Here is a 72,089-nt window from a genome sequence, read left to right as displayed (position 1 = left end):
GCTGTAGATAACGGATCTGTTCTATCTCCTTAAGCCCTAGAACTCCTTCCTTCTCAGTATTACAGGGGAGTTCTGGCATCTCAGTCCACTGTAAACACTGTTCAGTCCAGGTTTCAATTAACCAACCCAGTAGACTGTTGACACTACTAATATGTTGGCTTGAGCCAACACATTAAATCCTGAATCCTAGGTAAGTGGACTCACTTAAATGAAATTATCTCAGTATAGTATTTTAAACCCTGTTTTAACGTGTTGGGAATTTGTTGCCATACATGCTCTCTGAACTCCTACACTTACAAATTGACAAGATCCCACCAATTTTGGTTTATAAATGGTGTTTTCAAAGAACACATCTTGTCTATCTTCTGGCCTCTTCTGGGTTCTAGTTATATTTGTGGGCATGGAGGTGATGAGATGGTAAGGGAGGCTCCTGAGGAGAATTTGTATGACTTTATAAGACAAATTCTTCAGTTGAAATCAGTGTATGATATTCTTTCAGATGGGGGAGGAGAGACTGCTTCCACTAACAAGGATGCTTCTTTAGCATAAGGGCATTGAAAATTGATGCTGCAACTCTGCATTTCTTTTTATTAATACCTGAACTTGATTTTCATTCATAAGTGATTTACTATTACAGGCAACACTATATTCCTTTAAAGCTGATATAGGTTTTTTGATTTTCTACTCGTGCCTTTAATTTTGTATTCATGGCTTTCAACAAAACTTTACTTTGTGTACTTTCTCAAGGGCAATCGGAGCAGCCATCTTACCCAACAATCTTGTAACCACCGTTGTCACAATAGTGGTCATATGTTTCAGCCCCTTAATCTTCCAGTGCCTTACCTTCTCCTTGTTTTCCATTCCTACCATTACTGGTGATAAATTGAGCGATTATGATGCCAGTGCATGCCAGGAATTACCAGTGTCTCATTTCCCCAGTAAATGTAATCATTGATGACATATGCAACCAAATCTCAGAATTCCATTTTGACATTTGTTTCCTCAGGCCACTTCCGGCAAAAAAATACTATATTAATCAGGATCCTATCAGAAAGGAAACAGCACACTCAAAAAGGGAAAGAGAATTATATAAAAGTATGGGAAGGTTAAGGAAATGAACAAGGGACTGCAAAGCAACCAGGATCTAGCAACAGCTGGAAGCCATTAGGAATCTTTAGTTTGAAGAGCTGGAGGAAAAAGCTATTAGGAGAACCTATGTCCTAGAAGAGTATCAGCCAGATAAGAACTTAGGTCTTAGTTAGAGGAATATAGTTATTGCCATACCAAATCTTGTTAATAGAGAGCTGAGAGAGTGCATTCTCTGACTTATTTTCTCTGGTATATTGCTGGAGTATCCCATTCAAGGACCCTACCAGAATCCAGAGGACAAGAGGCACATATGATCTAGAATATCTTAGATGGATGTCAAGACAGAGAGCACCTCACTGGGTTGAAGGAAAGTAGATGTTGAAGGACAACCAGGATGCCATTGAATGTAAGACACACTCTTGATTCAGAGATATTCAAATGGGAAAAATGCCTTAAATATACTTTTTAAAGTTAATAGAATATGATAATACAGAAAGACATAAGAATACAAAAACTATTTAGAAGGATAAAAGATATAGAGCAAGGCCTTGAGTTAGTTATTTATTTCAATGATACATTAAATTTGGTATTATGCTTTCTGATGGTAGAAGAAAAAAAACTGTTAAAAATAAAAATTCAATTCTTTGATAAAATAATCTGGATTTTTTAAAGGTCAATTTCATGAGGAATGCATTCTGTAAATCTTTGTTTTAAGGTATAATGATTCTTCTAGTCTTTTTTTTTTTTAAGATTTATTTATTTATTTGACAGAGACACAACGAGAGAGGGAACACAAGCAGGGGGAGCGGGAATGGGAGAAGCAGGCTTCCCGCAGAGCAGAGAGCCTGATGCGGGGTTCCATCCCAGGACACTGGGACCATGACCTGAGCCGAAGGCAGATGCTTAACGACTGAGCCACCCAAGCGCCCCCTTCTAGTCTTCAATATAAAGGGAATCCTTCAAAATAGGAGTTTGGTCATGAAAGCTTTTTCAGCGGAAAAAGAATGGCTCCAGGCAAGACCAAGGAGATAATTCTTGAATGTGACTTTTTTGTGTGTGTGTGTATTTTATACAGTATTAGAGGAGATTGTTGTTTGGCTTCATTTTTGTCGAGCTCAAGGCAAAATTGAAAACTACCTGTAGTTCCTTACTTTAGCCTCAGATTTTCTTAAATTTACCATTTTCCCTCCATACGGCACTTGACCCAAATTGAAAAAATGAAAAAGCAAAACAAAACAAAAAAACCCACAAAGATTATTTTTGTATGATATTTTTTATAAAGTCCTCAAGAAAACTAATAACAGAGTTATATAAGTGGATATTAAGTAATTTTCATATACTTACTGAACTCAGATTAGTAAAATGATTATAAGAATTTATTTTAATGAAATATTAATGAAATTTAAATATTAATGAAAATTAAGCAGCAGAGAGAGAGGGAATCCAAATAGAAGCTTGGTGAATTGCAAAATCTATATCTGCTAAGAGATTAGTTAAGACATTGACTTATAAAATTCATAAATTGTCAAAAGTGAGAGAAAATATAATTCAGAGATATGGTACTCATTCTGTACCATCAAGTACTGAACAGGAAAGATGCTTCCCTACTGGGAACAAATTATATTTTCTTTAGAGAGAAACAAATGTGGTCCCTCAGGAGTGTTGAAATCAAATAATAATTTCAATCTATAATGCCTTTTATCTAAAGAAGTGAACCATATTCATTCATTAGTTTTCAGAACATACTTATTGTTATTACTTTTTTTGTTACGAAGAAATTAAGACATAGAGAAGTTGACATGTAAAAACTGCGACTGAGGTCATTTAAACAGGGTGAATTACTAAGAGACACGTCAGTCTTGGTGCCTGATATGATAAAGGACCTTTCAAATAGAATTTGCCCATTCTAGAGTCCCTGTTCATTATGGCAGCTTTAGAAAGCCATATTTGTATTATGCAAATTCTCCTCTCTCCTACTTAGCGATATATGATTGAATCACTTGTAGGTATATGAACTTGGGATACTTAAACTTTGGTAACTTCATCAAGCAGGGATATAATACTTTTTGGGGAAATGAATAAAAATCAAGAAATTAGAAGTAAAAGCAGAACTGAGTACCACAGATACTCTGTGGTACTTCATTCATAATGTTTGCAGGAAGAACTGTAAAATAGATTTAGACTTTCCAGAGAATTAGGGATAAAATACATTTTTCAGTTCCTTTTTATGTTTTGAGAATTAAACATTACTCAGTACATTAAAACACATATAACAGAGAGACAAGTGTCTGAGATTTTACCCAATTGCAAGTCAACAAATTAGTGTGCCACAGTTTCATGGATGCTGGTTGAAGACATGAGATTCCTGGGTAAGAGACAAAGGACCACTTATTACTCACAGTAATAGCAGTAGCTGGAGTATCCACATTTTTATGCCATTTTTTCCAAGCCATAATTCCCACAGGGTGACGTGAAGGAAGCAAAATGATACTTGTGTGTGCAGTGAATTGCATGAAAGGAGAGGAACCTTGAGTTTAGGGAACTCAAATCTCTTATAATGGGTGCGTAATGCCTGTCTTTTTCTCAAGAAAGAAATCTTTCACGTCTGTAACCAAACCTATTCTTGTTCTAAGGGAGATGGTATCTGTGTCTTCCAAGGCTGTTCTCAATACAAACATCTTTAAAAAGATAATCTAAAGCAAAGGCAGTTAGTTGAGCAGAAACATGAGAGACCATGGAGAATTGTCTCCCAAGAGAGTGTATCAGATGTATAGAATTATTCCTTCATGCACAAGGTACAAAAGTGAATAGAACACATGAAAATTCTTTGTAATATACGTAAATATTTCATATACGTAGAAATGATAATTAAGGCTTTTTTATTTCATCAGACTATGTTTTTATGCTTCAATTTATTTCTAGGTGCATGAGTTTATTAATGCCACTAATGTAACATACAAGGGTTTTTTGTTTTTTGTTCTTTTGTTTTTTTTTTAAAGAGAGTGCACAGGGGGTCAGGGGGGTAGAAAGATAAGAAGAGGGAGAAAGAGAATCTTAAGCAGGCTCCACGCCCAGCACAGAACCTGAAGCAGGGCTCAATCTCATGACCCTGAGATCATGACCTGAGCCAAGATCAAGAGTTAGATGCTTAGCGGACTGAACCACACTGGTGCCCTGTAACATATAAGGTTTTTAATGCTAGATGATAAAACTGCATTGTTTAACTCTTTCTTGCTTCATTCCTTCATTTCTGTGCTAAATTCAATACCTAAGTTTTCATGACTCTTTCTAAATTGTACATAATAATTTTAATATATAAGATGGTTTGATTCTGTACCATACTTTGTTTATTCCTACTAATGTCTCTGTAATTTTTTCCCAATTTGTTTATTATGGTAAATTAAACATAACATAAAACTTACTATCTTAACCATTTTTAAATGTACAGTTTAGTATTATTAAGTACATTCATATTGTTTTGCAACCATCATCACCAGCCATCTCTAGATCTCTTTTCATCTTGCAAATTTGAAACTCTGTACCTGTTAAATAATACTTCTGAATGTTATAATCAAGGAAATGGAATATAAGAACATAACCTGCATTGGACACTCAAGGATTCTAATGAAATAATCTGGCTTGAATGTATGTTAATAGTATGATTATTGATATCTGTGAGCTATCCTAAAGTTAAATTCTAATATCCAGAAATGTAAGATTCACATTTGTCAAATGTCATGGAGCAGAGTTATCCTTTGATAGTTCACTGTGTTATAATCTCTAGTTCTATGTTTGTTTATTCAGGGTGTACTTGTTGTATCTACAGTTTCCAAAAGAAATACACACAATTATTTCAAGGGTCCTGGAATTTTCCTTGCTGCTCAGCTTATACCAATATATCTTTCATATTCAGCAACCTATGTATAGAAACCTATGAACCTGATTTTTCATTGATGGGGCAGTAGTCAACATTGTGGCATTTCTGACTAAACCAATCCTGAAACCATGAATTCCTTCGGGGGAAAAACTATTTAATTGATGCAAGATTTGTCCATATTATATTGCCATATTTTCTTCATTTCCAAAATTTGTCTCCTGAGCATATTCAAAAGGGCACTATCCATCCTAACAATTCCAAATGGGCTTGGCTAAAGCCTCATGTCTTAGACATACATTTCATTTGTTATTTATCTTGGTCATTAATCTGTTAATCTATAACAGGGTCTTAGTATCCCTTACCATATAAACATTTCTGTCAAAAGAATTTATTTTGTAGTAGGTTATTACAGAACTTCTCCAAATTCATTAAGCTCTTAGACTTTCTATATCTTCCTTGTGAGCTCAAATGAACTCCATGGTTATTATTCTCTACAAACACAGTGAGGGTGACCAAAACATTCTCATTTCTGTATTCTTTCTTAATCCTCTTCTGAGGTTAGAGCCACCCATACCATCTCATGGCTTATTTTATTTGCTTTCATTGCATTACTAACCATTTAAATTCTTTTCATCTCATTTAATCATATAAACTTATATTTAGTAGCATTATTTTTTTAAATTGACAATTGCTATCCTGACATTTGCCTCTTTATGTAAATCAGAAATATTTCTTAGGTCTCCAAACCTCTCTATGTTTAAAAGTAATTTAAAACTTTCTTCTGCTGAAGTTTCTATGAGGAAACTAGTTTGCCTAAGATCATTTTATCTACCTATCCTTTTCAAATAAATATGGTTTGCAGATATTTTTAACAAAACTTCTTTAGTCTATGACTCAAAATGACAGAACAGTCAGAAATTAAGGTGAGCCTAAATTTGTTACCTAAACAGTTGAATAAATTAGATTTCTTAAGCTTTTCTACGTTAGAGTTGAGTCTTTCAAATTGCAATTTGGATACTTGTTGGAGTATTTGCTGCTTTTATATTAAGTATTGGAGAAATATATGGTAGGATATCAAGTATTCTTTTTATCCTGTTGTAATACTACCATTATAAAACATTTTCTATTATGGAAAATTTCAAACAAGTACAAACATCTAGAAGAATAACATCATAAATCCTTTATGTATCCATCATGCATCTTCACAACAATTATCACTCATGGACAAACTTGTTTCAGTTTTGCCTCTACCCACTCAGCCCCACTGGATTATTTTGAAGAAAATTCTAGGCATAATATCTTTCATCTTTAAATATTTCACTAAAAGATGAAGACCCTTCTAAAATCACAATCATTATACCATTATACTATTTAGAAATACATGGTAATTCCTTAGATTAATTAAAAATCCAGTCAGTATTCAAAATGTCACAATTGGTTACCATTTTTCCCCCAATTCGTTTTGTATCATTTTGGTATTGCTTGGCATATTCCTTTGCTCCCTGAATTTCCTGTAAGCTGATAGTTAAATATAGAGGTCTGGTTAGATTCAGGTTTGATTTTTTATTTTATTTGGTTAGAATTATTTTGAGTGTTACTGTGTACTTTTATCAGGAGGTAACTAATGTCTGGATGTCCTTCATTTTATGGTATCAGCAAATATCGATATTCATTGCTTAGATTAATTTTTTATCATAAATTTACAAAATGGGGATATTCTAATTTTATTATTTCTTCTTCCTTTTTTTAAGCTGGAATATGGCTGTAAAGAATCAGCTATTTGAATTGGTTACTCCAAAGTTTTATTCACAAAGGAAAGGATAAATTCTTGATTATTTTCTTCAGTGTACCAGTTTTTAACAGAATTAATTACTTTCCTAGCATCCTTCTAAGGAGACCACTACATGTATTTTTAAAATATACTTCTGAAATCATTGAACTAATATCACTGCACTACAGTTATTATTCTTTCTGAGATGCAAATTACCCCACCTTTGCCCAGTAGAAGGCTTTTCAAGTTAACTCCTGAGTACTGTGACATGGCAATATGTTTTTTTTTTTTATTATGTTATGTTAATCACCATACATTACATCATTAGTTTTTATTACTTTCTACTTTAAGATGCCCCAGATACATCTTGTATATTTCCTTTGCCAACCATGTAATCACCTATTTCTTTATGGAGCTTTGGTTTGTTTTCATTGGGGAAAAACATTAGATACTACAATCTCGACACAAGGGGTGCTTATTAGAGCCAGGGTGATTTTCTTCTTCCCCTATGCCTTTTCAGTGGACAGAGTTAGGGGAAATGTACATTTTTGAAAATAGACTTTATTTTTTAGAGCAGTTTCAGGATAACAGCAACATTGAACAGAAAGTACAAAGAGTTCCCATCTGTCCCTACACATGCACAGCCTCCCCCAATATCAACATCATCTATTAGACTGGTACATTTGTCACCACCTCTGAAACTGTATTGACACATCATTATTATCCAAAGTCCATAGTTTATATTAGGGTCACTTTTGGTGTTGTATATTTTATGGTTTTACAAATGTATAATGACATGTAACCATCATTATAGAACCATACAGAATAGTCTCAGTGTCCTAAAAATCCTCTATATTCTGCCTATTCATCCCTTTTTCCCCTCTAACACTTGGCAACCAGTGATCTTTTTATGGTTTTTCTTAGTTTCACCTTTTTTGTAATGTCATATTGTTGTAATATATGGTACATAGCCTTTTCAGACTGACTTCTCTCCATGTCTTTTCATGGCTTGATAGTTCCTTTCTTTTTAGTGCTGAGTAATATTCCATTGTCCAGATATACCAGGGCTTATTTATCCATTCACCTACTGGAGGACATCTTGGTTGTTTTCAAGTTCTGACAATTATGAACAATGCTGCTATAAACATCAGTGTGTAGGTTTTTGTGTGGACATGTTTTCAACTCATTTGGGTAAATACCAAGGAGCATGATCGCTGGATTCTATGATAAGAACATGTTTAGTTTTGTAAGAAACTGCCAATGTGTCTTCTAAAGTGACTGTACTATTTTCCATTCCCACCAGCCAATGAAGGAGAACTCCTGTTGATCCACATCCTTGCTAGCATTTGATGTTGTCAGTGTTTTGGGTTTTCACCATTATTTGTTTTTATTTAATAAAAGATGCATCTTAACTTCATACTGATATTTCCTATTATAACTTGGGTTACAAGTTTTCATTTAAGTCCATTGATTTGTATCTCTTTTTCTTGATTCATAAACCTTCTTCTTCTTTTTTTTTTTAGAGAGAGCACTCACACTCGAGCATGCGAGCAGTGGGGGTGGGGGGAGAGGGGCAAAAGGAGAGGGAGAAAGAGATACTTAATCAGGCTCCATGCCCAGTAGGGAGCCCAACGTGGGGCTCAATATCAGGACCCTAAGATCATGACCTGAGCTGAAATCAGCTGTCGGAGGCTTAACTGGCTGAACCACCCAGGTGCCCCAAACCATTATTTCTAATGATGTATACATAGATGTTTATGCAGCCATATATATATATATATATATATATATATATATATATATATATATATAAACAGTTGAAGGATTCCATTTTGAGTAATAGTTTTCCAATTCTACACAAATTATTAAATTAATGCTTATTCTCCTGAACATTCCCACCAATCACAAACAAAAACAAAAACAAAAAATCACTAGTTAGAGACTTTGGAATCAAGGATCTTATTACTATAATGCCTCTCTGATAGAACATTAAACCTTAATTACTATCCTTGGTTATATTCCAAAAGCCAAATGACTTTGGGCCGTTGAGAAGAAAAAGGCAGTGCCAGGTGAGCTCTTAAGACCCATATAATTCATAACCACAATGTTATCTTTGCTTAATGTGTAAAATTTCTATTTTACCCAGTTCCCTGTTTGCTAAAATTACTCCTATTCTTCTGTTAAGTGTCAACTAGTTAAGTTTTATATTTTTCACTGCAAAACCTATAAAGAGAATAAGTAATTTTACATATAATAAAATACTAATAGTGGGATCTAATCCCTTTGCATATGGCAGTGAGTTAGGAGAGGCTGCCCTTTAAGTAGGCTCCACACCCAGTGTGGAGCCCAACGTGTGGATAGAACTCACGATCCTGAGATCAAGACGTGAGCTGAGATCAAGAGTTGGACACTCAACCAACTAAGCCACCCAGGTGCCCCTTGATCTTTTTTAGAGAATTTTCAAGGAACCATTAATAGATACAACCAGAATATTAAATTCTGAATATTGGGCAGAATGCTTCTGTGTCAGAGAGCATATTTTGGTGAGACAACTAGAATACTTCTTTGAATTTGAAATAAATTTCTTCTTGCAATTGATTCTCAAGCCAAAGCTTAATTTTTCAATGTAGTATACCCTGGAATTCACAAATCTAAGCAAGATGCTCCATGTAGCTATCCCAAGCCCATTATCTTTATGTTTAGTGATTTTTCTTTTTTGGGTGGTTTTGAATTAGCAGTTATACAACCAAAGAGAATGATTGCTACTTAATCTTGGGAGCCATCATTATAAAATTAGCAGTCTGTCTCACTGCTTCACAATTGAGCATTCTGTTTTGTTTCCTGAGGGAGAAAATAAAATCACAAATGTGTTTAGTACTGTCTTGTCTTCCACATTCTATTCATCTATTCACAATAGAAGATAACTGATATGGCATAACCTAGCTCAATTTATACTTTCTGGTAATTAAACATTTAGTCTTGAACAGAGTTTCATTAGTATGATTTCATTGTTTCACTCATTCTTCATAGACTGCAAATAAATCTTTAGAGGGGCTCAGACTATAGCTGGGAAGCAATAATATAAACACCAAGTGAATAATTCTGTTGTTTTATGGCTTTTATTTTAACATTACTTTCTAAAGTATATTAAATAAATAGGTTTATAATTTTTTCTTTACAGGAGAATGGTTCTCATAGCTTGACTGATTATATAGGAACATTAAAGTATTTTTTAAAAATTTATTTTGGTAGTCCAAGTAAGATTATTTTTTGGTCTATGACAGCAAAATAGGAATATAATTGTTTTCAAAATTTAAAAAATTGACCACATTACAGGTCCAATCCTAAGCAACACTATGATGTCCTCTTAAAAAGCTCTTTTATCTAAGATGTCATGATTTAAAATGATTTTTAAAAACTAATTACCCAGAACATGTTACTAGAATAAATGAGGATGGTACCCATGGGAAGAAGATGGAAATAGGAAAGATTTTATTGTAACATGAGATCAAATGTCTGTAAATTATTCCAAAATAGAATGCCAATTTTAGAATTTAGGACAGTAGCCACAGGTGGAAGGTCTTCCCAGCTGGCACACTTCAGATCCTGTGAGCTCAGCACCAATATGTAGTACCTGTTTCTGAGACCGATCAATCTCGGGAAAACTACACTCATTTAAGTAAATATGCAGGATTTTCAACTACTTCCCTTTGTTTCATCCATTTTAAAAGCATCTTTTGTAGACAATAAGTGCTGATAAAAGAGTATTATTCCTAACGTGGGTTATATAATTAACTTAGAACTTTAAAAAAAAAAAGAAAAAAAGACATTCTGTACTTAAGTCTGAGTAATCCATTTTTTTTGAGAATTGTGCAACATTTAAATATTTAAATTTTAGAAGGAGTTCTTTGTAGATTTTCCTTGTTAATACCATGGAGGACTTGAAGAAGAAAAATCTTTTTATAAGCCTGGAGATGGTGGACACAAGTCAATAACATAATGGAAAATCACTATGATTCAGTGTTGGAGTGGTATGTAAAAATATGTCTAGGGTCGCATGAGAATGGGATCAGATTAGGAACCTTTTAGAGCCAAGAAGTGGAATTTGGGGCAGGGGTGAGAATGAATTATTTTAGTTGAATACCTGAATTAGGTTGGGTAGGGCAGTGAAACACAGTGAGATCCATAGAATCAGAGCTAGATCCTGCTATGAAGATATCCCATAAAGCAGAAAGCAGTGAGTGCTGGAAAGGAAAGTCAATATATGATCTATAAGAAAAACCTGAGGTTCATGAATTACCACATCACAAACAGTTACACAGGACGGATGGTACTTAATTTCTCTGTTGGAAGTTTCTCGGTGCTCATAGTATATTAATTATCAGGAACTTCTATTTCAGGTGTTTTTGCACACTAGCTTCCCAGCCCACCCCCTCTGAAAATCATCTACAAATACATCTATAAATGCATTGCTGAGCCAGAAAAAAATTAAGAGAAATTTTCAGTAGGCAAAAATATAGTGAAGCATCAAATCACTGGTTTCTCTAGGGAAATGCAGTTATTCATGGCTAGTTCCATGACCTTTATTTTGATGTGTGGCTGGGGCTGTGAGGTCAAAAGACAAAGCTAGATCGTGTTGCATGTCAGAAATCTAATAGGAGACCCTTCTGATAAGGCCAGAACAGGAAAGTTGCATCTTCTGTGAAAGATTGAATAAAAATTAAGTACTCTCTGCAGAGGTTCTGGATGAAGGGAGAAAGATAAAATCTCTCTTGAGAAATCTAAGTAAATATTGACCTAGTTATATATATATTTATATATATATAACTATACTGACCTGAGCTATACTGACCTGAGTTATATATATATTTGGTAAAATTATGTGTTATGTAGACAGGAGAATCAAAGAGAAAGTTAAAGGGGGAAGGAAAATCAGAAAACATGATCCCATTTATGTTAATAAAACCCTCAAAATAACAACTATTCCAAACAAGATACATACATATCAGTTTGTAAACGCAAAGGAAAAAGTCTAGCAGGACACATTTGTTAACAGTGGTTACTACTAGAAGGGGAATAGGATGGGGAGGAAGGTTAAAAAGACTTAAATTTTATTCTATATATTCGTTATTTGAACTTTTTATGTGTTCATGAATAATTTCTGTCACAAAATGGAATAAAACTAGTGGTGGTAAAAAGAAATAATCCTTGAGATTAATGAATGAGAGAAAGAAAGATCTTTCAGGAGAGGGATTTGAACTTGAGATACAACCAATAATCGGGCAATTGAAGCCAAAATTCAGGTGTCCAGAGTGGTTTAGAAGACCAAAATTTTTTTTTTTCCTGTCTGTGTATGGGATCAATTATATATGAACAAAAGCATTTCACATCCCACATGCTTGGAAAGACACCACTCTAAACAGAAATGGAGGCTACCATTTGCATTGTTTCTGCAAATTTTGATAAAGGGAGTCTGAGCATGTCTAAGATATAAATGTGAATGTTAACAAAGGATGATTGACATGCTGTCTCTGAGAAATATTAAAAGAAAAAAATACATGTTCCATTACACAAAAACAGCATGGTAGCCATTGAAAAACATTTTGAACTTAGTACAAATATGGCAGAGGATCACCAGAGCAGCTTTTTACTAAACATACCACAATTAACTGAATATACATTTAGTGAGGACCCACCATATGCCAGGATAGATCTGAGAGTACAGAAACAATTAAAACTGGTACCTGCTCTTAAGGAACTTAGAGTCTAAGAAAAAGAACACTCACATAATCAAATAATTAAAATTACAAAAATTGGGTTAGTGCTCAACTTAAGAAAATTCTCAAGGTCATCTAAGCCATCACATAAAGTACAAGATCTAATTTTTAGTTCATATTTTTGCAACACTTTTCAATATTATCATTTCACACATAGCCAAGGTTATGCTTTCAGAAAGAGCAAAGTAGAATGGAAAATTGTTGCTGTAATTTTTTTCAAAGTTATTTCTATGAATGAATTTATTTATGTACTTTGAACTGACCACAGAAAACAGCAAAGGACAAAACTGAAACAGAGAATGTATCTCTGCTTCTTGATATGACTTCTCTTAAGCTGTTTTCATGGGCCAATTCAATTAAATGTTCCCCTACGTGTTATGTACCTCCAGAGCTATACTGACCTGAGTGAAGAATTGAATGGTTATTTTGGTACACATCATAAAAACATCATATTATGTTTTAATCATATTTTTCAAAAAAACAGCTTAGGAGACATAGTTGTACTGCACTGATCTGCTTACTTTTTAATAAGCCATTCCTTCCCAAAGCTTTTCAGTCTTACTCAGAAGAAGCATTTTTATGAGAATGATGGGAAAATATGCTTCAATGAGCTTACATTTCAAATACTTCTCTAAAATGAACACTGATCAAAGCCCTTCTTAAATTATGCCAAATTGGGTCATCTTCTAGGTCTTGAATATTGATATCTTGAGTTTCTCTGGTGATTGGTAAGAATAGAGGGAGGAAAGCAGTTATTTGGGATGCATACACATAAAGATAATATAGTGGAAGGGAAAAACTGTGGACTAAGAACAGAAGATTGGTAAGTGAGTCTTAGGAACAGAAGTCACACTCAAATGGATTATTTATATAGATGTGAGAACCAATATAGATGTTGTTACCCTGAGGACCAAAATAGCATGAGAAGCTATTTTCACCCTGGGCTTGAAGAGGCAAAGGGAAAAAGTGTTACTGGAGGCTTGTGAGAATGGGAGCTGTGGCTTCCATCAGCAGTGGAGGCCATAGAGGGATGAACAGCTGAGAAACTATGGCATTGAAGTGATGAGGGAACTGGGGAAGAAGTACCCCTCTCCTCCCTTCTGATCTCCTGGTCATGCCTTCTATTTGAAGCCAGAGGGTAAAGCAACTCAGGTAACAGGGTCTGTAGAGTTCATCCCCTTGAGTCACAGAAAACTGAAGCAAAAGGTGGAGAATGAATGTTGTGGGAGAAGTTCACACAGATCACCAGAGAAGAATTATTAGTGCCTGATACTTATGAGTGCTTCAAGTTTTAAGTGAGATTTTCTATGTTGAAGTTTTTTGTAAACTGTGATAGCTCTAGCCAAGTCAGATGAGATTCTAACACATTTAACCAGACTATAAACCTCTCCACTATATCAAAGAAGAGCTAGAGGGACTGTTCTTTCACTTCTCCAAAGACTAAGTGTTATAACCTTTCCCACTTCTTTTCTTCCTCAAGGATGCTCTTGAGATTTATTCTGAACACATTTTAACTGGGTAAAAATATTAAGTGTGGGAAGGAAACAGCTTACACTATGATTTGTCCTAGCAATCACACCCCCCAGCCTAGCCTAGAAATGACCCTAACTATAAATAGGTATTATCACAAAATATCTATCATCAGCTATATTATGTTTTCTTTCTCTGGTGCCTCCTGAAAATACATTTCACAGTGAAATTCCTCATGATATGTTATTTATCATCATTTTATTTCTGCTCTGGATTTTGCTCAGCTTAATAAATGTTTATATTTTATGGAAGCAAGTAGAACGATGGCATGGGAGAAAAAGTTCATACTACAGAAAAGCTTTTAATGTCAGAATTTTCTCATGTCAATCCCTGACACACTCATTGCTTTTCTGCCAGGTGTGCTGTGCCAGACCTGCTGGACGCTTGCCCAAGTCCTGATTAGTGTCTGACTCCCACCACAGCCATTTCCAGAACTGTCTCTTAGGCAACTTCAAGAACCAGTGCGTAATAATGCAGTGATTTTTGCATAGACAGTTAAGTACATAAAATTATCACATTCTGCGTTGGCAAATAATGAGAGCTAAACTTTTATTTAGATTTCCAAAATTTGATTTTGTATGAGTAAATTGTATTTGAAACATAAAGTTACTTTCTAGTGAACTCTTCCCATTTCTATGTACTTCTATTCTCTGCTACAGCTGTATCCATGAACTTCAGCCCTGGACCATAATCTGTGACCTGAATTAGATCCCTCATTTCTCCTCTAGATTCCTGGACTCTTGATTTGAATGTTGCACTCATATTATGACAGTTAATATGCTTGAGGCTGCAAGTACAAGCTCTGGAATTAATGGTGGCTTAAGCAATTATTATCTCAAATAATAAGAAGTCCAAGGGAAGATGGTTCCAGGGCTGATTCAGTACCTCAATGAAGTCATCAGGGACCCACATCTTTTTCATTTTTCCACTTTGCTATCTGTGTGAATGATAGCTTTCCTCATTCTCATAGATGGCAACGGCAGCTCTGAGGGGCTGAAATTGTTTCTCTTTTTATTAGGGAGAAAACCTTATTCTATAAGCTTCCAGTAGACTTTTCCTTATGGCTCATTGGCTAAAACTGGGTCATATGACCATTCTTAATCTAATCACTGGCAAAGGGGTTTGGGGGTTTTATGATTCGCTAAAATGAATTATTATTTTCTTGGGCTGGAATTGGAGCCTGAGCAGAAGACTGTAGATTTCTGGACAAAATCAGTGAAAGGATCATGGGGAAGATCACTGTTGAGTAGGCAAACAAAGGGATCTGCTAGACACAAGTACTTCTGTGATGTTTGTTGTGCTGAATCCACTGATAGAAGCCTCCTTCTATTTCTCTCCCATTGCAATTTCCTTCTCCATCTTCCTAATATTATAGACACTGGAAAATAAAATTCCACTTTCTTTTTGCTATGGGTGGCCGTGAGACACATTTCTGGCAAGGAGATATGAGCCTAAGTGTCTGAGGAGGATTTCCTATTCTGAATAAGAAAGCAAAACACTTTGAGGCTTTGCCCTTTGCCCTTCCTTTTTGTCCTTGTTCCTTAATTCTGCTCAGATACAGATGCCTGACTTGAGGTGCACAGCCAACTTGCAAACATGAGCTTGAAATCCTATGCTATGGATGGCAGAACAGGAGAAGAGTAGGATGAGTCTCTGAAGACGTCACTAAGCCTCCTCACCAAACTTAGGTTGCTGGTGAGTGATTAAAAAACAAACAAATAAGCAATGAAAAAATCCTGTAATTATTTGAGCCATTATTTACATGTTGTAGGTAGTAGAACACAGTTTCTAATCGATATATTAGCTATCCAGTCTATTTACTTATTTTCATCGAGCTGATTTGTTTCCATGGTACCCTACGAAACACATGCTTACATTTTTAAAGCTTGACCCCATTATTTCATCTTGTTGAAACCAAAACCAATAGTTTCTAAAATGCAGTTCTGGAGGGAAATGGCTGGTCATTTCTCTGCTCAAAACAATTCTAGAATAAATGGCATCCAAGGTTTCTATCTTGTGGCTTTTGCCTAGGTGTCCAGATTTATTTCCTACTTTCTTCCAATTTATACAGTAGCCATGCCTCGTTAGCTTCTTTAATCATATTCTCTATTTTCCTACCTGCTACTTTTCTCTTCATGCTGTTTTTCTTTGCCTAGGATATCTTTCAATGTTTTTATCAAACTGTTGAAATTTTTTCCCATCTTTATGACCTAATCAAAGTGAATTCTTCTCCAAGATGTATCCTACTGCTTAGAAGAATGTCCCACACACAGGTAGTGCCAAGTAAGTGTTAGCTATTATTATCTCTTCCTCTCTTAAGTTATGGGAAACAAAGTTTAATTAAATATAAATTGTGCTGTTTAAAAATACTTAATTTCATGCAGTTACTTCTCCTGGAAAATTTTGAACTCTTTGAGGGCAGACTTCACTTGCATTGTAGGTGGTCAGTTAATAAATTGTACTCTACTTGGTTAGACTTGAATTGGGTGCCATAACTTTTATCAGTTTTTGTTATAGAAGGACAGATAAAACTAATCCATGATGTGGAAATCTCAGCAGGTAGAGAATGTAGGAATGATTCTTGTACCATTCTTCACATGAAGATATGTAACTATCTACATATAGTTTAATTTGGGCCATCTGTAGGATTAAATTTTCTATGACTCTTTCCAATCCCTTCTTTTTTTTTTTTTTTAAAGATTGTATTTATTTATTTGAGAGAGAAAGAATGAGAGACAGAGAGCATGAGAGGGAGGAGGGTCAGAGGGAGAAGCAGACTCCCTGCCGAGCAGGGAGCCCGATGCGGGACACGATCCCGGGACTCCAGGATCATGACCTGAGCCGAAGGCAGTTGCTTAACCAACTGAGCCACCCAGGCGCCCCTCCAATCCCTTCTTATCCTACTTTCAAAGGTTAATGCAGTGATCTGAATAGGCCTATGGCTATTAAAGAAATTGAATCAATGATTTATAAACTTCCAAAACAGGAGGCAGCAGGGCCAGGTGGGTTCACTGGTAAATTCTACCAAATATTTCAGAAAGAAATCATACCAATTCTCTACAATTTCTTTCAGGATATAGAAGCAGGGAGAGTATGTCCTAAATCATTCTATGAGGCTAGTATTACCCTAAAAACTAGGCAAAGACATTATAAAAAAAAATTAAAGACCAATATCAATAGATACAGAAAAAGCATTTGATAAAATTCAACATTCCATTTATAATAAAAACTCTCAGTAAACAAGAAAGATAGGAAAACTTCCTCAACTTGATAAAGAATGTCTACAAAAAACGTATAGCTAATATGATACTTAAAGGTAAGAAACTTGAAGCTTTCTCACTAAGATCAGGAACAAAGCAAAGCTATCCCCTCTCACTACTGCTTTTCAACATTGTGTTGGAAGTTCTAACTAATGCAGTACAAGAAAGGGAAATAAAAGGTATGCAGATTGGAAAGGAAGAAATAAAACTGTCTTTGTTTGCAGATGACATGATCATCTATGTCAAAATTCTGAAAGAATAGACAAAAAAATCCTGGAACTAGTAAGTGATTATAACAGGATTGCAAGATATTAGGCTAATATCCAAATCAATCATTTTCCTATATACTAGTAATGAAAAAATGGGATTTGAAATGTAAAAAAATACCATTTCCATTAGCACCCTCCAAATGAAATACTTAAGTATAAACCTAACAAAATATGTATAAGATCTATGTGAGGAAAACTATAAAACTCTGATTAAAGATTTCAAAGAAGACTTAAATAAATGAAGAGAGATTCCTTATTCATGGATAGGAAGACTCAATATTGTCAAGGTGTCAGGTTTTTTTCAAGTTGATCTATAGACTCAATGCAAACCCTATCAAAATCCCAGCAAATTGTTTTGTGAATATTGATAAACTGATTCTAACATTTAAGTGGGGAGGCAAAAGACCCAGAATAGCCAATAAAATATTGAAGAAGAAGATCAAAGTTGGAGGAGTAACACCACTTGACTATAAGACTTACCACAAAGCTACAGTAATCAAGATGCTGTGGTGTTGTGAAATAATTGACAGATAAATGGAACAGAATAGAGAACCCAGAAATAGACCCACACAAATATAGTCTATTGATCTTTGACAAAAGAGTGAAGGCAATACAATAGAGTAAAATTATCTTTTCAACTAATGGTGATGGAACATAAGAGAAAGAGGGAATTTAGATGCAGACTTTATAGTCTTCACAAAAATAATTTAAAATGAATCACAGACATACATGTAAAGTGTGAAACTATGAACCTCCTAGAAGATAACATAGGAGACCTTGAGTATGGCAATGACATTTTAGCTACAAAGAAATGATTTATAAAGTAAATAATTGTTAAGCTGAACTTCATTTAAATTTTTAAAAGTCTGCTCAGCAAAAGACGCTGTCAAGAGAATGTAAGATAAGCCACAGGCTTGGAGAAAATATTTACAAAGACACATTTGACAAAGAGCTATTATCCAAAGTATACAAAGAACTCTTAAAACCTAGCAATAAGAAAACAAACAATCCAATTAAAAAATGGGCCAAAAATCTTAATAGACTCCTCATCAAGGAATATATACAGATGGCAAATAAGCATTTGAAAAGATGCTCTATGTTTTATGTCATCTGGGAAACGAAAATTAAAACAAGATACCACCATACATCTATTAGACTAGCCAGCATCCATAACTGACAACACTGAATGCTGGCAAAGGATGTGGAACAACATAAATTCTCATTCATTGCTGTTGGGAATGCAAAATGGTATAACCACTTTGGAAGACAGTTTGGCAGTTACTTCCTTACAAAACAAAACATACTCTTACCATACTATTTGTCAATTATGCTCCTTGGTGTTTACCCAAAGGAGTTGATAACTTATGTCCACACAAAAATCCATACATGGTTGTGTACAGCAGTTTTATTCATAATTGCCAAAACTTGAAAGCAACCAAGATGTTCTTCTGGAGGTGAATGGATGAACTGTGGCACATCCAGATAATGGAATATTATGTAGCACCAAAAAAGAAACGAGCTATTAAGCTATGAAAAGATGTAGAAGAAACTTAAATGTATATTAGTAAGTAAAAGACGTCAACCTGAAAAGACTGCATACTTATGATTCCAACTCTATGACATCCTAGAAAAGGCAAAACTATGGTGGCAGTAACAAGATCAGTGGTTGCCTGGGGCTTAGGGGGAGGGAAAGATGAAGAGGTGGAGCACAGAGGATTTTTAGGGCACTGAAAACTACCCTGTATGATACTCTAATGATGGACACATGTCATCATATATTTGTCCAAATGCACAGAATGTACAACACCAAGAGTGAACCCTAACGTAAACTATGAATTCTAAGTGATAACGAACGATGTGGCAATGTAGGCTAGCCAATTGTAACAAATGTATCACTTTGATGGGGGACATTGATAATGTGGAAAGCTATCCATGAGCCTCAGCAGGGCGTATATTGGAAATCTCTGTATCTTCCTCTCAATTTTGCCATGAACCTAAAACTGCTCTAAAAACTAAAGTCTATTATAAAAAGTTAATGCAGTGCATAATTTTCTTCTGTTCCTCATTATGATGTGCATATATTCCAAGGTTCCTGAAATAATATATGACAAATTAGTTAAATTAATGAAAATGATAACAACTATGATAAACTCCTGGTATTTGTCAACTGCTCATTGGAAAAATAATATTAATATGTTACCTGACTGAACATCATATGTAGATTGACAATGCTTTTTTTAATATTAATAAGGTAGTACTAAATGATCATCAGTATATGAAGTAGAGACTTTGAGAGATGATGCCTTTGTTTTATTTTTTATTTTTTAATTAAAAAATTTTAAAAAATTTTTATTGGCAAGTTGAAAATTTTTATTTTATTTATCTTAACAAATATTTTATCATTTTATTTATCTTAACACACAATTTACATTAGTTTCAGGTGTACAACATAGTGATTTGACAACTCTACATGTTAGCTGTGTTCATCATAAGTGTAGCTACCATCTGTCACCATGCAATGTTATATTGCCTATGCTGTACCTTTCATCCCTAAAACTTATTCACTCCGTAACTGGAAGCCTGTACCTCCCACTCCCTTTTACCCATTTCGCCCATCCCCCCCTCAACCCCGAGGTTTTTTCTCTGTATTTATGGATTTGTTTCTGCTTTTTCGGTTGTTCATTTGTTTTGTTTTTTAGGTTCCACATAGAAATGAAATCATATGGTATTTGTCTTTCTCTGTCTGACTTATTTCACCTAGCATAATACCTTCTAGGTCCATCCATGTTGTCACAAACAGCAGGGTCTCATTATTTTTTTATAGCTGAGTAATATTCCATATATATATATGGAGATATATATATATATATATATATATATATATATATATATATCACATCTTCTTTATCCATTCATCTATCAATGGACACTTCGGTTGATGTCTTTGTTTTTAATTTCATTTCCATGCCTGTGCCTATTTCCATTTGGTACCTAACATGCATATTTATATAAAGCCATTTGGGGTAAGACATTTATTTATTAAAGAACTATTTTCCTTGTCTCATATGGCAATGAAATTCACTTCTTCATCTACCGATGCATTCCTTTTATAAATCAATATTGAGGATTATAGTTCAGTAAGTAAATATTTTTACATGTCTTGTTAACATTAGCATATCAGATATATGCTTTTTAATTCATATAATGTCCCATAAGTGACAGGATATAATCTTTGCATTGCTTCTGTCCAGAAATGGTGATGTTAACATATGAACCAGAGCTATACACACCTTCCACCTAGTTGTCCTGGGGTCCAACAGCATGTACATGTGAAGTGGTGGCTCAGAGAAATTATAACGCTGGAATACTTTATCTGAATAAAACTTACGTTCCACTGTGAGACTGGGTCAGGACTTAATTGAATTTCTCTGCCCCTGTCTTTCTCAGTTCTTCACAGATTGTGCCAAAATGCTATCCTCTGGAAGACTTGGGCCTCTGTCAGCGTGTAGTTATGCTGCCCACTGCTCACCCTTTTCATCATTATTGCTTGAGTCTCTGCTGTCAACCTCTCTTAAGAGCTATGTGGCAATTGAAAACCTAGGCACTGATATAACACTGAAATCAGAAAATTCCTAACTTTTCCCTTCAACATCTTGGTTCCCTTATGAGCAGTATTAGCATCTTCAAGTCCTCTTGTTGGTTTTCATTTATCATTTTGCCAAGGACTTAAAATCTTTAAAACCCTGCCTCCCATGCCACCCTTTTACCCATGCATGGGACTTGCCCTGACCCGAAACCATTTGACATGAGCCTCAGGACCTTCCTGGAATATGGTCACTGTTCTGGTGACAGCTGGCATGGTTCTCATAATCATCTCTCGCAGAACCATGTCTGCCTCCCATCTGCCCCGAAAATGTTTACCACTTTTCTGGATTTCTAGTTGCTGTGCCCAGACAGACTGCTTCTCAATACTAACAAAGACTGATGTTTTCTCTAACAGGTCAGAGCTGGTCATTCTAGATGGACTATTCTTCCGCCCTAGCCTTTACCTCTGGTAAACAAAGAAGCAGATTTTTGACCACTTTTTCTCTCCTCTGCGTTTATTCTGTGATTCTTCTCACTTGACTCTGTCTGAGGCATTGTAGTAAAACCCTTCAACAATCAATAGATTGCCAAACATGCTTAGGGAACTAGTTTCTGGGTTTACCTTTTTTGTTTGGAGTGGATACAAAGCAGAAAGAAAAGCACTAAATTGATTGCTGTGCTTTAAGTAAATAAGAAACATTGATTTTTCTCATAGAAATAGTCAAAATTCATAAGGAAAAAACACCACAGAAAAAGGAAAAAGTACCTTCACAGAAAAAAAATATTAATGTATAGAATATTAACCATGATCCATTTCTATTTTATTTACTCAAAAATGACCAGATATTCCTTTGGTTCTAGGTGAAACCATGTGGTCCAGTCCCATATCATCAAAACTTTTATATCAAATAACATCTCAAATAGGTGTTCTGGTTTATTACCAAGTGGCCAATACCCATAAAAACAGCCAGACTCACCATCTGCTCTACATCAGCTTTCTGGGCTTTGGCTGGTTGGCAGATGGTCCATATGGTTAGAGTCAGTATCCAGTTATTTTTAGCTTTGTACTTCCCATTAGCTGTTTTCATGAATGTTTGTGTGACAGCCACAGGGTCTCCTGGTGTGATCCAGTCATATTTGGGCATATGTGGTACAATTGCTGAGCAGTAAGACAGAATTTGGAGAGCTCTGGGAGTCTTGGTATCCTGAGCTTATTTGTAAACATCACTGCAGTCCTGATCTATACCTAATAGCCTTGGTTATCTGGAGAAGTGTATCTTAGCCCTCCCCAGTTTAGTCTAAGTTGCAGAATATTTTCTCATCTTTGGAGAAAACAAAGAATTGGAAATCATAGAAAGGGGATACCTATTGATTTTATTGTCCCAGAAACTTTAAGACTAGGTCCAATTATATCCAGAGTGTTGGACAAACCCATAGGTTACATTAAAGGGCTTCATGATTCCCCACCCCCTTATGCCCCCGGGAATTAAAGTGGCTGCTTTTGTTTGCTCTTCTTTTCTATACTTTTCTTTCTATTTTTCCTCTTTTCTTAACTTCCTTTCTTCCTCTTTCCCTTTCTTCCTTTCCTTTCCTTTCCTTTTTCATATTAAAAATTCTAAGGCCATTCTTTTAATAATATTAATGAATTTTTCTATTCCATCTGTCCTAGTTTTAACAAGGCCTTCCTGAAGTCCGGGCTATATATTTAGGGTTGCTCTAAAATTATTTTGATCAAAGACAGTTAATGGCATGTTCATGTCTAATTTCTAGTTCATACAAATAATTTTAGAATTTATGAGGAATAGACCTATTCAGTATCTTTAAGTAGAGGAGAGATTCACATCTTCAGTATTTATGTTTATATTAGTGACACATGCTCATTGTAGAAAATGTAGAAATAAAAATTTCCCATAATTCTAAGAGATTTCTACTATTTATTCCTCAGTGTATTTGTCTATCTAGCTCTACCTCTAGCTATAGTTGTATCATGAATTAGTCATATTCTTTTAACTTGATATTATACTGCTTACAGTAGTGACACTTTTTTCTGTCTTTAATATTTTTGTAGACTTCATGATTAAGGATATTTTTAGATACTTTTTCAATTTGAATATGGGGTCCTTTACTTAAATGGTTCCCTCTTGTTAATCTTTAAAGTTGATTCCACTAATTCAGTATTACAAATAATTGTATGATAATCATAATTTTACATTAATCTTTGATTGCCCTCTGTTTCCTTAGGAGCTACTCTTAGAAGGAAAATTATTCATAAGAAGTATAAATGATACAATGTCTTCTGATAGAATTTGTTGACTTGTTCCAGAAATGTTTATACCAATTTATAAACCTCCTATTAGTATCTACAGGTGTATTTCATTATGTCCTCTAGAATTATCAGAGGTTTCTTGGGTATGATTATCCTTTTTCAAGACATAATGCCAGGGGTGCCTTGGCGGCTTAGTTGGTTAAGCATCTGACTCTTGATTTCAGCTCAGGTCTTGATCTCAGCTACTCAGCTCAGGTCTTGATCTCAGGGCTGTGAGTTCAAGCCCCATACTCAGCTCCATGCTTAAAAATAATTAATAATAATAATAATAATAATAATAAATTAAAGACATCATGCCAAATCATCATGGGCCTCTATTATCAGAGGTTATCCAGTCTACCCATCAAATTTTGAATAGATTTCATATAAATAATGCTAGTCAGATGGGGCAGTATTCTTTTCAAATAATTTATTTTTATTGTATCCTAATAATTTAGAACTGTGCTTCATGGAACTAAAAGCTGTCATAGGAATGAATTAACAGTAAACAGAAATTGAAGTTTCTTTGCTTGTCAAGTTACTTCCCTCCTACTGAAGAACAGGTTACTAATTTATTTTCATCTTTAAACCACATCAGAAAGTTAGAGCACTGAGGAAAGAGCCTAACTAAACTCTGCTAGGAATAAGAAACTTTGATTAATTTCTAACTAACCATATTATAACTTAATATATACCAATTAAGCACTGTAATACAGGCTTTGTCAAGCTTTTTCAGTGAACTCCAGCATCAAATAGAAGCAATGGTGCAAAGGTTAACTAGAAATAAATTGTTATACTGGAGTAATGTCTTGCAAGTTCTGGGACTGCCGTCTCGGTAGAGTGGTGCAAATAATGAACCTTCCCCTTCCGCCAGCCCTCAGCTGCCCTTTGAGGTCCCAAGGTGCTCACCTTCCCCCTCCACTCCCAAGTCAGCAGGCAGATCTGAGGTGATCTCTTGACCGAACACCAAAACATATTTAAAATTTTAGATGCATCCTATCTGTGACACTGATTTTCCTAAGGAAATGTTCTGCTACAGCATTTGAAAAACCAAGAGAAAAAAAATCTTTTCCTTGTCAATGAAAACAAAACTAATAAAGGAGATGCTTTTCATAACTACAGAAATTTTCACTAGTAATGTTTGGGTCCTTAAGCACATCACATATCATTGAATACTATCCTATTCATTCAGATCTCTAAATTTGCTAAGGTTATCATAATTAAATTTCAGATTACTTTAATTCTAAGTCCCATTTTTCTCTGTGCTAGCTGCCATCACCCCTCCATTCCCCCAGGATCTTTTCTCTCAGACCTTTCTGCAGCGGTCACCCTCTTGTAGTTTCCTGACCTTCAGTCTGATTGTTTGCTCCTTTCAAATTGTGAGGTGCCCCAGGGGGGGAAACTCACATATGATCTCTCCTGAATCCGATAAAGGAAATAACATAGGGAGGTTTCTTCTTCATTGTGGCCTCTCCTCCTCATTATTTGCTCAACCTAGAAAAAAATATGGGTGCCATTCCCTTTTTCTCCTTTCTCACAAACTCACTTGACATCTCATTTTTTAATTTTTTTTTCCTCTCTGCTAGGATGCTTGTGTTGGCTTCTGCCTCTAAGAATTAAGAGCCCCCTCCCCCATTAGAGACAGTATAATTTTTGCCCTTTGTATTCTATGTTGCAAATATAGTTTAAATGTAAACCAGCTGCTTATTTTATGTGTGTTGTGTTGGTCACTGGTGACATAGTATCCTTAGTCCTCCACCCCATGGTGTGTTAAGTAGGGACAATAATGCTAGGTTCTATTTATGTTTCTCTGAGTGTCTCTAAGATTTTTCTCTATCTTATGAGGAATAGTACCATCCTGATTTTTTTATCACAAACTCATCGTTCATGGAAAGTCCCAAAAGAGCAGTCCTCATCACCATATGGGTAGCTGTACTGGATGACCCTTTAAAAAAAATCCTTTTAACTTTCCCTATTCAGCTTCCCTTGGTACCAGTTTCTTGTCCTTCCACACCAACATATTTTTTTTCTCCTACTCAGAAAACTTTATGATTAATGACATCTTCTATGAGGTGAATTTCATTATCTAAACCATGCTTGGTAACTATATTATTATCAACCTTTTTATTTAACATACTACATTTTCATAATCAAAGAAGTAAAAGTAGATTTGTACATGCTTAACATTCCATTCCAACTGCTTAAGGGATTTTAGACTCTTCTAGTAAATTAATCTGTGAACCACTACCCTGACTTTTATGTTTTACTATGTCATTTTGGGGTATTTTGAGGGATGCATGAGAAGACACATATGGATTTAAGTGGTATGTATACCAGGTACTTAAGGTAGATCCAGGTTTTGTAGGGTCCAAAGCTCATACAATTTGGGTAGCTCACTTTAAGAAAAAGAATGAAGAATTATGAATACATAACTCAAGCCTCTGAAGGGGATTGTGAGGTCAGGGTCCTGAAGAGTCAGCTTCCTTGACTCCATTGTAAATACATCTCTATAGCCATTGAATTATTGTGCTTGGATACATGCATGGGAAGTATTTACAGGATTAGCTAGTAGGCATAGTAGGTCAGTATTGCAATATTCTGCATAGACAAGATAAGAATATTGGATTTACTCCTATGGCAAAATATCTAAATACCTTTTTTGCTTTCTTTCATTATAATCCTGTTTCATCCTGGTTGTGAAATGTCGGTGTGGTGGGGGGGGGGGGGACTCGGAAAGGGTTAGAGGAATTAATGTAAAATATAAAAGGGTAATCTATAAAATTTTTGTGAATGTATTCTCTTATGAGTTCAGCTTGAGACATTTCTTTATCTGTTGCTGTGTTGCCATCTGTCTCTATGGGCAATAGATTTCTTAATCTGTGGCACCCAAATTGGTCTTTTTGTTTATTTATTTTGTTTAAATTCAAGTTAGTTAACATATAGCATATTATTAATTTTGGGGGTAGAATTTAGTGATTCATCAGTTGCATATAACACGCAATGCTCATTACATCAAGTGCCCAATTATCCCTTCCCCCCACCCCCCTCCATTCCAGCAACCTTCTCTATAGTTCTCTATAGTTAAGAGTCTCTTATGGTTTGTCTCCCTCTCTGTTTTTATCCTCTTTTATTTTTTCCTTCTCTTCCTGTATGTTCATGTTTTGTTTCTTAAATTCCACATATGAGTAAAATCATATGGTATTTGTCTTTCTCTGACTGACTTATTTTGCTTAGCATAATATCCTCTAGTCCCATCCACATTGTTGCAAATGGCAAGATTTCATTCTTTTAATGGCTGAGTAGTATTCCATTATATAATCTATATATATAGATATAGATATAGATATAGATATATCATATCTTCTTTATCCATTCATCCATTCATGGGCATCTGGGCTCTTTCCATAGTTTGGCTATTATGGACATTCCTGCTATAAACATTGGGATGCATGTGCCCCTTCGAATCACTATGTTTGTATCCTTTGATTAAATACCTAGTAGTGCAATTGCTGGGTTGTAGGGTAGTCCTATTTTTAACTTTTTGAGGAACCTTCATACTGTTTTCCAGAGTGGTTACACCAGTTTGCATTCCCACCAACAGTGTAACAATGTTTTTCTGTAGAGATAGGGGTCAGTTTCAGTATGATAGCAATCCCTATTCCCAGATATTTGTCAGTCACCCACCATATGCAAGGTACAATACTGGATACCAGGGGAAAAATAAACTGTATGAGAGACTATATATAGTGACTTAGAAAAAAGACATCAACTGACAAATGAGTGTTAAAGGTAGTGAGAGGGAGGTACAAGTATTCTAGAGTCTCTTCAAAGAAGAGAAAGATGTTAAGTGAAATTTTAAAGATAAACAGAACTTAGAAAAGTGAAATACTATACAGAGAAGTGTGGGTCTGTTTTGGCTCCAAATTCCAAATTACTTGGTACATAAATAACAAATGGAGAGTGTGATCCTCAGAGGTATGTCTATTATTTTTTTTAAGATTTATTTATTTATTTTTATAGAGAGAGAGAGAGAGCATGAGTGGGGAGAGGGGCAGAGGGAGAGGGAGAGAGAGAATCCCAAGCAGACTCCCCGCTGAGCACGGAGTCTGCCATGGGGCTCAATCCCAGGACCCCGAGACCATGACCTGAGCTGAAATCAAGAGTCAGACGCTTAACTGACTGAGCTACCCAGGCGCCAAAGGTATGTCTATTTTTAAGAATGCTCTTGAGTTATAGAGAGTTTACTTGGAATGACGGGCCCTGTCAGCAAATGATCTTAACATTCAGTGTTCATTTGACTATGTCCACTCTGAGTCCAAAGGGACAATTGGTTGCTTGATCATTTTTATGGCTACTCAGGTCCAATGATTTGGAGGGAAAATGGCTTAGCATTACTCAGTCATTATTACATCATAAAAGATGAAATTATAAGAAACAATTGAGGTCACCTAGATGCACCCTTTCATTTTAATGGTGAAGCAGACTCAGAAAGGCAAAATAACTTAACATCATACATCTAGTAGTGGAATTAGAACCAAACAAAAATTTGCAGATATTTTTTATCTCCAGAGAGGAAAAGGAAGAAACAAAGTACCATTGTTTTGGACATGCTGAGTTTGAAGTGCTTGAGCGAGATTTACAGATGACGTCTAAGAAATACTTTGTTAATTATGTCTGGACTTCAGGGAAGTGGTTAGTTCAAGGGATAAGAATTTCAGAACTTTAGAATATAGATGAATGTGAAGAATATCTCCCTCCAAGGGAGCACTTAGATATCTTAAATCTCACTTAAAAGAAGTAATTGTCACAAATGTTGTGAGGTTGTACCTTGAACATGAACATTGCACTATCTTCTCCCAAGTTCCTATCACCCAGCTTCTGGCCCATCATCATAAATTATAATATACATTCCACAAAGCAGCTCATGACATTAATTTATCATTCATTCAAAAATATTTATTGCCAGACCCTATTTTAGGTATTATGGATAATGTGGTAAACAAAACAGATAAGGTCCAAGTAGTTGATGTTATGGTGAAGAAGATAAACTATTCCTAAATTAACAAATAAGTTGAATTCAGCAAGTGGGAAATTCAAGATAGCAAATTCAGATAGTGGGAAGTATTCAAAAAATTAAAGAGACTGATGTGATGAGAGTGCTGAGGTTGAGATCTACACTGGGTAGTCAGGGAAGGCCTTGCTCTGAAAGGTAACATTGGAGTGGAAACCTGAATGACCTTTTAGAAGAAGAGAGTTTCAAGTCGAGAAAATAATAAGTGAAAACACTTCAAATAGTCAATGAACTTAAAAGATTCAGAAGAGAGGAAGGGAACCATCATGGAGAAGCACTTGAGCAAGGGGAAGAAAGGCATTAGATGAAGTCTCATCATGAGAGGGAGACAACAGGGAGCTGATTGTATTGGGCCCCACATGACTATGGTGGGGGATTTAGATGTTACTTCTTGTGCAGTGGAAAACCGTTAATGACTTTAAGGCAAGAGAGTGACATGATCTGATTTATGTTTTAAAAAGATGACTTAGGGTGGGGTGCCTGGGTGGCTCAGTCATTGGGCATCTGCCTTTGGCTCAGGTCATGATCCCGGGGTCCTGGAATCGAGCCTCGCATTGGGCTCCCTGCTTGGCGGGAGGCCTGCTTCTCCCTCTCCCACGCCCCCTGCTTGTGTTCCCTCTCTCGCTGTGTCTCTCTCTGTCAAATAAATAAATAAAATCTAAAAAAAAAAAAAAAAATATGACTTAGGGTGCTGATTTGAAAATGAACTGTAGGAGGCAGGAATAGAAGCACAAAGACCAATTAGGAGCTAGTGCAAGTGTCCCCATGACAGATTGTGGTGCTTGAGCAACAACTGCCACAGTAGAGATGCAGAGGAGGGTATGGAATCTAGGTGTGTTTAGGCAGAATAATGGATTCACTTTCACAGTGGATTATATGAGGGTGCTGGAGAGCTGGGGGTGATGAATGAGAGGAATTGAGTTTTGGCTTTCGAAAAGATGTGGGTAGTCGTTTCATTTATAAAGAGGAGAAAGCCTGGGAGGGAAATGGCTTAGGGGAAGAAATCAAAGGATACCAATAATTGGTGTCTAAAGTATCTGGTATCCCCATTTATTTAACCAATAAACACTTTCACTCTGTTTGGCAATGAATTGTATATCCTCAGAATTCATGTATTGAGGTCCTAACCCCTAGTACCTCGGAGTGTGACTGCATTTGGAGATAGAGGTACTTAAGTTAACATTGGGTCATTAGGGTGAGCTCTAATCCAATATGACTGGTGTCTTTATAGGAAGAGGAGATTAGGGCACACATGCTTGCACACAAGGAAAGATCATGTGAGGACACATTGAGAAGGTAGCCATCTGAAAGCCAAGGGGTGAGGACTCTGAAGAAACCTACTCTGCTGACATCTTGATCTTGGACTTCTAGTCTCCAGAACTATGAGAACAAAACACTTTTATTGTTTAAGAAATCCATTCCATGATATTTTGTTTTGGCAGCTCTAGCAAACTAAAATGTACCCCTTGTCTTACTTTATTTTTCTGCGACATCTGAAATTGTCAACTACCCATTTAAAAAACTGTCACATTTTATTAGTAAATTTAGCTAGAATAAAAGAGTCCCAAATAACAAAGATGAGGTAGAAGTTTACTTATCTTACACTTAAAAGCCTAAATTCAGAGCTGGGTGACTACTCTATCACGTCAAGGCCCCAAATTCTTTCTAGCATTTTGCTCTGACATCTTTGGGGTTTTTCCTCATTAACATGGTCCAAAATAGCTTACCCCCATGTCAACACTCAAGACAAAGAAAGGACACAACCAACCCCGACAGGAAGTAACCTAAAAACTGCCCACATCACTTGATCTTATGTACCATTGGTCAGGACTTAGTTACATAGCTAGCCATGCCGGACTTTGAGAGAAGCTGGGGAAAGAGACCAACTAAAAAGTAGGGATTCTACTATCAGAAAGGAGAAGAAAGAAATTATTTCAAAAATAACTTTATACATGGCAGGCACTAAACATGTGAATTTAATCACTTTTTTATTTTATCTATTATAATATCACCTCTAAATATTCTAAAACTAAGGTTTATTTCCTAAAATTATTTGTCCTATACAGTTTAAAGAACCACATGTTATATTTGTCTTTTTCTATCTACCCAATCATGATATAGTAGAAATCAAACTATTTGATTTTTCAAACTTGTAAAATTCAATGATTTATTAAATTATCCCTAAGATTTCTTCAAGATAAAATGTCTATGCATGTATGCTATGTAACACATATTCTACTTACCGTACGTAGTTGAGAAATGAGGTATATTAATGTAGTTGTCAGGTATCAATCTTATGGTGAATTATTTATTTCCAAATAACCAGTCATACAGTTCCTAGACAGCCCTTCTTTATTAAAAAACAAAACAAAAAACAAAACAAAAACCCAGATGAAAATACTCAAAATATTGTGGCTAATGATCTTTTCCAGTCTGTTCAGACATATTAAACCACAAGGTGGCAGTCGTAGAGAAAGTTCTCTTTTATTTCTCAGGCTAAATAAACCACTGTTTGGAGAAATAGTACCAAGTATTGTTTTTTTTCTCCTTCAGTTTCACATGTATGTTCCAACCTGTTACAGAAAAAGGAATAACATTTTTTGTTTGTGTGTGTCTAAAAAAAAAAAAGGGAAGAAACCTAACACTTTGGTAATTGTTCAAGTGTAAATTTAGAATATCTCAATACCACAAATATATGCAAAATGTTCATGCATGGGATGTTCGTGCAGTCATAGAAGACATAAACTCAAAAATTTCAAATTCCTCATACTTCCCATATTTATGTTTAATCAGCAGTACTTCAGCAGCTTAAAACTTCTCCGCTCTTTTCAAAAGCAATAATTTTATAATCCATATATTCGGTTACTACTTAACCTGTAATGGATAGTGATTTCCTTAATGTAGAAACAATATTTATTACTGAGTGTAATGTGTATTTCATAGACTAAAGTAGCAAAGTATTTACCCTTTCGAAGAATTTATAGCTGTATTCTAATTGAGTCCAAGGAGCAAAAAAATAAACAAACATATCCATTTCTATTAACAAAGACAACTGAGAGTCATTTGAGAATGTGGATAGTTTTTAGGCATTATATAAGCAAAAGGCTAAAACTCTGAGATATAAATCAGCTATGGGATTTCATCTTAAAGTTTACATGATATAATAGAGATAAAAATCAAAGCACATTGACATCGTTAAAAATGACATATAATCTAAGTTTGGGAAAGCTGTTTTTCCTGAATGCTCATTAGAATTGCTCCTGAATGATAATCACCAAAAATGCAGTTAATCACTCCTTACTTCCTCTATCAGAGGCATGGGCCCTGCCCATACAGAGGCCTGTCTCAGCTCCGCATGTCCCCAAATGACTTAATTGGGTCCTGGGCTTATGATTACTCTCTGGATCATAACGTGGGCCAATCCTCTCCCTCCCTGTTATACTCTGCGCTGGACTGGGAATGTCAGCTTTGGGCTGCAGGTGTGGTCCTGCCGTGTCTGGTCAGCATGGTCGCCTGGGAACTTTTGGGCTTTCAAGAGCTGGGTGCTCCCTGCACACGTCGGAGGCTTTAGTCTGCGGTTGGTGCTTACCTAGCACTGCCATGGTGGCTGGTGGTCTGTGGTACCATAAACACAGGGGCCGTTCCTGATCCTGCTGCCTCCACTTCAGCTGACACGGGGTGTCCTCTTCCTTCGCCTCCCCTCCATGTGCAGTTTCCCACTCTCTATTTAAGGAGCTGCCAAAGTTTTTTTCTGACAGATCCTATTTTTCTGAAGATCCTGTTCCTTAGTTCCCTGCCAGCCACCATGTGTCTGATCCAGGTCCACCTGCTTGCCATTGCCCTGGTCCCCTCCATCCACCGTGGGCCCGCTACTGCTGCTCCATGCCAACTTGAATGCAAGGCATTTACTCTACTTCACCAGAAATCCAAGTACATGTAATATATTATTTCAGTTACTGTTTTTACATAGCAAATCATCTTTGGCAGCTTTGTCCTGTGTCAGCTTATCTAAGCTGAAGCTCTCTTCCCTAGCTCGTTCTGAGCTAGTTTAGTCCCAAGAGGCATTTCCATGAGGTTAGGAAGGTGGGAATGAAGCAGCGGCTATGACTGTGCATGGAAGGTCAGCATACGGTTAGGTGCTATTGCAGCGTTTCCATTGTGTGGATCTGCTGGCTTATCTTGTTCCTGCAAGACAACAGCTAAGCCTGCTCGTGCAGCATCCTCCAGATAGCCTCATTTAGTTCCATGGTAACGTTCCCCTGCATGTCACCCACATGTCCGAGGCTTGGAAGAGATGAGAGACCAAAGCAGTTTCCAGGTTGTTCTTGAGGTTCCCAGCTCATTCTCACAGATTCCTTTTTGTTCTTGCTCCTCCCCTGCCTTCTTCATCCCTGTCCCACCATACACTTTACATCCATTTGTCTTTCTCAACTGTCTGTCCTAATGACCCTAGGCTCTAGCTCAGTTTCAGAAGCAACAAGCATGTATAAAAAATGTAATAAGTTCTTATAATACTGTAAGGTCGATGTCTTTAGCAAATCCATTATTTTTTATATCATTTCTACTAGTTCTCTCTCTTGAATCAAACCCTGACTGATACATGAGTTGGTACTAGAAGTGGTTCCAGAGGAATCTAATCTTAAGAACGAATTCTCTGGATCGGTTCTGAGATATCTGGAATTTGTTCTCTAATTTGGTTAGACTTAAGTGCATTAATGACCCTTTTCTAGGGTATAGGTAAGTAACACTGGTGTTCCATGGCATGCAATAGAAAAAAATATTTATTTAAATTATCATCTTTAGGTACTTGTAATCAAATGCATATAAATATCTTATGTTAAAGTTACGTGATTGATTGAGAAGGAGTAGGATCTTGCTGATGTAAAGGGATCATATGGTTGTATTGGATGAAGCTACAGTCCTTGAATTCACATATTTTTGAGTCTTCTTTTCAAGTAGAGGCAACTTTTCCTCCCCTATGTGAGGATATTTGTTTCCTTGTATCTAAAGACACTCAAGTGGACTTTCCTGAGGTAGTTGCTTTGCAAAAAGTACAATCTTCCTCACGACCTACCTTCATTAATTCTCATTGCTTTGAAACCTATAACCAGACCCAGTCCCAGTAGAATTCATGAGGCACAGAGTGTGATTAGTGAGAAGGTATGACATACATTAAAAAAACTGCACACTATTTGCCCATTTATTTCTACAGAAGTCTGAAGCACAATGTGGGAATGGATCCTAGTGGTGTGAGATAGGGGTTGAAGGAATACAAAATTGGATCCAGCCAAATTTATTGAAATTTATTTACTAAGCAGAACTTTTCAATGCTTGCATTAGCTTAACAGCTTACATGGTTGCTTGTTTCAAACCTGGACTTGTGCATGGCCTACACTAAAAGAGGTTGAAGGGCCAGCCAGACTTCCTTGCTATACTGAATAGGAAAGTACCCAAAGGAGTCATCGGGTTGCTAGTGTGGATTTATCACACAAGATATATTTGTCCTCGCCCTCAATAGATTCTCCAGGAGAGTAAATTTTCTTCACTAAGTGTCTGAGAAATACATTCAAGAGAGGAGTCCTAGCATTCTTGAGGAGCTCTGGGGTAGGTATTCTCTGTAGGCCATGGATATCATCCTCTGTAGGATGATAGAGGGCTGGACTCTCAGAATTCACTGGAGATGATAACATTCTAGGTTTGCAGAAGTGGCATCACCTAATTGTGAAAGACAATGTAGATATGGTAACCATAACAGTTAACAGGTCTGCAGCAGTAATCAGAATGACCTGACTAATAAAGATCTTTGGCTTTGGTTAGTTATGATGCTCCTAGAAGTAGAATAAATGGGTGCCTACTAAGGCCTTGACAAATTTCGAAGCTTGAGCCATTAGCTCCCAGAGACTCCTGAATGAGGGGGAGGCTAGGTCCCCTTGACAAATTACCCTGCTCTCAGCCAAAAATTATACTGTAAATATTCCTCCTCACCTTCCCTAAAGAAACTGAATCCATTTGCCAGAATGACTATGCATTGCAGAAGGGAAATAATCAGACATTTTAGGAATTGTTGGACAATGGCTCTGAACTGAATTTAATTCCTAGTCCCCAAAATGCTACTGTGGTCCATCAGTCAGAGAAGGGGCTTATAGATGTGAGGTGATCAGTGAAGTTTTGGATTGAGTCCATCTCACTGTGGCCTCAGTGGGTTTCTGAATTAACCTTATAGTTACTACCCCAATGTGGAATTCATTATTAGATTAGAACATGCTGTCAACTGTCTGAATCTTCATACTGTTTCTCTGGCCTGTGGAGTGAAAGCCGTTATGGGCAAGGAAAGACACCCTCAAACCATTACAACTGTCTAGTTGGCAAACTTTTACTGTAAAGGGCCCATAAATTAGTAAATATGTTAGGCTTTGTAGGTCACACGTAGTCTCTGTTTCTTCTTTTTCTCCTCCTCCTCTTTCTTCTTCCTCCTCCCCTTCTCCTTCGCCCTCCTCTTTCCCTTCTTCTTCGCCTCCTCTTCCTCTTTCTTTTTCTTCTCTCCTTTTCCTCCTCCTTCTCTTTCTCTTCCCCTCCTCCTCCTCACCCCCACTCCTCCTTATCTTCTTTTCCCTCCTTCATCTTCTCCTCCTCCTCCTTCTTCTCCTTAATCCTTTGAAAATGTAAAAATAGGTATATATTCTTAGCTTGTGGGCTGTATAAAAAGAGGCCAAAGATTACATTTAAGCCACGGGCCGTAGTATACCAACCCTTGCTCAGTGAACTGAGCCATGCCAAGTTATCTCTGCCAACGTGAAGGATAGGTTGCTGCCTCTGATTCCTCCTACCACTAAGAAAGAGGCATAATACTTGGTGTGCTTTTTTAGATTTTGAAGGAAACATATATCTCATTTGGGCATACTACTCTGACTAGTTACCTAGTAAAACAAAAAGCTGCCAGTTGTGAGTGGGGCCCAGAAAAGTAAAAGGTCATGCAAGGGGTCCAGGCTGCCACGCAAGCTTCTCTGCTACTTGGGCCATGAGTTAATGGATCCAGTGGTACTCAAATAACTTGTGGGAGTTAGGGATGGACCCATGGCCCTTCCTCCCAGCACTGCTCCCTCTTGTTCTGCACTTACAGCTTCATGGAGTGTACCCTTTGATGGTTGACTGAAGAAGAAGAGAATTCTGCACCAGATGCTGGCACTAGCAGAAACTGAACAGCAGCAGCACCACAAGCCTGCCCTCAAGTCCTTCAGGTGGCTTCCAAGTGCTGTGGTGGAGGAAAATCCTCTCAGTGGGCAGAGCTTTAGGCATTGCACCTGGTGCTTCATTTTTCCTTGTGGAAAAGCTTGCCAGAGTTATAAATATACAATACTTTATGATCAGGGGTTAATAGTTTGGTCCCCTGCCATCTGACCTCTCTTTCCTGCTAGCTTTTTTCCATCCTTATTCCTCTCAACATCCCTCTGTCCCTTCCTTTCTTTCCTCTGAACCCTATACGGTAACTCCTTTCTTTTTGATAAACCTCAGCATCATCTGACTCTCAGGCTCCAGACTTTTGTTTCTCCCATGATCAAATACAGTCTTGAAAGGAGCCTATTTCCCCCTACATAGCAATAATGTCTACTAAGGAAATGCAAATTTCTCCAGCTTAGATGCATATGCGAATGAGAGAACAATGGCTTTAATGTCCTACCTGTGCTTCTTTTTCCGCAGGGTTGATACATTCAGCTGCAGCATGACCTTCATAGGTTCTGAGCTAGACAGCAACAAAGACAGCAAGAAGGAACTATTTGTCCATCTTGCTCTGTTTAAAAAGAAGTATTGCGATGTCTGTCAGAGTCTCCAAGACCATTCTCAGACTGGATGGTTCACTAGGAAGACTTATCGGAATCAGAAACTATTATACTCACAGTTATCATTTGTTACAGTGAGAGAAATACAGATTAAAATCAACAAAGGGAAGAGGCTCATGGGGCAAAGTACAGAAGAAACAAAGCTTTCAGGTAACCCGTCTCAGAGGAGTTGTACAGAGTGCTCTGAATTCTCCCACCGATCATGTGTGACCACAAATGCAAAGTGTTGCCAACCAGGAAAGCTCCCCCAAACCTTGATGTTCAGGGTTTTTATCAGAGGCCAGTCACAAAGGCATGCAACACTTATGTGACTGATCTCAGTTTCTCAGACTCTAACCTCCATGCAAAGACAGGTGTTACCATAAATCATATTATTAACATAAATTGTCTAGTCAAACCTGTACAGTGTGGCCCAAGCCTCAGACTTACAAACATACTTATGAGGCAGAACATTCCAAGGCTCAGAGCTCAGTTTCCTGGAGTTGGTCAAGGGCTAGTCTTGAAAACAAGTCTTTCTTGGAAATATAGGGATTTGAGAAACTCAGCTTTGTTGAGTTAATCCTTTCCTGCCCGCTGGGTATTCACACTGGGACTTCTGACTCGAAGGTGTCCCTGTTCAGCAAGAAAAGCCAAAGAAGGAAAAATAGCATTAGACAGGCATATAGGGTAGGAATCAAGGGCTCTAGCTTTGATTTAACAGCCTGACTGTGCCACTTTCATCTTTGACAGTGGAGAAGTTGTTTAACTTCTCTGTTGTTACTTTTATTTCTCATTTGTAGAATGGGGATAATTGGAATATCTACCTCGAAGATTTATTGTGAGGATTAAATAAACTAACTTATATAAAATACCACATTAAGTGCTCAATAAGTCTTAGCCATGGCCAAATCAAACATGGTGGCTAAATGGAAATACCACAGACCTTTACCCTCCTATAGGCTCTGTCCTTTCCCACAGTAGGCTCCTTCGTGCTGTAGCTCACCGCCATCTGAATATTGATATATGGCCAGATAACAGGCATGGGAAAGGCTGCTATGCTGATGTTTACTGTGTTTGTAAGTGCAAGGGTTTTTTGAAAGTGTGGTTTCACAGGTTGGGTTCTCTGAAAAGCAGACTCTAGGAGACAGGAGCATGCAAGTTTTATTAGCGAATGCTCTTTCAGTCAATATTTGGGGAAAGGAAGGGAAGGGGAGGGGAGGGGAGGGAAGGGAAGGAAAGGGAAGGGAAGGGAAGGGAAGGGAATGAGACCAGATCCTGTCCTCGGAGAAGCTGAGGTGTGAGGCAGTCTCAATGAAGCTGCTGCTACTAGCAGCTTTGAAGCTGAGATACCCCTAACAGATTTGTCCCAAGTTGAGGTGAAGGAGGCCAGGAATTTGCATCCCTGTGTCAATCCAACTATTGAATTTCGCCCACTCTGAGAGCGGCACATCTTTGGTTGAGGCAGCTGTCTTCTGCTGAGACTATGATTACAGTTGCCTGGCAGGTAAAGGCAGGTGGGCTTCATGGGCGTGCAGACCCCATGCACAGAAGAGTCCAATATTTGTGTTAATTCTCTACTGCCACCACCTTGAAATGCTTAATAATATTTGAACAAGGGGCCAGGCCCCTCATTTTCATTTTGCACGGGATCCCACAAATTACAGAGTTGGTCCCAGCTAGAGGCTGCCTGTTGGTAGCACTCTCAGTAGCTGGGATAATAAGTCTACCTCTGAAGGGGGATTTGTGTGGCATATCACAGCACCACCAGCTTCTAGTATGGGAATAGAGAGGCCCACTTCTAAGAAAAAATTGAATACTTTAAACAAATAGGATAATTAAACTCATTAGAGAAAAAAGGTTCAATTTCTTTCCTATAAATTAAGTTCTGTGTCATTCTCTGGCTTCCTGAAAAAGATCTGAGATTTTAAGTTATCATGTGCCTAGTTGATTGACTGTATAGAGCTTAAAACTTAAGTAAACAACAACAACAAATAGGCATTTTATACATCCTGAAATCTGTGTTAGAGACTGTGGCCTTGTGCCAGTCAGTTGATTGGCTTAAGATCAGCACAGTGAGAAAGCAGACACTGAGGAAGAAAAGCAGGCATTTCCTTTTCCTGGGTAGTCAACTTGCTGGGAATTGTTTTACATTGTTCAATATGGGGAGAGTAGACCAAAAAAAAAAAAAAAAAAAGGAGAAGAAAAAGAACAAGGATACTTTTTTCCAGATGCTCAGCTTTGAATTGAGTTTGAATTTTGATGTTTCTTCTGTTTTCTTCAGAAAATTTTTCTGGAAAGTGCTATAAATTTAAGATACTGGTTTATGATCCTCATTACAAAAAATGAACAAAATGAGATCTCCTAAATATCTTCTCAGTAAATATATATTCTGTGACTTGATGTATGGAAAATTTACCAAAATTTGTCATTAAGGAGATTTTCAACAAATCCATTTTACCACTGATTTCTGTTTGTCAATTGTTTAATCTCTTGTTTTGAGAAAGGACCATGACATGAATGTTTATAATAATCAAATACCAGTCTTCATTCAGGCTAAAATCCTTTATTCAATATCTAATTCAGGCATATCTAATCTTTTTGCCATTGAGATACAACATTGTTGTGGTTGTGGTGGTTGTTGTTTTAATACTAATCACAACCAGAATATAATATGTTGGTTAATTTTAAAAATAAATTTGATGTTGAAAAATCATTGAGATTTTGAAAACCCACACCAAGTAATAGGTGACAGTCTGAGATGGCTCAAAAATTGGACCTGAGAATGATTTATGGCTTAACTACTGTAACTTTCATGAAAATTCGCCTGACCCTAAGAGCTTAGAGATAACCTGTCCTCTGATGTCAGGGAGAATAAAGAAAGCAATAAAGCAAGCAGTGGAGCTCATGTAATTAGGGGTAAAAAATAAAATACAAGACAGTGTCAAGGACCACAAAAGGAGGCATTACAGTGGGATGGCTCCAAGAACAGACTCTAGAGTCAGGTTGCCTGGATTCAAATCCCAGCTCTACCTCTTTGTGATGATGGCGGTTTAGGGTTAATTATGGCTTTGTCCTCCATTAAGTCTTCGTTTTCTTATGTATAAATAGTGGTGATATTTATTTCATGGATTATTAGGAGTGTTAAATGGATTAACATGCATAAAGTACTTAGAATAACACTTAACATATAATTAGTGTTTTGGTGGTTTTTTTGTTTTTGTTTTTGTTTGTTTTTCCTTTTATTGAGGTATAATTGACAAATAGAATTATAATAAAGGGTACAATGTAATGACTTGATAACATATACATTGTGAAAAGATTCCCTTCATCCAGTTAATTAATACATCCATCACTTCACATGTTTACTTCTCTTCCTTTCCTTTCCTTTCCTTTCCTTTCCTCCCTCTCTCCTTTCTCTCTTTTTCTTTCTTTCTTTCTTTCTTTTTTTCAACAGTTAAATTCTACCCTCTTAAATTTTAATATATAATACAGTGTAATCAACTATAGTCACCATGTTGTACATTAGATCCTCAGACCTTATTTATCTCATAACTGAGAGTTTATACCCTTTTATCAGCCTGTCTCTGTTTTCCTCATCCTCCTGACTGCTCACAATCACCATTCTACTGTTTCTATGAGTTCAACTTTTTTTTTTTTAATTTGACAGATAAGTGATACCATGCAGTATTTGTCTTTCTGTCTGACTTATATCGCTTAGCCCTCCAGTTCACCCAAGTTGTTGCAAATTGCAATATTTCCTTAATTTTTTTTTTACTGCTGAATAATATTCCTTTGTATATATCTCGCATTCTCTTTATCCATTCATCTGTTGATGGACATTTATGTTGTTTCCATACTTTGACTATTGTGAAAGTGTTGCAATGAACATAAGAGTACAGATATCTCTCTGAGGTAATGGTTTAATTTCCTTAGGTATATACACCCCAGAAGTGGGATTGTTGGATCATATGGTAGTTGTTTTTAATTTCTTAAGGAATGTCCTTACAGATTTTTCGTAGTGGCTGTAGCAGTTTACATTCTCACCAACAGTGTACAAAGGGCTCCCCTTTCCTCACATCCTTACCAGCGTTTGTTATCGCATGTCTTTTTTTTTTTTTTTTTTTTTTTAAAGATTTTATTTATTTATTTGAGAGAGAGAGAATGAGCGACAGAGAGCATGAGAGGGAGGAGGGTCAGAGGGAGAAGCAGACTCCCCGCTGAGCAGGGAGCCCGATGCGGGACTCGATCCCGGGACTCCAGGATCATGACCTGAGCCGAAGGCAGTCGCTTAACCAACTGAGCCACCCAGGCGCCCTCGCATGTCTTTTTGATAACAGGCATCCTAACATGTGAGATGATATTTCACTGTGGTTTTGATTTATATTTTTAAAAGATTTTATGTATTTATGTATTTATTTATGAGATAGAGAGAGAGAGCATGCGAGAGAGTACAAGCAAGGGGGAGCGGCAGAGGGAGGGAGAAACAGGCTCCCCGCTGAGCAGGGAGCCCGACACAGAGCTTGATCCCAGAACCCTGAGATCATGACCTGAGCTGAAGGCAGACGCTTAAAACCGACTGAGCCACCCAGACGCCCTTGATTTATATATTTCTGATGGTTAATGATGTTGAGCATCTTTTCATGTACTTTTTGTCCATTTGTATGTCTTTGGAAAAGTTTCTATTCAGCAGGTTCTTTGCCCACTTTGTAACTGAGCTACTTTTTTTTTTTTTTTTCTATTGAGTTGTATGAGTTCTTTACATATTTTAGATATTAACCCCTTATTGAATATGCAGTATGCAAATATCTTTTCCCATTTCGTATGTTGTCTTTTCATTTTATTGATAGTTCCCTTTGCTGTGTAGAAGCTTTTAGTTTGATATAGTCCCACTGATTTATTTTTGCTTTTCTTGTCATTGCTATTGGTGTCAAATGCAAAAAATCATTGCCAAGGCCCACTCAAGGAGCTTACCTTCTATGTTTTCTTCTAGGAGTTTTATGGTTTCAAATCTTACATTCAAATCTTTAATTTGTTTTGAGTTAGTGTATGGTGTAAGATACTGGTCCAGTTTCATTCTTTTTCATGTGGCTGTCCAGTTTGCCCAACATCATTTATTGAAGAGACTATCTTTTCCATATTGTATATTTTTGTCTCCTTTGTGGAAATTTAATTGACCATACATGTGTGGGTTTATTTTTGGGCTCTCTATTTTGTTCCATTGATATATGTGTCTGACTTTATGCCAATACCATACTATTTTGATGGCTATAACTTTGTAATATAGTTTGAAATCAAGATGAGTGATGCCTCCATATTTGTTCTTTCTCAAGTTTGCTTCGGCTATTTGGGGTCTTTTGTGTTTCCATAAAATTTTAGGATTTTTAAAAAATTTCTGTGGAAAAAAATGCCATTGGAATTTTGATAGGGATTGCATTGAATCTGTAATTTGCTTTGGGTAGTATTTAACAATACTAATTCTTCCAACCCATGAATGTGGAATATCATTCCACTTATTTGGGTCTCCTTCAACTTTTTAAGTTAATATTTTATAGCTTTCAGAGTGCAGGTCTTTCATCTTCTTGATTCAGTTTATTCCTAACTATTTTGTTGTTTTTGATGCTATTGTAAATGGGATTATTTTCTTAATTTCTCTTTACAATAGTTCATTGTTAGTGTATAGAAACTTAGATTTTATATATTGATTTTGTATCCTGAAACTTCACTGAATTTGTTTACTGGTTCTAACAGACTTTTTGTGGGGTCTTCAGGTTTTCTATAAATAGTATCATGTCATCTATAAAGAGGGACAGTTCCACTTCCTTCCAATTTGGATGCCTTCCCTCCCACCCCCTATTTGCTCTGTCTAGGATTTCTAGTACTATGTTGAATAAAAGTGACAAGAATGGACAATCTTGTCTTGTTCCTGATTTTAGAGGGAAAGCTTTCAGCTTTTTATCATTAAGTATGATGTTACCTCTAGGCTTCTTATTATGGTGATGTACATGTCTTCTATATCCAATTGTGAAGGATTTCTATCATGAAAGAATGTTGAATTTTGTCAAATAATTTTTCTGCATCTATTAAGATGGTCATATGATTTTTCTCCTTCATTTGTTGATGTGGCATATCACATTTATTGATTTGCATATGTTGAACCATCCTTCAGTCCCAGGAATATATCCCACTTGATCATGGTGTATGACCCTTTTAATGTGCCATTGAATTCAGTTTGCTAATATTTTGTTAAGTATTTTTGTATCCATGCTTATTAGGGTTATTGGCCTGTAATTTTTTTTTTCTTGTTGTGTCCTTGTCTGGCTTTGGTGGTGTCAGGATAATGCTTATCTTGTAAATGAATTTGGAAGTGTTCCCTTCTCTTCTATTTTTTGGAAGAGTTTGAGAAGGATTGTTACTAATTCTTCTTTAAATGTTTGGTAGAATTGCCAGTGATACAATCTGGTCCTGGACTTTTCTTTATTGGGAGATTTTTGATTACTGACTCAAAATCCCCAGTGGTAATTGGTATTCAGATTTTCTGTTTTTTATGATTCAGTCTTTATGATTCAGACTCTTTTTTTTATGATTCAGAATTTCTCAATTTCTTCTAGGTTATCTATTTTGTTCACATATAATTGTTCAGGGTAGTGTCTTATAATTCTTTTTTTTTTTAAGATTTTTATTTATTTAACAGAGATAGAGAGCACAAGTAGGCAGAGCGGCAGGTAGAGGGAGAGAGAGAAGCAGACTCTACTCAGGCTTCCTGCTGAGCAGGGAGCCAATGTGGGGCTCTATCCCAGGACCCTGGGATCATGACCTGAGCCGAAGGCAGCTGCTTAACTGACTGAGCCACTGAGGTGCCCCTATAATTCTTAATATTTCTATGTTATCAGTTGTAATGTCTCTTTAATTTCTGATTTTATTTGAGTCTTCTCTCTGTTTTCTTAGTCTAGCCAAAGGTTTAACTAATTTTATTAGTTGTCTGGTGTGTAGGAGTCACTCAGCTAGTTTCTGGATCTCTCTCAGAGGGAATTGTTTCATATGTTGCTGTATTTTTGGTGTCCATGAAAGGAGGGAAACTCAGGAACCCCCCTTGTCACCATATTGGTCCCTGTATTGGTGTTTTTATACTTTTAAAAGGGAGAAAAATGATTAATAATATCCCAGACACTTTACACATCTTGTTTCATTTCTTTCAATAACTTTGAAATATAGGCATTGTTAATTTCACTGTACAGATGAAGAAACAGGCTTAGATAGATTAAGTAATTTGTTCACATCCAAGCAAATTGTCAGTGACAAAACAGGGATTCACCTCAGGTTCTATTTCACCCCCTTACATCAAACTATGTAGAGGGTGAGATTCAGGTGAGATTCAAGAATACAGGTTCCATTAAAGTAGTCTTCAAAAGACATAAGCAAGTTATATTTAAATTGTGCCTATAGGCTTATCTTATTCAATTGAGGTCTTTGTAAACAGATGTCTTCATTTATGTAGATAAGTTTGAGATAAGTATCAACTGGATTTCTTTTTTTTAAATTTTATTTTATTATGTTATGTTAATCACCATACATTACATCATTAGTTTTTGATGTAGTGTTCCATGATTCATTGTTTGCGTATAACACCCAGTGGTCCATTCGATATATGTCCTCTTTAATACCCATCACCAGGCTAACCCATCCCCCCACCCCCTCCCCCCTAGAACCCTCAGTTTGTTTCTCAGAGTCCATAGTCTCTCATGGTTCGTCTCCCCCTCCGATTCATTTTTCAACTGGATTTCTTATAGTGAAAAGCAGCCTGCCTGAAAATAAGATCCTATGGCAGGGGATGACTGTCACTTAGAGTTGCAGTGAAATCAGCCTCAGGTAGTTTCCTTGGGTCTGCTAGCATGTTTCTGAGAAATAGAGGGACATCAGAGGAGTTGGTCAAACTAATCATGACTGCTGACTATTCCTTCTGTGCTGTCTACTCTTGTCAGAATAAATGTGTGCTGAGCTATGTCAACTACATTTGTAATACATGTGTGTCAGGGGGGTGCAATCTGGAAGACCAACTTCAACATTCACCTCATGATTGCTCATAAACAAAATTGCATTTGAGTAAGATGGGCATACTTCCCAGTTTTCCCAAGATGGTTCTGGTTTATGCTTATTGTCCCAATGTATTTTTAGATAGCACTGACTTCACTTCTCAAAATTGTCCTAGTTCAGAGGAGAAATTAAATGATCATCTCACATATCTACTATATATGTAATGGTTCCTGCCTCCCTTCCTACCTAGCTCTTATTTTGGTTCCACAATCAGGACAAGCCCCTTCCTCTCTGTTTATGTGCAAACTGTAATTTTTTGCTTTCAAATTGTGTATTACCCATTGAAACTCATTTTATTGTTCAGTTGATATATTTTTCTATTTATGAAAATTGTTTGGACACCTTGAGTTGGGATGGAGTGCACCATAATTGTTCCCACTAAAATTAATGGCAATATATTTTTTATTTAATGATATTTCACTTGGCAGTAGGGTTTTCAGGAATGAATCAAATCTGTTAAGTGAAGGAGATAGCTTTATTCCTGGAACTTTGGCATATTGTGGGCACTCAAAAAATAAATGTTAAATGGAAGATAAACGAATAAATAGATGATTCCAAAGGCTCATATGGATCTTTACAGTACGATTTTATGGTCCTGTTACTGTGTTTTGTATTTACTGTATTCTCATATAGAAAGACATGTTTAAACCTACCCATTATGCTTATTGCTTTTAATTTCTGATGACACTTAATCATCATGTCACACTGTAGTAGGCATTGATTCTCTTCACTAATATCTGATTCCCCTATATTTCTGTATATGTGGGTGGATTACACTTATTTGTAGGTTAGATGTGTCCACATAACTTCCTTTGGAAAATGAAATGTGGATATGTGATCAGAATAGTGAGGAAGCATTTATTGATGGTGTTCTTTCTTTTAATATATAATGAGAATAAACCTTAGGAAACACAGGCGCATTTGCCAACGAATGAATCCATAAGTCACCATAGAGTGTTGATACTGTGCTTCGCACAGTCCTGGGCACAAATTTGGTATTCAATAATTGCTTGTTGAATATGAGATACAGTTGCTCAATAATCATTTCTTATTTTGTTCAGGCCATTCAGGTGAAGAAACTGAGAGTGAAGGAAACTAAGGAGCTGGCCCAAAGTCACCCAGTTTGTTGGTGCTTGGGCTGGAACTAGCACTCAGTGTTAGGCTCCTTGGTTAAAAGTCAACTATGAACTTGTGACTGCTGAGCATTCTATGTTATAAAAGGGTGGAAGGATTTCTTCCTTTCTCTGAAGTGGTAATGGAGAAAAGAGTTAAACACAAATAATTATTTTATAAAATAATGAATATAATATATATATATATGAACAGACATATTGTGTAAAAATACTATGTGTTTGTTTAAGTCAATCTTTACCTAAAACTATGCTAGGTTTTGGATAGGATGCAAAAGTTGTGCAAGACATAATTAACTTTAGAATATTTTAGAGTCTATTTGGTAAGAGAATATACCAAAATAATAATAGAGACGAGACTAGATTTTTTTAGGTTGGCAAAAACCATAAGCAAATGGTGGTTTGAGTATACGTTAGTTGTGGTTGGAGATCATAGATTAACAAAGGAGAGAAGTGAGGCATGCCTACTCTAGTGTGTCTGGTTCTTTGTATTTACAGGAAAGAAAATCAAACTGTTGATAATTGGAGGTACTTACCAGCCAGAAAACCTCATAGAATTCCCTTTCTTTACATAGAAGCAACTATGGTGGGCAAGAGTGGACTCATGTTAGATCTAATTAATAGACTCAGGGATGATAAGGTCACAGATAAGGTTGTAGTATTGTCTGGAGCACTTATTAAGAATGGAGAGGTCCCCTGTGGTGTCCTACATAGGGTCTTCAAGGCCATCTGGGGTACATGACACCCCCAAAGAGTTTCCTCCCTTCTCACCTGTGCTCATCTTCCTACTTGTACATGGGGCTGAATTTACTCAGTGATGCTATGTTGTCTCTCTTTTAACCTTAATCTGTGCATCTGCTTAAATGTTACTTCTATCACTTATAGTTCTGACTCTCAAAATCCATTTTCACTCCAGAAGTGAAAAAAATCTATGATTAGTAGAAATAAAATTATAAAATAATGAAATTTTTTTCTGAATATGCATGTAATACATGAACATTGAAAAATTTAAAATCCTGAAAAAAAGTGGCATTTGGGACTATTCCATTCTTTCACTCCCCCAGGTAATCTTAATCTTTCTTGGTGTATCACTTAGTGAATAAAATCCCCGGCTCTAGAGCCCTTCTGCCTGGGGTGAAATCTCATCTCTACCTGCTAATTGTGTGACAAGACAAATTACTTAACATTTGTATGCTTTCTCATCTACAAAGGTGATAAAAGTAGTTTCTACCTGGGTTGTGAGAATTAAGGAGATGGTGCATATGAAACATGAAGAACAGTGCCTGAAACTTACTAAAAAATCAGTGAAGTTCATTATCATTAATATTTTAGCTTTATCAGTGACAGAAGGGAGCAGGAATAGCAATATAGTTGCTTGGAATACCTAATTAGCCAAAGCTAGGTCACAACGAGGATGAGCTCCACAGTCTTCCAGCACTAGAACCTCCTTCGATGTAGGCATTGTCACCAGGTGAAACACAGGTGACAGTGGATCGATAAACATTCCCTGTGTTTTCATTGACCATGACCACATCAGTGGGTGACTCAGTAGGTCAGCAGGCCAAATAAATACCTGTACTCCAATTGGCAACAAAATCAATTTTTATTTATCACCTCAGAACATCCGCTTGAAAAATCATCATTTGTTATGTACTCAAACCCTTGCCAAAGTCCTAGTCAGATTATCTCCCAAGATGGACCTAGGTAGATTATGCCTAACCCCACCCTTAATTACTCTGCACATCACTGCATGTGGCTTTTCTCACTATGAAAGCACTAACATGAGGAAGGGCTTCATTTTAGGATTGTAAGAAGAGCCACCCTTGCCTGTTGGTCCATGTACATCCTCTGCACCATTTGTTTGTGTGCTGCTGTGTTCTTGTATCACCTCAGTTTGTGGTCAAACAACTACAAAGTCTGACATTCTTTCCTTATTTGTTTTATATTGCTTACAATTCCTTTCTTGTTGAACACTTGGGGTTTCTGCTTTTAGCTACTATACACAATGCTGACCCTAAATTCCTTGACACAACTCTTTCAGTCCCTCCTGAAAATACATTTCCTTCTTCCAATACAGTGGAGTCACGCCTCAATTCAATATTCCAACTACATGTGAGAGATTTGGATTTGACTAGAATTGTGGTTGAGGCTAGGTAATGATAGAAGGGAAAGGATTTATGCAAAGAATGATGAAAATGATTGACACAAGCATCAAATCAAGGAACCGATCAATGTTATGACTGGGGGCCCCTCAGGAGGGATAGTGAGCAGGTGGTATACTCGGAAGGCATGTACTTTAAGGGAACAGCAAGTCTTTAGGGGGAAGGAGGGCACAGTGGTTTGTGTGACAATGTGGAATAAAAAGGACACTTAGCCCAGCTCAAAACTGAGAAGTATATGGGGTAGAGAGATCAACTCAATTTCCACTTGAATGGATTTCAGGGAACAATGTCACAGGAGAGAGAGCCAGATTCCTGTTGGAGCAAAAGAGTGAAAGGAAATGTCTATAGAGGTGGCTGAGAATAAGGGGGCTTTTACTGATGAGTGAGCTTGAGTCCTCAAATGAGTTATGGAAAAGTTTCAGGGAATTAGTCTTAAAAGAAGATAGAGCCAGATGGAGATTAGAATCTGCTGAGGGTGAAAGATGTTCAGCATTTCTTGGGACTGAAAACAAGAATGAAGATTGTAGAGGTTCACCATGAACTGGGAGGCGGAAGTAGGTGTGTAGGGTGCAGCAGGTGTGTCTTGCTCTGGACATGCAGCTCCCTTCTTCATTTCTGGCATGAAGGCCTTGAGGATAGCAGAGGAAGAATATAACTATGTGAATTGGAATAATTGTTGCTTTAATAGGTAAAAATGTTTTTCAGTCACATATGTATTTAATTATAAAATCAAGATCAAATGTACATAGTTCCTATTTTACTTTTGTAACTTCCTCTTTATATCATACATATGCCATTACTTATTCTTCTCACCTATGATTTTTAAATGGCTGTATATGTAAAGTAATTTATTTAACCATCTCCTTATTGTTGGAGAGTTAAGTTGTTTCCATAAATATAGAATATATAAATTTTACCCAAGCAATATGTCACTGAAAATACATTTAGAAATGGAGTTATGAACACTGGGGAAGGTGCCAGTATTTACTGTCAAATTTAAATAAGTATGTTAGATTTAAGACTCTTTAGAGGCAAAAAAATTGAAATGAGATCTATAGAGGTCAAACTCAGAATGGTTAGAGGTTAGTCAGTTCCCTGGCTTTTTTTATGGAACCAAATTTACCTTTAGATCCAAGGATGTTCATTCTAGAGAAAATGAATTTCAAATTTTGCAAAAATAAGTCAAGGTCATATTAGAGGACACGCTGTGAATCAGCAACATTTGGAGTTCAGAGATCCTGACCGCATAAGTTCTGTGTGAGTCTGTGGAATGCACAGAAATTATATATGAAGGATGCTGTTGCCTTAGATTCCCCCATCTTATCTCTGGGGGTCACAGGGTTTTACTGTGAGCCAGGTCATTGGGCCTAGAAAGGAATACATCACTGATGGTTTTTTAAAAGTTAACTCTTAAGGATACTGAAATACAGTTTAATGCTTGGGGAAAAAATCAGTAGTATATATGTCATTAATCTTTTTATGAAAGTCTGTCTTCAAGCCTCAACTCCCTGATCTTTACTCTAGGCTGTTTATGGTCAGGATTATTTATCTGTGCCTTAGTATCATTGGATTTGGTGGGATTTAGTGAACATCAATTTTCTCTTTTTTTAAAAGATTTATTTATTTTAGAAAGAGAGAGAATGAGAGAGAGAGAGCAAGGGGAGGGGCAGAGGGAGAGGGAAAGAATCTTAAGCAGACTCCCCTCTGAGTGCAGACCCCAATGACTGGCTCGATCTCACAACCCCAAGATCATGACCTGAGCTGAAATCAAGAGTCAGGGGGATGCTTAACACACTGAGCCACCCAGGAGCCCTGTGAACATCCATTTTCTAAATTGGATCTGGGTTAGACTTGGACACTCTACTTGTGGGGGTTTAATTACGGAAATTGCAGGAAGTATTACACCTTCATATGTTACCAATAAGCCATTGATTATCAACCAGGGATGATTTTGTCCCTCTTCTCCCCAGGGAACATTTGACAATGTCTGGAGACATTTTTAGTTGTCACAACTGGGGGAGGGTGCTACTGACATCTAACGAGTAGAGGACAGGGATGCTGATGAACATCCTACAATACACAGGATAGTCCCCACAACAAGGAGTTCTCCAGCCCCAAATGTCAATAATGCTGATATTGAGAAACCATGGTATAACCAGTCCTCTGTAACAGCTAGTGCTTTAGCAGGTTCTAATGTCATTTTATTTCATGATGTATTTTAGATAATCTTAAGTATTCTCAATAGCTGTTGGGATGTCACTGTCTTCCTCAAGGACTTTTTGTACATTATTAAATATATATTGTGCTTATATGTAATGGTTTCCTTACTCTCTGTCATAACTGATAGGTGAAAGGTAAGAGGTGAGTTTGTCTCTACTGAACATCCCATTTATACAACATATTTTCCTGCTTACATAATTTGTTCCACAGGTTGAGAGAAGAAAGTTGTTCTTCCCCTGTAATTTCCAAAACATAAACTTTTATTTTCTTTCTTGAAACAGCAACCATGTCTACTAGCATAGGCTTCTGTGTGACTCAAAGAACAACAGTCAGATTCACAGCTGGAAGCAAATGCTTTACTTGGAGAAGTCTTTCCTAATAAATTTTGCTACATCCTTGATAGGGCAGAAAACAGTTAAAGTAGCAGAAACATCTTGCTCCTGGCAGGTGGGGGAGGAGGAGAGTATAAGTTAATACCAATTCTCAGTTCTAACTCTTTCCTCCTCTTGTTTTCTTTCTGCCTTCCATCTCTCCCTGCGTGTAATGCCCAGTTTGGCTAGAAATTAACAAGTCTTGGTTAGAAACTATCAGGAGAAAATTCAGCCTCTTTATGGACAAAGCTTTTCAGTATCTGGTCTCCACTTGTCTCCCTTACTTCTCATCTGCACTGGACCCCAAGCACAATCCCTAAAAAGTGACTTCCTATCCTGAGTGGGCATTAAAATCAAAATGGATGGCGAAGATTATGCACCCAATTCCAACATGGGTGGGGAGGGAGTGGGGTTCCCCACACCACCAAGCAATTCTCAGACATCAGCTAGGTGTCCTACAATTCAACTCGGTCTTTACACTATCTTTCCAGAGATAACATCAGATTCCACAAGTTGAAAGTTCATCCTACAAGCCTGCTTTCCACTTTCAAATGCCAACCCCAAGCCCAGGTTGTTACCTGTACTTATGACAGACTAGCTATAAATTGGGAGTTCTCATGACCTCCTTCCTGGGTTGGATTAATTTGCTAGAGAAGCTCACAGAACTTGGGAGACCCATTTATTCACTAGATTACCTGTTTATTACAAAGGATATTGAAGGACATGAATCAACAGCCAGATGATGAGATACATAGGATGAGGTCCCAAGCAAAGGACCTTCTGTCCTTGTGGAGTTTGAAGCCCAGAAAGGTGGCATGAGGAAGTATTCTGGTTCCACAACCTGGAAGCTCTCTGAACCTCATCCTTTAAGTTTTTATGGAGGCTTTATTACATAGCCAGGATTGTTAAATCATTGGCCATTGTTGATTGTTTCAACCTCTAGTCCCTCTCTCCTCCCCAGAAGTCAGTGAGTGGGACTGAATGTTCCAACGCTGTATTCACCGTTAGTTCCCTTGGCCACCAGCCCCCATCCTTAGGTGCTTTCCAAAGTCACTTCAATAACATAAACCCAGTTGTGGTGGAGAGGGCCTTGCTGTGAATAACAAGACACTCATTTCATTTTTATGGCTCTGAAGCAATTTCTGGAACTGAGGACAAGAGACCAAATATAAAAAAAAGAGGTACCCATTGCTCTTATTGCTCAGGAAATTCCAAGGGTTTTGGGAGCTGTGAGCCAGGAACTGTGGACAAAGACTAAATATATATGAGAAATGTCTTGGTCATCTGAATGACAAAATATATATTTCTTATAAATCACAATATTGCACAGATGTGCATTAATGTAAAGATTCCTAGGACCACTTTGTAGATATTCTGACAGATATAGACCCTCAGGATCATATCCTTAAGAAACTCCTTGGGTAATTCTGATACAACTCCACTGGAATTTGTAATCCATTACTCAAATATTTCAGACCTTTCCGTAAATCCTCTCCTTTGCTCCTTCCTTTGCCTAGACCATGCTTTTAACCTTTGTGGTGTCTTTCCTGTACTTCCCAGGCCTTCTTAACCACTCCCACCTCTGTGTCCCTATAACAACTTACACATCTATTATTAAAGCAAATATAATAATGCATAGCAATTTGGTGAGCTACATTCATTTCCTGGATAGATTGTGGGCTCCTTAAAGAATAGATACTTCTTTAAAAAAATCAATACTAAGAATACAGTTTGCACCAAACTAGGTGTATCAGTCATCTCAAGCATCACACTGAAATCCTGGAGGTCAGAGCTTCTGCCTGTAAAAAAAAAAAAAAAAATTGAAAAAATATCCTAAGTGTAAATTTAGTCATTTAGAAATCACTTTTTAATTCCTTTCCCAAAAATGGAAGTCACCATTAGCACTAAGATTAATAGAAAGTTTTAAATACATAAGGAAATACATGAGTCATAAATAATAATGTATGTAATAAAGAATAAATAATGAAATAGGTATGTAAAATGAAGCCAACTGATACACATATGCCTGCATGCATATGATTGAAAAGAAATATGCTGAATATATTACAATTTTGTAGTGAGATTTGATAAAGTTAATTTGTCTGTCAGTACCCACAAAATGAAGGCAGTGCTAGTGACCAGTTCCGTGTCACAAATCTAAACCTAAGTCAGCCTGAACTTGTGGGAAACATCTATCAAGGAAGCCTAAAATACACTAATCACAATCCTCCAACTCAGTTTAGCTAGCTTACCTTACCCTAAAATAGGACCTGGTGGCTTTATAAGGAAAGCCTCGCCCTCTCAGCCAATCATGCCCTGTTTCCGAGTTACCCTTTCTGTTGTTCTATAAAACTCGCTCTTGCCCAAAATACTTTGGGAGGAATGCTCCTGTACTTGGGAGGCACTGTACTCCCCCAATTCATGGATTGTTTTTCCTTGAATAAAGGACATCAAACTCATTACTAAGTTGTTTTAGTTTTGTCATTTGACAGATTAAGAAATTTAAGATATACTTTATATATTGTAAGGATGATACAAATTGAAAATAAAAGGCTTACTTATCCATGTTGAAATGGGGGGGAAGTTATTTCCCTCTCCTCCCTTTTCTTAGAACATTTACCTAAGAAAGCATGTAATTCTAAGTACTTTCTCATCTCTTTGAGATGTATGTCAAGTTTTTGAAGACTAGAAAGGCCTTTTGTCAGCTTTATGACCCAGAAATGCCTGTCTCAAGAATGTGGAACCACCTCTTTGAAATGCAGCGTCCAAGGAGAGCACCCCTATCTTCCAGTTTCTCTGGGAAGGTAGGAGCCTGACTTCTAAGACACGAAATTACCTTATGTCATAGAGAGTCTGTTTTTCAACTTGGGTCACTCCAATTAACAGGTAATGTTAAGATTAACTATGTGGGACAAATGGAGTTACCATTTCTTCTTACTTGGGACTAGTTATCATTTAGCTTGAAGACTGGCTTTATTTTTTTCAGCTGTGTAAAAGGGTGAGATTTCTTTCTGTCCTTTCAGTCTGTAATGCACATTATATCTTGGTTTGCTTCTTATTCAATAATAAAACTGCTTCTCATTCTCTACTACCTTCCCGAAGAAGATTTCGGGGTTGGGAGATTTTGTTTTTAATTATATTTCTCCAATAATATTTGTTTAATTTGCACATGTTCTACAATGAGCTGTTTATTTAAATGTGAAGTAGAAATTTCCTTAGAATATTTTTGCTCTCTGCCAGGATAGCAAACTCCCCCGCCCCGCCACCTTTTTAACTAAAAGATATCAAGAGAAAGGAAGTGTAGTGGACCAGGAAGGGAAAGATAGTGGGAGAAGGATGGATATCAAACATTTATTTAGTGCACTTTGTTGAGTGCCAAGTATGTGTATTGTAATGTGTGGAAATGTGAGAACAATGGTAAAAAGTCATGGTTCCCACTTGAAAAGATGGCTTAGTCTAATGAAGACATGGGTTTGTTCTCTAGTAATACAAGAAACTAAGGAAGGTGGTAGAGACAGACTCATTTACCATGGGCTGAGGAAGTGAGTGTTTATCATCAAGGCTCTAAATTGGAATGTCCCAAATTTTAAGAGAAAGGACATGCTTTGTTGACTGACAATTCTGAAACCAAGACGAAGACAGTCTTTTCCAATGATAACAATGCAGGGTTGAAATGAAGAGTATTTTTCTTGTGTAACTAGATTATATTATTTTAAAACCAGTTGTGAATGGCTAAGTTCCATATACATGGGATCAGGATACCAAATGCCAAGCTACACTCTTACTAAAATTCTCTATCCTAACTCAAAATGGCTCATAGATCTAAATGTAAAGCATAAAACTCTGAAGTTTTAAGAAAAAATACAGGAAAAAATCTTTATGGCCTGAGGTCAGGCCAAAAGTTCTTAGACAAGACAATAGCAAAACTACCTATATATTTTAAAAATAACAATAATAAATTGGACTTTTGGTCTATGCCTGCAAAAAAACAGTTAGAATGAAAATGCAAACTACAGATTGGGAGAAAATGTTTGCAGGTCACATATCTGAGAAAAGACTTGTATTAAGAATATATAATGAGCTTTCAAAGGCATCAGAAAGAAAACAAATAACCCAATTTGAAAATGGACCAAATTTTTGCCTTAAAGGTGACTTTGATGCTAGTAGAACCACACCAGCTTTTTTTTTTTTTTTTAATAGTATCTGCATGGCGTATTTTTTTCATTTGTTTATTTTTTGGCCCTTTTCTCCTTATATTTAATATGTTTAATGTAAGCAACATACAGTTGGGTTTAAACAATCTTTTCTTTTTAATATTTTATTGCATTCCTATTTAATGACATTTAATCTTTAAATTGAAAGATATAATAGATCAAGTTATAATTTATTTTTTCTTGTTCCATGTTGCTTTTTCTTCTCTTACTGATAGTCTCTCAGATTAGTTAAGATTTTTAAAACCATTACTATATTTCTTCCTCCCACATTATAATTTGTTAGTTGTGTCTCTTATTTCTTATTTTACTGCTGTCCTAGAGCCTATGACACACAATTCATGTCCTTGACTTATTATAGTTCTTTTTAAGTTGACATTCTACTAATTCTCAGAAAATGCAGGTATGTAAGAACTCTCTGACTGCATTCACTTTATAATTGTCCTAAATTTTATTCTTTATATATTTTAAATCAGAAGACATTCTTTTTTTTAAAAGATTTTATTTATTTATTTGAGAGAGAGAGAGAGCCCGAGTGGGGGTTAGGGGAGGAGGGGCAGAGGGAGAAGCAGACTCTCCGCTGAGCAGGGACCCTCAACGTGGGGCTTGATCCCAGGACCCTGGGATGATGACCTGAGCCGAAGGCAGATGCTCAACTGACTGAGCCATCCTGATGCTCCCAGAAGACATTCTTATTATTGCTTTACACAATCAGTACAAAATTAGATTTAGGCATATATTTAACCTTTATGGTACTCTTCCTACCTTTCTGCATTACCATGATTTCAAATGGAATGAATTTTCTTCTGTTGGAGAATTTCTGCCTCTATTATTAGTTTAAGTGTGATTCTCCCAGTGAAATATTCTCTCAATTTCTGTTTTACTAAAATTGTGATATTTGCTTACATTTTTTCATTCATAGTTCTTGATTTTAACAGATTACATTAATTTTAACTATATTTTAGAAGAAAATTTTCAATAGTCACACAGTTCTAGGTTGGCAGTTATTTTCTCTTTGAACTTTAAGAAATTTATCCCTATGTGGCTGGCTTCCATCATTTCTGTTAAAAAGACAGTTGTCAATATTTTATTTGTTTCTTTAGAGGAGATTTCTCTAAAAGCTTTTAAGGTATTCTTTTTTTCTTGGGTTTTTAGCAGATGTTACTGGTTTGGTTTTCTATGTATTTGTGTTGCATAAATTTTTTAAAACATTTTAAGTCTGTGATTTTGATGCTTTAGATTAGTTTTGGACTATTTTAAGCCACTATCTCTTCTAAAATTGCCATTCTCTCCTTTTTCCTACCTCTCCAGTAACAGATATGTTAGAATGTTCATATGTCCCATTCATTCTTACAGTTTACTCTGTATTTTTTTTCCTTTGTGCTTCTGTCTGGATCTTTTTTGTTACCTTTTTTCTTTTCCTTGAGAGAGAGAGAGAAAGAAAGTGTGAGTGGTGGGAGGGAGGGGCAGAAGGAGAGGGAGACAAAGAATTTCAGGCAGGCTCTACACTCAGCATGGAGCTGGACATGGGGCCCAATCTCATGATCTGAGATCATGACCTTAGCCAAAATCAAGAGTTGGACACTTAACCAACTGAGCCACCCAGATACCCCCTGTTTACCTACCTTAAAAAAAAAAATTGAGATATAATTGGCATGTAACACTATATTAGTTTCAGGTGTAGAGCATAATGATTCAATATTTGTGTATATTATTAAATGATCACCAGAATAAGTCTAGTTAACATCTGTCACCAAACATCATTGCAATTTTTTTCTTGTGATGAGAACTTTTAAGATTTATTTTCTTAGCAACTTTTAAATATACAATACAGTATTAACTATAGTCATCTTGCTGTACATCCTCAGGACTTATTTTAGAACTGGAAGTTATATCTTTTGACCACCTTCACCCATTTTGCACCATCCCCAACCCCCCCCATTCCACCTCCCAGCCTCTGGCAACCACCAATCTGCTCTCTGGTATCCATGAGCTCTTGTTATCCGTCTTGATTTGCTAATTCTTTCTTCTGATATTTCTAATCCTCCAGCAACTTAATTCTTAAATTCCATCAACTTAGTTCTTAAATTCAGGTATAGTATTTTTTTGTGCATTTAAATTACAGATATTTTAAAGTCTATATCTTATAATTCCAACATCTTAGTCATCCGTGGTCTTGTTCTTTTGTTTTTACTCATTTGGTCCTGCCTCCTAGCATACTTTCTTTCTTTTTTTTGTTTTCATTGTGGTAAATGTATATAACATAAAACCTGTTGTCATTTTAAATATTTTAAGTGTACAATTCATTAATTACACGTACAGTGTTACTCAACCATCACATTATCTATTTTCAAAACATTTTCATCATACAGAGATTCTGTACCCATTGAGCAAGAACTCTTCATTCCCTCTACCTCTCACCCCTAGTAGTCTCTAATCTATTTTCTGTGTTTATGAACTAAACCATACAATATTTGTTATTTTGTGTCTGGCTTATTTCACTCAACATAATGTTGTCAAAGTTCATCCATATTGCAGCAAGTATCAGAACTTCATTGTTTTTTATGGCTGAATAATATTTTGTTGTTATATGTATATACCACATTTTATTTATCCATTCTTTTGTTGATGGACACAAGAGTGGTTTCTGATTGTTGGCTATTATGAATAATGCTGCATTGAACATGTACGTGTATCTGTTGAGTCTCTGGGAAATACATCTAGGTTTGGAATTGCTGGGTCATGTGGTAATTCTGTTTCACTTTTCCAGGAACCACCAAACTGTTTTCCAGAATGACTACACCATTTTACATTCCAACTAGCAATGTGTGAGGGTTCCAATTTCTCTAAATCCATGCTATCACTTGTTATAATCGGTTTTATTATTATTATTGTTGGTATTATTATTTTTATCATTATTATTATAGCTGTCTGAATGGGTGTGCAGTAGTGTCTCATTATAGTTTGTATTTTCTTTACCTTAATAACTAATGATATTAAATATCTTTTCATGTTCTTATTGGCTATCTGTAGATCTTCTTTGGATAAATGTCTATTCAAGTCTTTGTCCGTTTCTTCATTAGATTATTTGTTGTTAAGTTACAGGAATTCTGGATGTTAAACCCACATGCCAGCACCAATGCCATGAAGCTTTTCCACAATGTTTTCTTCTAGGAACCTTACAGTTTCAAGTCTTCAGATCTTTAATACATTTTGAGTTGATTTTTGTGTATGGCTTAAGATAATGGCCCAGGTTTGCATGTGGAGATCGTTTTTCCAGCATCCTTTGTTGAAGAGTCTATCCTTTCCCAATGTGTATTCTTGGTACCCTTGTCAAAGATCAATTGACCTTGACTGTATATGGATGAATTTATTTCTGGGCTCTCCATGTTCTTATATTAGTCTATTAGTCTGTCTTTATGTTAGTATCAAGCTGTTTTAATTCCTGTAGTTTCATAATACGTTTCTAAAATAGGCAGTGTGTGACTTCTAGCTTTGTTCTTTTTTCCTCAAGATTGTTTTGGCTATTCAGAATCCTTTATGGGTCTATATCAGTTTTTTTGTTGTTGTTGTTATTGTTGTTGTTGTTTTTGAGAGAGAGAGAGAGAGAGAGAGAGAGCACGAACAGGAGGGGAGGAGCAGAGGGCAAAGGAGAGAGAACCCCAAGCAGGCTTCATGCCCAGTGCAGAGCCCGACGTGGGGCTCAATCTCATGACCCTGAGATTATGACCTGAGCTGAAATCAGGAGTCAGATGCTTAACCAGCTGAGCCACCCAGGAGCCCGTTTCCATACCAGTTTTAGATTTTTTTTTCTGTTTCTGTAAAAATTGCCATCGGGATTTTGATGGGGATTGCATTGAATCTGTAGATCACTTTGGGTAGTGTGGCTATTTAAAATATGCCTTATTTGTGTAACTGCTTCACAGTAGTCAACTGAATGATGTTCCTTAATTTAACCAGTCCTATGTTGCTGAAATTTAGGTTTCTCGTCTTCTGATATGAAAACAGTGCTGCTATATCTATCCAAGTTACCTCACAACTATAATTTATACTTTTGGTAGCGTCAAATTGCCTTCCACTGAGCTTGTAGCAATTGTACTCCTTTCATCAGTCTGTGTCAATGCCCGTCTGAACACCCCCTTTAACACAGTGTGTTGTCATTCCTTTTGACCTTTGTCAATCTTATGGGTAAAGATGTTATCTCAGAGCAAGCATACTCCTAATAAACTCTATTTTTTTATTATATAATAAAAAAAATAGGAAAATGCCACAGTGGTTTCTGTGTGTTAGGCATAGGTGTGTTTCTAAGTTCTTTATAATTCTTAACTCTTAATTCCCAGGCCTACCTTTGAGGTAAGCATTGGTTTATTCTTATTTTATAATGAGAAAACTGTGGCAAAAAGATCAGATAATCTCCCCAAGGTCCTCAGAATTGAGGGCACAATTGAAACATGAAATTGGACTTTAGAGTTTGTGTTCCTTATAGGGTAGCAGGAACCCAGATAATAATTCTAGGTATAATCTCAAGATAAAAATTACTTTCCTTGTGGTAAAAATAAGGTATTTATAACTGTTTACATTCTTTCTTCTTTTAACAACCGAATGTATTATTAGAAGCCATTAGAACACCCACATTGTATTAATTTGCTGTGGCTGCTGTAACACATTTCCACAAACTGGTGGCCTAAAACAACAGAAATGTGTTCTCTCATCGTTCTGGAGACCAGCAGTATAAATCACAGTGTTGGCAGGGCCACACTCCCTCTGAAGGGAAATACATTCCTCGCCACTTCCAGTGTGGCTCCTGGCACGTCTTGACTTACGGCTCCATCGCTCCACTGTCTGCCTTCATGGTCACATTGCTTCCTCTTCTATATGTCTTCCCCTCTATGTTCTCCTTTGTCTTCCCTCTATCTCTCTCTTAAAAGGTTACTTGTGATTGATTTAAGACTCATGTAGATTATCCAGAATAAGCTCCTTCTCTTTTTTTTTTTTTTTTTTAAAGATTTGATTTTATTTATTTATTCATGAGAGACAGAGAGAGAGAGAGAGAGAGGCAGAGGGAGAAGCAGGCTCCCCGCTGAGCAGGGAGCCCGATGCGGGACTCGATCCCAGGACCCTGGGATCATGACCTGAGCCGAAGGCAGACGTCTAACCATCTGAGCCACCCAGGCACCCCTCAAAGCTCCTTCTCTTAATCTTTAACTTAATCACAACTTTTGCGGTATAATGTACTATTCATTCTTTTTCTGTGTAAGGTAATATTCACAGGCCCCAGGGATTTGGACATATACAAATCTTTTGAAAGGGGGCAACTTTTAAGCCACTGAGCACATTTTCCATTCACCTCAAATATCTTGAACCTTTTCCCTCCTTCATTCATCCATCTATTTATTCTAAAATATCCATGAAAGGTCTACCACGTGGCAGACATTGTTCAGTGTGCCAAGGAAAGAACAATGAATAGAACAGAGAGCAACTCTGTCTTCATAGTGCTTACATTTGAGCTGAAGGAACCAAATATATAAGGAATACATGAGTAAATATGTAGAGTACCATAAATGCTATGGGATAAATGCTATGGGGAAAAAATAAAGGGAAGAGGTAGAAGACACACTGTGGGAGAGGGGGGTGGAAAATTTAAGTATGGTAGGCCTCTCTGAGAAAGCTGACAAATGGCTTCTCCAAAAGATATCAGATTTGAGTCCCTAGGACTTATAAATGTTATCTTATATGGCAAAGTCTTTCCTGATGTGATTAAGTTAAGGATCTAGAGCAGGGGAGGTTATACTGGATTATCCTTATAACAAATGTCTTTGTAGGAGAGGGAACAGAGAAGATTTCACATAGACAGAAGAGGGTACAATGTGACCACGAAGGCAGAGATTTGCATGCCACAGCCACAAGCCCAGCTTCCATGAGAAGCTGGAAGATGTAAGGAAAAGATTCTCCCCGGAGCCTTTAAAAGGAGTATGGCCCTGTTGACACCTTGACTTTGGCTCCATGATTTTGGACTTTTGCCCACCAGAACTGAGAGAGAATGACTCTCTATTGTTTCAAGCCACAAAGCTTGTGGTAATTTGTTACGGCAGCCACAGGACACTGCTCCAATGACATTAGCACACATCTCTAAAGGCGGTGATGTATGCAAGCCAGGCAGGTATCTGGGGACTGAGAACTCCTGGCAGAGAGAAACTTCATGTCCATCAGCCTTGAGATGGTAGCATGCCTGCTGCCATGATTGAGGAAACATTAAGGCAGCCACTGGGGCTCAAGAGCTGTGAGCAGGGAAAGGGCTGTGGGAGATGAGACCAGAGAGGTCAGAAGACTTGAGGATTTGGTAATGATGTTCATTCGCACTGCCTATGACGTGAGAAGTCCCTGAAGGGCTTTGAGCACAGGGGCGATAAGGTCTGTTCCTTTCTTTGAATAGCTCTCAATTTCTACCAAAAGAAACCAGGATCTCTCTGTCTGTGGTATTATAATGGACTACAGTGGGCCACAGGCAATAGCAGGAACCAGTTAGGAGGCTAATGCTTATGTGTAGTAGGCGGCTGATGCTATGAGTCTACAGCTTATAGAAGTTGGTTGGAGATAAACACTGCTAAGTGTTACAACACTGGAAGTATGCTTTAAAACCTTTCCTCATAGGAGGTAAGATGTTTTGTATGTATTAGTTCAATTTCATCAAGGGGGCAGTTAGTTTTCCTAATAGCAAATACTTTATACACATGAAGGGTGGTAACATTTACTTACAAGGCAACTACTAGTGTTTCAGATATTATTATTTCTGATCAACATTGTGAGGGAGGCTTTGCAAATGGATGTTATAAGGGAATTTTCATGGATGAATTTAGTGGCTTCTTAATAAACATAATGGGTATGCCTATAAATTTAGTGTGAATTTGGTTGTATTTGACATATACAGATTGGTAAACTATTTTAGACTTTCCACTACTGCTTCTATAGGATAATAGAGGCAGGAAGCTTTTTACTCATCTTTCAGAATGCCGTTCAAGACATCCTAATGTAGTCATGGGTTAGAATATTTTGGTTGGCTCTGTCAAATGTTAGGCTGAGTCCTGCTTCTAAAATATTGTTGGGAGAGAAAAACCTTTTATGCAAAAAGTGGTTGCTTAATCTCAGAAAACACGTAACTGGGACTTCATCAAGCTGACAGGAACAAGGCATATGAGTGTTTTTGTGCCTACTTTTCAATAAGGATTTAACTTATAAATGGCAGTGGCAGAATTTAGTCTGAGATTTGTTTTCATTGAAAACCACGTAGTGTGATTGTATGGGAGTAGATATCTTTCATCTTCCTTAGCAGCAACTTCCTCAGCAGCAACGTAGGTTCAAGAGAGTATTTTAATGAAGGTTTCACAGCAAAAGTTCGCATGCTGAGCATATGCAAATCACTTTGGACTAGAAGGGGTCCCCTCTCTCAGTTTAAAAATGTAGATTCAGATTTTATTTTCTTTCCCCTTGATATCTAGATATTAATGTGTTATCTATTATCTATCTAAATGATTTTCCTAAAGCACAAATTTTTTTTGTGCCAAATTTGAACAAACGGTAGATCCCTGCTTACTAAAAAGCATTCTTTATACTTTATAGCAGGCAAAATGTTAGAGCATGGGTAAGTTTTCCTCATTTTATACATAAGGTAATAATGGTCTAGAGAGAATAAGTCACAAAACTTAAAAAAAAATTTTATTGGAGGAAAGATATTCCAAAGCATTTCTTCCTTATACTGTAAAATAAAATTAATAGAGAATATTGGCTGTAATATTCTGAAATGATGAAACAAAATAACAATTTCAAAACCCATACATATAGAATCATTTAAAATATTCTCAAATCATAAAATGAATTCTAATCATACCTCAGTCTTTTTTGCTTTATATATTTGGATTTGAAATATGGAAATGAAGTTGTGGGAGAATGTGAAAGCATGTGTCTCTTGCACTGTATTCTTACACATGCAGAATAAAGTCCACTAGTCATCCTTTGCTCTAGTTCGGGGATCTTTCTAAATCTATGCTTTAATAATTGTACTTTACATTTTAATAACACTTTAAATTAATAATCCTAATAATAGACACAATTTATGGATTAAATAGTTTAATCCTTAAAATAATCCTGAGGCTGCATGTTATTTTCCATAGGAGGGAATTCAGGTTAAAACTAGATAAATAGCTTGCCCAGGTCCACGTAGCTAGAAAGTGGTAAAGCCAGAACTATACCAAAATATTCTCTGAAATGTGTTTCCATGTTCTTTTCATTAAATCATGATGGTTAATTACAATAACCCTGAGAAGTGGACAGAGAAGTCAGTGTTATTCATAAAGGGACAGAGAAGTCAGTGTTATTCATAATCCATATGTGAAGAAAATGAGATCATGTCTTAAATGGCAGAACTAGTTAATAGTAGAACTGGCCTTTAACTAAGACTCCCACTTGCTGAGTGGTGCTCTTTCCTTTGGACCCCTCCGTGGCTCACTCTATGATGTATACTTTTGCTTTTCTTACTATCTCAAAGTAGGCACCCTGTAAAATCTTCCCTTTAATTTCCACTCCTGAATAGTTATGAATAAAATGATTTCTAAATCTCTGATTAGATAAGGAAATCTCTACAGTTCACTTTCTTACTCATTTTATCTTCTCAAGCTTTGCAAATTTGAGAAAATCCGTTAGACAAATACATTGAGCAAAGTCACTTTAATCCACTTTCTTTAAACAGGGATTTTTATTGAACAAAGTAGAGAATTGGCTCTATCAAACTTTTATTTCACTTTATTGTGAATCCTCTAAAAATGTCCCTAATCTTCCTGAGGAAACTGGTTTACAGATGGTGTATTTTTCTTTATGTAATCATGCATGATTAAGAGGATACATTGGTTTCTTTTTTAGAGAGCTCTTCAATGTAAAAAGTAAACTCCATCTCATTTATACATACAAACACATGGTTTAGCATACTGTTGCACTAAATGCTCTCTTAAGAATGAAACTGAAAGCCTTAGACTAATTTCTCATAATCATGATAAAGTCTCTTGCTTTTTGGAAATTTATATAAATTAACTCTACTTGGTATTTAGTTGGAAGAGGGGAGGAGAGAGAGGAGATGGGCAAGTAGAGGAGAAAGAGAAGTAGAAGGAAAAGTAAATATACGTGTGTGTGTATCTACACATGTATACCTACGTATATATATACATATATGCAATATTTTTAACTAAACAAATATAATAGATATTATATCTTTTATGTATTATATAAATATGCACATGTAAATATAAATGTTAACACACTTTTGTATCCTGTAAAACAAGGTTATCTGAAAGACGTTTATCATTGTGGTAGGCAGAATTCTAAGATGATTTCCAAGATTTCTGGCTTCTGTATAATCCCTTCTCCTTGAGTATGTATGGAACCTCTGAATAGATGGGATGTCATAACTGTAATTAGGTTACATTATATGGCAAAGGAGAAGCGATTTTGCAACTGTAATTAAGGTCCCAAGTCAGTTGATTCTGAGTTAACCAAAAAAAGATTATCCTGAGTGGGCTTGACTTAATCAAATTAAAGTCCTTAAAAGGGGGAGTGGACCCCTCCTCAAGAGAGAGATTCTCTTGCTGGCTTTAAAGAAGTAGCTTTACTTGTGTTAGGATGGGGCGTGTGAGGGGGGGTCACATGGCAAGGGACCAGGGAAGGTCCCTAAAGCACGGAGAGTAGCAGCTGGTTCACAGCCAGCAAGAAAGCAGGACCTCAGGCCCATGACTGCAAGGAACTGAATTCTGACAATTGTGTAAGCTTGACGTTAAGACTTTGAACTCCAGAGAGGAACAAAGCCCAGCAGACATCTAGATTACAGCCTTGTGAGACCCTTATCAGAGGACCCAGTCAAGCTGGGCCTGAACTCCTGACCCACAGGAGCTGACAAAAATGTGTGTTGTTTTAAGCCATTACATTTGTGGTAATTTGTTACACAGCGATTAAAAAAAAACAAATGCAATGATTTAGCCAAAAATTATATATGCCACATATTCTTGTAGAATCATACAGATACTTTCTGGAATCTAGAAATTCTAGAAAAATCTAGAATCTAGAATTCTCAAATTCTGGACTATAGGAGGTAAGGCTCATAAACTCAAATGCATGCAGGATTTATGTTGTGATGTAGAATGAAGGAGACTGGGAACGAAACACCACTAACACTGCAGGGACACCATCTGCCTCATTACAGTTTTTCAAACACTCTTCAGGCCAAACGAAATGACCAGAAACATTCTATGGCTCTATAAATCTTGTGGACCAGAGATTGAGATCCTGCTCTAGGATTTCCCACTGAGGAGAATGATTAATGGACAAATGGCTTTTTGTATTTCCTATCTGTAAAATAAAATTTAGAACAGTTTAGTCTTTTGGGGTGCCTGGGTGGCTCAATGGGTGAAAGGCTCTGACTCTTGATTCTAGCTCAGGTCATGATCTCAGCGTCCTGGGATCTAGCCCCACATAGGTCTCCCTGCTCGGCGGGGAGTCTGTTTCTCTCCTCTCCTGCTGCCTCTCCCCAAGTTCATGCTCGCTCTCTCTCTAAAATAAATAAACAAATCTTTAAAAAAAACAGGTTAGTCTTTTTGTGCAAAAAACTAAGAAATCCAATATACAAACATTTATCAAATGTCAAATGTATAGGCAATGTTGTAGTTATTGAAGTGAAAGATTTGAATAGACATTATTCTTAAGAAACAATATGCCAGATATATAGATATTTAAACAAATAAATAAAAATTGAGAAAAAATAAATGAATGTGTCCAAGTGTATATCTGTTGTAGGATCCTTTTTATTAAACATTAAGGTATCTTGTATTTGACATCACAATAACTTTACGTGGTTAAAGTAGGTAATGGCTCAATTAAAGCTTAATCAAATGGCTCTAAAATCCTTAGCATTTTTATGTAAGAAGACCCAAATTCTGAAAGTCTATTTACCATTAAAATATTGACTAAGTCATTATATGGAAGAAAAATGGACTAACATTTTTGTGATTCACAGTTAATTGGCTATGTTTCTTTTGACAATTTAAGTTTAACTTCTGAATAGTGTTGGCGTGGGATAAAATGATTACCTTGATTGGAATCATAAAGACATTTCCTTTGTGCAACTCAATTAGCTATTTTTTTTCTGTCTCCTGAAATCATTTTCATATTGTTTGGATGCAGCCTATATCAGCTGGTGTCTGTGACTTTTGGTATGCAACCAACATGTTTAATTAAGTTATTTTAATGGATTAAAATATGCTGTGGCTTTCTAGCATTTTTTGCCTGAAGTCTCACTGCTTTTGAAAAAAAGTCTGATTTATCATAGAGATGTGATAGTGTCAAGAATGAAAAGGATTTTTTAAATGCTTTTATCTGAATTCTTTGAGAATTATTATAAAGCTTCATTTATTTACCAATATTTAGTAGTACTAAATTAATATGTATATAGGACTGAAAGCTAAGTACTGTATATAATTAATGCATGTTTTTTTCTCTTCACTTCCAGGCATTTTCTTTTAAAGAATCTTTTTTATACATGCACTGGGTCTAAAAGCCTGCTTATGTTGTTTATGCTATGATTGCTTTGTAAATCACTCTTTCAGGAGAATGCTGGTACTTAAAATGCAACGGAACCACTATTTCAATTTTTTTCCTGTAGTCAGGCAATAATATTATCTATTGAATAAATAGATTGTATAATTAAAATGTATGTGAATATATAATGTATGTGATTTTCCACTTCTTAGTTTTTTCATTTTGAGAAAATGGTGCAACTGCACTGGAACTTATTTTCTGGTCTTTATTGCTCTGACAAATACTTTTTAGCATCTCCCTTCTTTATGAAATGCTTTCTAAATGATTAGAAGGACCTTCCAAGATGTTACATTCCTAGAGTCCACCTTCTCTTTATCTCTCTGTTCCAGTTATTGCTGGCAATGATAAAGGAAGTAAAAGAAGATATCACCAAATAAAAAGAAAGGCAAAGAAGGATAAAAATAAATTCAGCAAGAAAAAACACAAGAGAATGATAAAGCAACAACAACAATAGGCTAGAGGAAGCAAAGAACAAATTAGAGTAACACAGGAAAAAAAGAGACAGATACAGAAAATTAAAGCATGCTATTTATACACAGGGTCTTAGCATCCCAAGGATCTTACTTCTCTGTTCTGGCTTCTGCTCAACCAGGTAGTATAAATAAAAATTACTTTCAATCAATAGTATGGATATTCTTGTATATTCTAAGTCATAATTTAGTCCTGGACTCATACCTTTAAGTTGGATTTTGAAGAACTCGGGGGAGATAAAGAACAGAGTTGTTCAGAGCAGTTTAGATAAGCACAAGCTTGTTTAAGGTGGATTCATAGGACTTTTACAAAAGATAAATGTCATTCTTGAGCCAGGGACCCTACCATACCATACTACCTCCTGAGCAGATTAGAAGATCATCTCATGGTTCCTCTATTCCCTGGCAATAACCCCTCAGAACTTGGAAGCTTACTTGGAAGATGGCTATCAAAAATATGTGCACAGAGTAGTGGCTCTTAAATACCAATGAGCTTAAATACTATTCATTAGAATCCTTTGGGTTGCTGTTAAAAATTCAGATGCCTGGGTCTTGTCCAAGACCATGTAAACCTCCGAATTTCTGAGGAGGAATCCAGGGTATCCGTATTTTTTAAACTTCCTAAGTGATTCTAGTGTTCACCCAGAATTGATTCTCAATCAATCAAGGTCACCCCTGCCCCTATTCCTGCATTTCCTCAGTAACATGTAGCTCCTCAAAGTCACTGCTCCTTTTCCCAGAAACTATAATCTTAGAGAATATTCCTGATCAGAACTCCAATTATATGGGCCTTTATGAATATATCAAATATTTGTGAAGAATTTGTTTAAAGTATGCTCATCAGACAAGTTGCTCATGGTGGTAAGTGAAATTGTGGGGAATTTTTTGGCCAAAATAATGGTCAACAATGAATATTTATTTGCTGCACTGAAAAAAGGACAAGGCATAGAAATGGGCCATTTGTATTCTCAATTTAGTATTATAAAAGTATATTAAAAGTTTTTATTCTTTATTAGCAATTGATAGTTTAGTGGTTTATCCTACTCTTAGAAAAGAAGTATACCTTTCTTAGAACAGATAAGATATTTCTTACTAGCTGACTTGTTGATAATGTTTTCAACTAGATCATTTCTATTAGCATACACACATGCTGTTATTTCTCATCTTAAAACAAAATATTTCTTGATCCTCCTTCATCGACTTCCAGTGACTCATTTCTCTGGTCCCTTCTATAGCAAAATTCCTCAAAAAAAAAAAAAAATATATATATATATACACTTGCTCACTCTTGTTCCCCTTTGCCTATTTTCTCTGGAACAAACTTACCTGCTCATAACCCCTTTCTCGAAAAGGTCACAAATGCCTTACAGTTTATAATACTTAGAGTTTATAGAGGGTTAAATCCAATGACTTTCTTACTGACCAATCAACTTTTCATAGAGTTGATCTGTATCTCCTCCTTGAAATGTTTTCTTCACCTGGCTTCTAAGACCCAATCCATGCATGCACTTTTCCTCATACCTCACTAATCACCCTTTTTAGTTCAGTTTTTTTTTTTTTTTAACTGTCCCCTCTCTTTTCTCCAACCTCTGGGCTCCAGGACTTAATTCTAAGACCCTTTCTCTTTGCCCTTCACTTTCACACTTCAGTAATTTCGCCCAATGTCCTTGCTTTAAAAATGATCTTATTCTTGTGAAAACCAAATTTATGTCTCTCACCTAGATGTCTCATCATTCAATCAACAACTAGCTGTGTAATAGTTAACAGCAAGCAGAACGTGTCGCAATTAAGCTCCGTTCTCCTCTCCACTCCTGAAAGTGATTCTCCTTCAGTGTTCTCCCTCTTTTTAAATGACAACTCCAGCCATTCTCCCAGTTACCCAGATCAAACACTTAAGAGTCCTTGACGCCTCTCTTTCTCTCACATCCCACATCCAATCTGTCAGCAAAACCTTTTTGTCTCTATATTCAAAATATATTCAGAATATGACTACTTATTTCCACCTTCATTTCTAAAATGCTGGTTCAAGCTACCATATTCTCTTACCTCAATAGCCTTCTAAATGTTCCTTATTTCTGCCCTTGCTTCCTGTCTGTTCTTAGCTCAGTAACCAAAATATTTGTTGAAAACATTTCTCCTTATCATCTCACTCAGAGTAAAAGCCAACATCTACTAAATGGTTTGTAAAACCTCATCTTATGCTCCCTATACCCTTGCTCACTGCTGGCTCTTTGTTCTTCTTAGTTCATACCAGCCATGATCCTACCTCAAGGCTTTGCACTTGTTATTCCCTCTGCCTAGAATGCTTTTCTTTACACATCTACATGGTTTTAGTCCTTGTTCAGCTCACCTTTCCAGTAAATTCTTCCCTGGAAACCTTATTTAAAATTGCAATCTCCCTTTTCTCCTCAGCACTCCTCCCTTTCCATGCTTTACTTTTATCCATAGTTTTTACCATCATCCTATGTGCAGATATCCTATGTAACGTATTTTCTATATTTCTCAATTAGAATGAGCTCCTTAAGGATATACATCTTGTTTTGTTTTATTCATGCTTTATTTCTAGCACCCTGGACATTGCCTGGTACTTGTAATGTGATTCATAAATCTTTGTTAATAGAATATATCACATATAGAACCATCACTAGGTTCCTATCAGTGGAGTTTCTGACTCTCAATCAGAGACTCTATCTTGATTTTCATATAAGAATTCTTAATGAAGTGAAACATGAGGAAATTCCAGGGGCATAGATTTTGTTTTTTAAACATTCAGTCTACCTACTGGCATTCCATAGGGTCTCCACATTACCTTATGCTGTGTTTGCAGTTGAACAAACGTATTGGAGGTTACACAGAAATACGCCAACTGAAGCTTAAAGAAGAGTGTGCAGTGTTTTTTGAAATCCATAACTCTCATTTTCTGCTGTGCTTAATTTCAAAACCCAAAGCTATTATTAAACTTTATAAAGTATTTGTTCTTTTATCTGGGGATCATACTGCTATCTATCTATCTATTTAGTATGTGTGTGAAAAAAAACTCTAAAATCTTTTCATAAAATTATACTCTGGGGATCCTGTTCCTGAGAACTTTTTACCTTGATTCCTGCTGTCAGGTGAGCCCAGCTGTACTTTCCATCAATGTAAGAACTAATTGAAAACATTATTGAGGGGCGCCTGAGTGGCTCAGTCGTTAAGTGTCTGCCTTCGGCTCAGGTCATGGTCCCAGGGTCCTGGGATCGAGCCCCGCATCGGGCTCCTTGCTCCACGGGAAGCCTGCTTCTCCCTCTCCCACTCCCCCTGCTTGTGTTCCCTCTCTTGCTGTCTCTCTCTCTGTCAAATAAATAAATAAAATCTAAAAAAAAAAAAAAAGGAAAATATTATTGAGATGGTGTTTTCATCAGTTTCCCAAAGGTGACCAGAAATTCCTGGTCCTGTATATTAAGGGTTTCTGTGATTCAGACACAGATGATCTAGTTATAATATGGCTTCTGAGGGTGACAGGGATAGTTTGTTTTTTTTCCTTGCGAGGTGTAAGAGAAACTATTTTATTGCTGCTGTTATCAGCATGTTCTCTGATTGTACAATGCAGGTGAGGCCATATTCAGGTCATAGGGATGGTTTCATCCTGCTTGTGTGGCAGAGACATTTCTACCTGACTGTGTAAACTGATGTCACTAATTATTGCATTCATGGGAATTAGTAAGAGGTGGCAATGTTGAAGGATGAGTTTCCTTACCACTCCTCTTGCCATTGCTCAAGCCATATTTTTTTTTTTAAAGATTTTATTTATCCATTTGACAGAGAGAGACACAGCGAGAGAGGGGAACACAAGCAGAGGGAGTGGGAGAGGGAGAAGCAGGCTTCCCGCGGAGCAGAGAGCCTGATGTGGGGCTCGATCCCAGGACCCTGGGATCATGACCGGAGCCGAAGGCAGATGCTTAATGACTGAGCCACCCAGGCGCCCCTGCTCAAGCCATATTGAGAAACTATGACTTTCTTCAGGAATTTCCAATATTTAGTTTAAGTCTATCAACAGTTTCTGAGTGATGGGTCTGAAAAAAAAATAAATTTGGTAATTTTTGTGATCACTTTTTTGCTTATGAATCACTAAAAATATTGTGTGAAGAGTTGTAAACTTCCCAAATTTACCTTCCAAGGGAGAAAAATAGAACAGCTGACACTATGTTGGTTTGTAATATATGCCACTATAAAAGGACAATGTACAAAAATTAATGAGCTGCCTAGCCTTTCATTGTTAGCTTTATGAAGTATGAGAGCAGAGTTATGAAGATAAAATTTTTGCCAGTCTCTCTCAATTCTCTATTTGTATTAATTCTTATAACACCTCTTCTTGGTGTTCAAAGATATCTTTTAGAAGCAATGAACAGTAACCTGACATAGCTTGATTGAGAGGGCTACCATGAGAAGCATGGCAATCTAACAATTACATAGTGCTCAGATTTTATAAGTTATAAAAAAGGATTAGTTTGGGATTATTGGAATCTCACAGTAAGTGACGTGTATTAGTTACAATGGCACTCACAGCTAGGTGCAACTGCAAACTATCAGAATGGTTTTTGCTCTATTTACTAACCAGATGGAGCATCTTTGGAAATTCTGTCGCAGACAAGGGGGTTTGCCAAAGTAAGAAGTGATAGGAGAAGTTGACTTAACATTGAACATTAAGTCTGGGAAAGTGGAGGGAACTTCTTGACAGAGGCAAAAGAGAGTGAATATCAGAGAAATTTCTAGGTAAAAGTGCAGGCACCCTTCCAAGCATGTAATTAATGTAGATTCATCTGCAGTTTGTGGGTGCAGGCCAAGCATATTTAAATGTCCTCAAACAGTGAGGACATAGGCAAGTGATATGCAATAAGAAGTTTGAATTAGACGGACACTAAAATGTGCAAATATCAGAAAAGCAAATTTTATCTATGCCACAATTTCATCAAAAACTTTACTTGGACGTGATAAATATTGAGCAAATTTTCTAGACTGAAGTGGAAGTGATGAGATATGAATAGATTGCTTCAGGACATATCAGTGGGTATCCAAGACCATTTAAAATGTATAATAAAACCACATACATAAAATTATTACCTGTCAAAACTCCTGAGATTTAACAAAAATAAAGACACAGGTATTTTGTTCCATTAACTTTACCTAGAGAATGATATTGTAGAGGAGTCAGCCATTGAAGAGGCTACATCAGACAAAAATTTATAAATCTGCATTACAAAGGCTGTTAATTGAAACTCTAAGGAGACAGTTGGGAGCTTGGTCATGTTTGGCAAAGCTAAGACATACTGCATCACTAATGAAATCTCTGTGATAACATTGGTTTAAATGATTTCTCATTCTCAGAACAATCATGCTTTTGTGCATCTTCAAATTATTTGTATAAATACACATTCATAGAGAACTTCAACATTTTTTGATTTTAGGTGTG

This window comes from Phoca vitulina, unplaced genomic scaffold (genome assembly GCF_004348235.1).
Source record: "Phoca vitulina isolate PV1807 unplaced genomic scaffold, GSC_HSeal_1.0 scaffold11, whole genome shotgun sequence".
Classification (NCBI taxonomy): domain Eukaryota; kingdom Metazoa; phylum Chordata; class Mammalia; order Carnivora; family Phocidae; genus Phoca; species Phoca vitulina.
The sequence above is the reverse complement of the archived record's forward strand: the minus strand, read 5'-3'. Positions refer to the sequence as shown.